Source organism: Simochromis diagramma, unplaced genomic scaffold, assembly GCF_900408965.1.
Source record: "Simochromis diagramma unplaced genomic scaffold, fSimDia1.1 OVJJ01000304.1, whole genome shotgun sequence".
NCBI lineage: Eukaryota > Metazoa > Chordata > Actinopteri > Cichliformes > Cichlidae > Simochromis > Simochromis diagramma.
In genome coordinates, this window is record NW_024387030.1 from 18801647 (window position 1) to 18873735 (window position 72089).

Here is a 72089-nt window from a genome sequence, read left to right on the forward strand (position 1 = left end):
CTATCCAGATGCAAGTACAATACATTGTTGCAATATGACACTGAATAAATGTCCAATTGTAATGTCAGTAACTAATCAGCCTTGAAACTGCATTTTAAATATTTCCTAGGAATTTCCTCATTGCCGCTGATGTTGTAAAGAGATGAACAAAAGACGTCTCTATTTGTGTGCAGGCATATCAATGAGTCACACATGCACAAGTTTGCACAAACGTCGTGCGTGCGTGTGTGCATGTGTGTGTGTGCGTGTGTGTGTGTGCGTGTGTGTGTGTGTGTGTGTGTGTGTGTGTGTGTTTGCACCTGCCTCCCTGGGAGGAAACATCTGCTGCAGAGTGTCAGTGGCCACCTGTTGGACTCTATCCTGCAACTGACTGACCAGCCTTCAGGACTGATTTACTATCTGCATGAGCTCAGTCTGAAGCAGGAAGATCTGTGTGAAGAGAAACAGCCGTCTTATTACACTCTGCCACAGACTTCTGTCTGAGACAATGCAGATTCACACTGTTTGTCCGAATGAAACCCACTGGGTCAATTACGTAAGCAGCAGGAAATCTTCTCGGCATGCTGGAAGTAACAGATTAACAAGGTTTTTGCACATGCCCAAAGACCTGAAGTTGTGAAATGAAGCCTTCCAGACAGGAAATCACCTGACATGCCAAAATTGACCTTATATTTCTCAGAAAAGAACAATTCATGGGGTAAGAAGAAAATCAATAATGAACAATTTCTCTAAACCAATTTAAATAATTACTTAAAAAAAAACAACAACAACAAAAAATCCCCACTTGCCTTAGTTTACAGAAGCAATGGTAATACTGGCCATTCTTTGGATCACTAGGTGCAGATGGAAATATAGCTATATCTAACAAACTGTCAGCAAACAACAAATCCACTAACTTGACAATATCCCCAATGGTTGTTTGGTCCTATTTTCCGAAATGTCCTATAAAACCATTTCTAAAACTACATATATGACGTGCTTTTGCTTAGAATTACTGACAAAAGAAAAAAATCTGCATTTGGAGGCAAGAAGATGGATAGATGTCTGTTGAAGGTTTAGACAGCTGAGAAGCAGCAATAAATATAAGTCTCAGGGACAGATAATGTTTTCCATAAAGATAAACATTTTATTTTTGAAGTCTAAAGGTTTTGAGATAAATTCATAGTAATTACTACTGAAATATTCCTTTATGTTGTTTGGTTGTTGGTACATAATGAGGTAACACTTGTCTTGTTGAACACTGAGGGCTTTACGGGTCCATTCACCACCCTCATCTTTCATCATAATACATTTCATTTCACTTTATGTGTTCTTCTGGTCTGGCAGACAGAAGACATTGTTTGGGACTGTGATATTGTTTGAAAGCATGGAGGTATATTCCCCCATTAGTCCAGGCTATCAAAATAAGTAGATTTAAGAAGAGGCTCCAGGCTCCATTGTACAGAGCACCATTGTGCTGAGAGGCTTGCAGGTGTCTTTTATGGTTTTTCCAAATTTCGAAATTTCCGTCAGTTCCAGAGAAAGTGCCATCATTTTGATTTAGCAACGTGGTACGATTTCCAAATATATTACATCATCAGCAATCCAGTCATGTGTGTATGGCCCCCAGTGATTCTCCACCCTTTCAGGTGTATGAAAGAGCTCAGCCTGATGTGTAAATTCTCAGGCCTGTTGCTGTTGTAGACTGCGGTTACCAGGCATTTACTCCCTTTATATAAACTGGAATCTTTGTGTTTTCTGTTTCTATTTGTGTTTTTAATACATGTCATCTTTTATTGTTTGTGGTTGTTTGTTTGTGTTTTTGTTACAGCAGATGGCCCCGCCCCTCCCTGAGCCTGGATCTGGGAGGTTTCTTCCTGTTAAAAGGGAGTTTTTCCTTCCCACTGTCACCAAGTGCTTGCTCTTAGGAGGTCGTCTGGTGATTGGGGTTTTCTCTGTATTATTGCAGTGTCTTTATCTTACAGTATATAGAGCCTGGAGGCAACTGGTGTTGTGAATTGGTGCTGTATGAATAAAACTGAACTGAAATTGTGATTGAAAAGTTTTCAAGCCATTCTTGCATGGATTCATCTCTAGAACTTTAAGCCATTTAAATAAATATATCTATCCATATCTATCTATATCTATATATCTCTATATGTCTACATATCTATCTATTTATCTATCTATCTATCTATCTATCTATCTATCTATCTATCTATCTATATCTATATATATATAGATATAGATATACACACACAGTGGCAGGTCCAGAAACATAAAAGAAGCCCCAAATGGAACAAAGAAGAAAAGTACCCTAGCAGGTAAACAGTAGGGACCAACGATGTGCAAAAAATTGACGGTTTTAATATTCTCAGCATACAATGTGCACAGATAATGTAGATTTGGAGCACCAAGATAACAATGCAGACATTTCTCTAGAATTAGTTTTTAAAAAAATATGAGATGGGACAGTGTGAAACTGTGGATGCAGAAAATGACACAAACAGTAGGTGGGATCCTCTTTCATCTTACACATTAAACTCTTCATGCTGCTTAAGGAGTTGCTTTAAGCCTGACATGCATTGACTGCATTGGCAGGAGTCATTTAGTGTAGGCACTCATGCAGCACGTCAGAAAACATAAGACAACAAAGGTGTAAATTTACAGTGCATCAGTCTCGGGAGTCAGTAGAGGGCGCTAACAGCCCTGTTTCCTCAGGCTGCAAGTCAGTGAGGAGCAGCTCGTGGCGCAAACAGCATGAACTGCGCTCTGCATGTCCTCACTGATTATTTATGACTATCGTTTACAGTATGTGAATTATAAGAATAAAAGCAAAAGTTTCTCTGTACATTTTTTCTGTCACATTTTTATCGTGACAATTTCATATAGAGAAACATACAGAGAAACTTTTGTTTGAATTTTGTTTGAATTGATTAGATTTTTTGCTAAGAGCCTTAAAAATGCCCAATTCGAGGTAAAGTGTGAGAAAACGTCAATAATAAATCTATCAGCTGTCCTCCCTTTTTCCCGCCCCTCTCTTCATTGGCTCTCTACACCGACGTTCCACGCTAACGGGGCTGCGATTGGTCCGCTGGGCTGGCCGTCAAAGAGAGCTCCGGCTTTGGGCACAGAGACGCACGCTGCTTCTAGTCCCTGCTGCTCAGTGCATCGAGCGGCGGAGGGAATTGGAGTTTGTGCGTCTTGTTGTGAGTCCGTGGACCAAACAGCAGCAGCACCAGTGCGCTTTTCCTCCTCCAGAGCCGCGGGCATCCCGGGGAGGAGCAGCAGCCGTGCATGTATTGGATAGAAGGAGGAAGAGGATTCTGCTTTTTTGCCTCATTCATTATTATTTTTTGACTCATTGAGACATCCATATTTTCGCTTTTCCCTAATGGTAACCAACACCGAGCAGCCGGAGACATGTGGACTAATCTGGGGAAACTGCAGCGCTTCTTCCTCTTAGTGTGTCTTCTCCTGACGCTGCGGGCTGAGGTGAGAACTTTGTCTTTCAGCTCCGAGGCAAATGATGATTTTGTTGCTCTGAAGTTCTGATTATTATTATTATTAATGCTGTTGTTGGGGGTTTGTTGTGTGTGGTTGCTTGTTTTTTTTTTTTGGCGGGGGGGGGGGGGGGGGTTCTTGTGGGGGGCTCGGAATAAATTCCATTCTTAATTGAATTGCCTCCTGAATCACGTGTTCTGGAATTTCGGGAGACAAATTAGATTTGCCAAAATTCTCTGCTGTGTCATAATTGCGCGTGTAACAACAGACATCCGAAAATTTGTTCTCATCCAGGCGCCGAATGACTGCCATCCGCACCGAGTGCGTTAATGCGCGCCCGCTCTTGAAAGTTTGGTTACTCTAAGAAAAGAAAAAAGATCGTTAAGTGTCTTCACATGTTAGCAGTGCACCCTCACCTGCACAGAGAATCCATCTACTGCTGTTATCAGCAGCAAGCGCCTCTAAATCTTTTAATGGTTTGCTTGTCTTTTCACTTTAGGTGATTTTGACTTTTAACTCAGACTGGATGGGTTTTCAAGGTGGATGTGTTTGTAAAGCAGGACTGCAGACTGATCTGCAGAGTGAGCTAAACTGGGAATGCTAGGTCCCGAAGCTGAAACGTGCCAAAAATATACAGTAGCGTCTGTGCAGAGTGGCTGCGCTGCAAACACATGAGCCCAGGTCGTGTTTTCTCCCCACATCCACTTGTTTCCACCTGGAATGTCCGCGTGCAGTTTTGTGGAGAGCTTTCACTGAATCAGTGACATTTCTCGTAAGGGCGGCGATGGTTATTTAACCGAGGGTCATGCAACACTTTGTATACCTGCATGAATCACTGATAGAAACAATAAACTGACTAAATGTAAGGTTTAAATTACTATTATTATTATTTTAATTACCTGTTACAGAGAGATGCTGCTACCATCTTAGGCATTTTTTTCACACTGCCTTGTTCTCCTCAGGTGTCTCGGGCCACCGGTTACTTCGAGCTGCAGTTGATTTCGGTGGAAAACCCCAAAGGTCTGCTAAACAACGGCGATTGTTGCGACGACGAGAAGAGCGCGGCGGAAGGCCACTGCGGCGAGGACGAGTGTGACACCTACTTAAGAGTGTGCTTAAAGGAATACCAAACGGAGGTCACGACTAATGGACCGTGCACCTACGGCACGGAAACTACACAGGTTATCGGTGGGAATACTTTTCAGTTCAAAGGCGGACAGAAAACGGGACAGAACCGGAACAACGATGTCGGGAAGATCAAGATTCCCTTCCAGTTCGCGTGGCCGGTAAGTGGACCTTGTTTGATGGAAATTTGCCACTTTTATGTGATAATTGCGCTTTTTAAATTTTTGTTTTGTTTTTTTTCGCTGTAACATTCCGATTTCTCTTAAAAGAACGCGTAAAACACTATGTTCGTTGAAATGGCCATTTAGGACGCGCAGGTGGACGCAAGTTTACTAATATGTCATTTTATTTGCCAAAAATAAAATATAAATGTAAAATTGGATGTTGTCACGTATTGAGGCTAAACCCTGGCTCACGCAAAGTGCAGCGCGCATCAGTTTGGCACAGTTCTCTGCAACAAGTCGCTCCTTGTCTGAATCTCTGCTTGCCACTCATTCTATCCGAAGTTTTGGCAACTTTTGGACTCTTCACATCATCAGTGATTCAGTCAAGTCACGGGGTAGATCACGCTCTTCTCTGGGAACTTTGCAGGAAATGTCCGCGTGCTTCTGATAAAGCCAAAACCACCTGGTGAGCGCAGGACGCAAGACTTTTACGCATAGTGGTGGAGTGGTGTCCCAGTTCGATGAGATACCAAACAAGCTGCTGTTTGTGTGGCTTGTGTGTTTAAATGAAAGGAGGGGGGGGGGGGGGGGGGGTTATGTAAGGATTTTCAGTGCTGATTAAGAAGTGGCAGGTAACTTATTATCTAATCCAAACAGAATGGAGAGCCAATCAAAACCTGCCCCTGCTCCTTATTTGGAGGCACAGCGTGGGAAAGTGGATCAGAGCTGGCAATCAGAGTTTTGTTAAAAAAAAAACACTGCTGTTACACCCACAGATCTGCATCAGGGAGGTTTACTGTTTGAAATGATGCTTTGGTGGAGTTTACAGGTTTTGTTCCCACAAAACAGCTGAGTGAGCTGTCCAAACAAGAGTCATCAGTCACTGTGAGACAATCTGGAGAAGAGGATCAAGGTTAAAATTGATCATCAGAGCATGAAGGCAGGGATTAATCACACGATATTAAGGGAGGTGATTAGTCCAGTAATCAATTAGCCAAGGAAGGGAAAGTGATAAATCTTTTAATGATTGAGCAAACATTTATTTACATTCCCAATTCCTAACTATTTTATGATTTAGCACAGTTAGAAAAATTAATAAATAAACAGTCAAAACAAATGCACAAAAAACGGTTGACTTCTTAGTGGAAACACTGGTAGATTCCTTTACTCAAAAAAATCACTTTATGACATTTTTTTGCATTTTATTTTGTTAAAAATATCTCAGGTCTAACCAATGAAGTCATGGATAAATGATGATAGAGGGGCGTGATAGGGTGCTGGGATGTCCTGTGGCAGAGGACTTCTCTGCGTTCCCAGGTGTGCATCAGACTTATTCCACTGGGAAATGGGATCTGTAGTCTGTGTTTGATTTGAACTTTCTTTGGTTGTTCTGAGGAGTTTTTGAGGTGTGGCCCGGTGCACTGTTCTACAGGATGGAGCTGCTTTTCGGTGGGTGGCATCCACACGAATTAGCAAGACCCAAGAATTTCCAGCAGAACATTTCATTGTAACAAAACGGTCAGCGGTATCCGTTTCATCTGTCAGCAGATTACTGTTGCAGTTTGTCAGTGTACAACGGTGTACCTAATCTTTTTGATTTTTAAAAGATTTACGTTAATACATAGCTTTGAACTTTTAGGCTCATGTGGTGGGTGTTTGGCAGAAATAATATTTTGCAAGAAAAAATAAAAACATGAAATTACTTTCATGAATGACTGTGGGGGGGGGGGGATGAGTCCCCGTGCATCTGTTCATGTCAAAATGTACATATCGGGTTCTTTGTGTGCTTGGGTTGGCAGCAAGACCTTCCCATTCATCACTCCCCATGGTCAGCTGTCAGCAGAGGGGAAGATGGAAGTAGTAAGTTGGGGCCTTGCAGGCAGATTCGGTTACCACTAAGTTGTGTGTGACACAGGCGGTGGATATCAGTGTCACCTTCTACTCAAACAAGTGAACATCCTCCGGTCAATCGGGGCTGGGGGATGCCTTTACCTCGCCGCCTCTCAGGTTCATGCTCTACCCATTATTGGGTCATTGTTTCACTCGTCATGTGTGGGGTTGCTGTTTTCTGCTATCTGACAGGCAGCAGATAGAGGTGTGTTTGTGTGTGTGTGTGTGAGAGAGAGAGCAGCATAAAGAAGGAGGGTATCAGCATTCAGCAGCTTCTTCTGATGAGGATGTCAAAGTCGCAGCAGTTGAAGGCTTGTAAAACAAATAGTTAGAAATAAATAGCATTTCACATTTTAAAGCAGTGCTCCATAAAGTTAACAGTGTTGAGTGAGCTGGTTTTATATGTACAGCGTCATCATGTTGATTATTTGGGAGTAACTTATTAATCATGTAATGTAAGATAATTGAAAAAAAAAGAAAGAAAAGATGCCTGGAATCAAAAATGATGTCTTTGAGTGTCTTCTTTATACCCGGCAACACTGTAAAATCCACAGACAGACATCATTTAAAATAATAATCAGGAGAGAAAAGCAGCTAAAAAAGAAAAAGAGAGGCCATTGCATGTAACCGTTTGTGATATCACAGATAATACCGACTCTAAGCAACTGTTTCTTTCAGCTTGAAAGTTATAAATATTCAGATTCCTGGTTAAAGACAGTTACAGCACGTGCACCACAACTTCAGTCATCTCATGCCTCCAGATCAGGAACACCTGAATGATTACTGTGTAAACTTTGGCCTTGTTTCCCAAATCTTGTCGGACACTTAGAAGTGATGGAAATGACTCAACCGGTGAGGAGAATAAACTAAATGATTATAGCAAAATGCTATGAATAAAATAGACATGACAGTCAACACAAAAGGGTTCAGACAGTCTTTATAGTGCATGTTTGAGGTTTGGTAACACAATAGTGAACTCAGAGGAGAGAAACAAAGTATTGATCCGATACCAATACCAGGGTTGGTATTGATATTGGTAAACCTTTTTGCAGCATCAATTTCATGGAGCTACTGTCCTACCTTCTTCAGTCAGTTTTTGCAAAGTGATGAAAACTCTATTTCTAAAACATATTAATGTAGTTATGTAGCCTTTTCTCACCTGGGATTAGTTTTATTTTCGAGGAAAACTCTGTTTAAGATCCCAAATATGTGTCGTATGCGTGTAAAATTTGTTGTCAAAAGGATGAACACATGTATGAGGCTGTGGCCTGTAGCCTGTGGTGCTGTTATAGTAGACTCCATTGGCTGACCTCTGTATCTGGGCCACTGGTCCTGACATAAATTAGCTGCAAAAAAGGACATTGTTCTGCCCTCTCTTCCTTTGCCAATCATTTCTCCTTCATTTTAACCCCTCTGGCTTTTGGGGCCTTCAATGACATGTTCTTTCATTAGAGAAGAGAGGGGGGGAGGGATTGGTCGATAGAATGAAGGAAGTAGTGATGATGGGGCAAAGGGAGGTAGAAGGGAAGAATGGGCCCCCTTTCAAAATTCTGAGGTTTTGCCACAAGGGAGGTGTATTTTTAGGATGCGGTCTTTTAAGATGTTGCTTTCTTTTAGTTGTTTTTTTTTTTTATAGTGACTGAAGCAAAAACAAACATTTACTTCTTCTCTTATTCCTTCTCTGCCGCTCCACTCGTACCCAAACCTTCCTCCGGCCCTCCATCTCCTTCTCCCTCTCTCCTTATGGGGGTATTTTTAGAGCTGCTGTCCTTCTCTCACCCCTCTGTGAGTAAATCAGGGATCTAGGGTGAGTACTCCTTCAGTTTCATAGCCCGCTTTTTTTCCCCCCTCCCGCCTGCCCCATCTTTTGCCAGAATACCCCCTCCCCTCCCTCAGCCTGGTGGAGCTAAGGGACAGAGGTGGAACAGCTGTTGTTCAGAGACCTCCTGCTCCCCCTCCTCCTCCTCGGATAAATGTTTTAGCGAATTGCATTAGGAAAGCAGGCTATGATTACAGCACACGGCGTGTAAGATCACGTCTCTCGGAGGAGTATCAGTGAGCAATCACAAAGTGTAATGTTGGATGACAGCGAGTTGCTGCCTTCCTCGGTTGTGTCCTCGATGCTGCCACTGCCAGCGGTAGGCTCGTTTGGCTCATTTGCCGAGTGCGTCCTTGGCGCAGTCTCTGTCTCTTCCATCAGGGAGCTCTTTCCTGTTTGCTGATACTTTTATGGTTGATTAGGTTTGGGTATTGGTTAGGAGGATGTGAAGCCCAAAGGGACAGAGGTGTAGGGTTGGTCTGGTTAGGGAAGCTGAATGAAAAGACACATGATGCAAAAGCACATGAAGCTGACTACCTGGTGTTACAGGTGGGCAGTGTGGTCACATAGCCAGAATTCTGGTGTCAGCTTACTGAAGTATTCTCCTTGCATTTCACGTTAACACAGTTTACAGGAGAGAAGGAATTTAGAAAGCTAGTGTCTGCTTTTTAAATAAAGTTTGATTGTATTTCTGAGTGATCATCATACGTATATACTTTTTAAAGAATATGGGAGGTACATCTATGTTGAATGTAAGGATTATGCAGTTGTTTAGTTTGGCGCAGGCTGACGTAAATGACTGGTTTTTGTTGGCGAGAGTGTTTTGAAACTACACAGGAACTACAAAAAAGATGAAGTATTTAGAGTTACGACTGGTTGCTCATTTCCTGGATTAAAATGCTTTTGAACAACATCCTGCAAAATTAGTTACTTGCATGCAACAGTTTGAACCAGCTTTATTGGCTGTGTCCACCAGAGTGCTAGTAAGCAGTTTTAGAAAACAAGCAAGCTTTTAGTCATGGATGCAGATTTCAGAAAACGCAGCCGCTCACAAAATAGAAATGATAGTCTGCGGTCTCCAGCTTGCTGCTTCCCTTAGTTTGTGTTTAATAAGCCTAAAAGCCTGCAGCGTGATCATGGTGAGGCTCTGTTACGTGATGTTAACTGCACTCACAGTGGATCTGCTCATCTTTCCCACGCTGGTTTGATGTCAGATGACCTGTTTCTGGTCAGAGGCATGGAAATGTGTTGTTAGCTGCTCTGCCTGGTCAGCTGATTGATGCACATGCTGTGGATGGATTTGATTTTATGTGTGACTTGTGTGTCTGCGGGGGCGGATTTGTGTTTCTGCGCTTATTAGGCTGTGGTGATATAAATGGGTTTACATCATTAATTCAAACTTTTTAAAGTAAATACAAATTTTCTTTAGCTTGCTACTTTCTAAAGCAAAACGTGAATAGAATTTAGTCACGATACAACTACACAGAATGCTTTACATGGTTTGTAATTGACATTTCACATCATAAATAACACAGCAGCTTAATACTATTGCATTACAGTGTCGTCTGTCTTTTCTTTCTCCCTTCATCCTTGACCGGTTGCAGCAGATGGCCACTCCCTCTCTTAGCCTGGTTCTGCCAGAGATTTTCTTCCTGTTAAAATGCAGTTTTTCCTTCCCACTGTCACCATGTGCTTGCTCAAAGGGGGTTGTTTGATTGTTGAGGTTTTGTCTGCATTAGTATAGCTTGCATTAGTAAAGCATTAGTAAAGTGCCTTGATGCATTGAGGTGACTGATGTTGTGATTTGGTGCTCGGTCACACGGTCATATAAGTGACTTTCCAGCATTCTAACTGTGTTAAATTCATAACGTGTGTGTTTTGGTGAGGCAGACATGAAGTAGTATATGGATTATGAACACTGAGGTGAGCAGGGGTGATAAAAACAACATGTTAGAGGCATATACACACAGAGCAGCTTAATTTCCCACTCGACTCTCCAGTTTTGCTGACAGGGCTAATAGAGCGTAGTTAGATGTGGGTACAGGGAGAGACATTATGATGGGATGAAGAGGACATAAGGCGGGATGGAAAAGAGAAAGCGATTTTGTGTGATGGCCAAACCTTCCTTTGTTCCACTATTTATTTACCTCCCAAAATCTCCCATCAATCCCATGTTTATTTTATCCATCTCCCTCTTTCTCTCACAGGGTACCTACCAGGAGAACACCCTCCAACTACATATTGTGTTAGTTAAAAGGTTTTTGGCTTTGGTTAGTTTGTTTTGTTTTCAGGGTTCAGCGTTCACCTGAGGTTTGCTTTTTCTTTGTCCAAAAACAGACTGGGAAAAGATCATTGCATTGCATTATTTTATTTTTGTATTTGGCTCATTTAGGTTCACGCTGTGAACCAGCTGATGAACTAAAATGACACGGAGAGAAGTTTTGGAATTCTTTCATGCACAAGGTCAGCAATTCAACAAGCATAATCAAATCTTAATCCTCATCTTATAAGGATTTTTTTTTAGTTGTTTGCAGGATTTTGTAGTTTATACTTACACTAGAGTGACACACTTGTTGGTAGATCTTCTTTTTTAGAGTTTACTCCAGTAAAGAGCACATGAAGTAGGAGTTAGACTTCCTGACACGACTGTCATTCTTTTTGTGGAAAAATGAAGCGAACGAAAGGAATAAACACACTAGAGTTCAAGTAAACCACTGCAAAGATATACAGCATGAACAAACCCTGACCTTACCCTTACTCATCATTCGGCTGAAGTAATAAAACTGGAGAGAAACTCATAGAAATGGGCCTTTACACATCTTACTACAAGTCCCTCTTCGTCCCCTGAAACTTGGATACTGTGCAGCCTGTTGTAACTGGCCTCTCCAGAGGGATTGGGTGAAGGTTCAGCAGGGTTTCTCAACTCATGTGGGACCCAAATCTCTGCCAATAATCTCTATTGCCCAACCTCCCCTTCATGGAGAAACCCGTGAAATACTCTCTGAAGCGCTATAATGCAACTAAACTTAATCTACCTTTCTCCTTTTCCATGTAAAGGATCAAAGTGTAAGGTTGTCATGTCTGATATTAGTCATTTAAAGCTGATCAAACGAAGCAAATGTTATTAACCCGGTATGCTTATAAGATTAACAGACATTTAAATGTGTTGTGTTTAACTTAAAGTCCCAGATCGAATCTACAAAAAGTGCCCGTGATGTCTTTGTCTTACATTGTAAGGCAACTTAAAACTGACGTTGTAAAGAAATGTGACATTTCTACTCCTATTGTACTTTATCAGACGTAGCTGGGCGTTAGAAGGTTACACCAAAGTTTTAGCCAGTTGGCCACATAGTGAAGCACGAGCGAGCATCAGTATGTGAGTGAGAAATGAGAGAAATGATGGATTAAGGGCCCTATTTATTCTACCTTCTTTTCCATCCTTCTTTGACTTTTGAGGTATTTTTTATTTGCTTCTCTTGTTTCTTGTCACTTTTTATTGATAGAGATGAAGCTCCACTCATCCACTTGTCCTGTAGCTTTTAGCAGCTCCACAAGCTTGTCATCATCAGTGTAGTTTGCTTGAGAAATCTTGAAACTATAGATGTCCATTAGAACACTTTAAAACTTCTCTTTGAGAGTTTAGTTCTTTTTAAATGCACTAAAATTAATCCTGTGTTGGCATAAATGTACAACTCTGAACCCAACGTGCTCTCATACCACTCAAAGTTTATCTACCATTGAAGAAGTTCATTTAAAACAGCATTTAGACCTAACATTACCTAACTGCCCCCACCTTGTCCACATGTTAAAAAACATTATTTGTGTTTGCAGCAAAGGGCAGGTGGACCGTTTATTTGTCACATCTGTGCTAAGGTGGGCCACTATTGAAGGACTCGGTCAGGATTTTCCCACGGCGTGAATATCGCTTTCCCAGTGGAGCTGTGGAAATGAGGCCTGCTTTAACCTCTTTGTCACCGCACCTTTCAGCAGGAACAATGACTTTATACCTCAGCTATTGTCCCTGGATATTGAGTTAACAAGACAAGTGGAGGGAAGGCGAAACAGAGATCTAGGAGGACAGCTGTGTTGGGCAAATTGTCAGCAGTGGATCTTAGAGCCTCTGGAAGTGCTGAATATGCTGTTCATAAATATATATTCAGCAAATGTGTCTTTGGACTCTGGGATGAAGTCAGGGTAGCACCTCCATACTGCTCATTATCACTTCTTTCACTTCTAGTCCTCATTATTAATCCTACTGTACGTATCAGAGGTATTACTGTAAGTCTCGGCAATTTCCAACTTTCAGACTGCAGGTGGAGATTAAAGGAAATGAAAAAAGATCAGTGAATTCTTTGTTAAATCAGTTTGTGGTTTAGTATGTAAATGTCAGAACATGAAAAAACGAGTTGCAGGTATTTCCAGTTGTGTGTCTTGTGTAAACAGAAAGGGAATAACTCAGACTTACAAAGCTAGGATTTCTATCATACGTCAGCTTATCTTTAGAGGGCTGATAAAGAAATTAAAAAGAACTGAAAAAATTATTGTTCTTGCCACAGGCTGCTTGATCACAGTTGGTTAAACACCATGCGGATATCAGGTCAGTTGAAATTGGCTGGCTAACTGGCCGGGTCGCAGCCCCAGGTGTGTGTGCCTGTGCTGAGTCGGGAGTTTTCCCCTCATAGCCAAGAGGTTTGCTGTGAGTATGATTTAAGGGGAAATAGTGTATTGTTTATTTGCAGTTTTTACATTAGAATCAGTTCAGTTGTTCTGACATAGTTTTGAGAGATCTTGCAGACAACAAAGTTACGATAATAAACATTGTTCTTGACTGCATCACTGGCTGTTTTTGTGCACACCTGGATTTTTTGGTCTATGTCTTTGGATGACTTTTATGCAGTTCCAGTTCAGTTTCCTGAACAATCTTTGAACATTATATCTTTCGCCAGACTAGCATCATTTAACTGGGTATTAACTGCTGCACATGGCCACTGGACATTGTGAATTATGATTCTGTATGGTGGACGTTTGTGTTGAGATTTCAGATTTGTCACCTAACAACAAGCTGCGAGACCTCATGTTGGAGAAGCTAGAGCATACAAACATTTGGCATCATTAAATGTGATTAATTAAGGAGTCATCATATAATTAACAAATCGTCTGTCCATCAGCAAAGTAAACTCATCTTTCCAGCTTTTCTTCACGCTGTATGGATACACGTGTGCCGTTTCTTTTCTCTCTGTATCTGATATTCCAATATTTGTATAAAATTCAACTTTTCTCAAGCTGTTCTTGTTTGTCTTCGACGTGTTAGCTTAGCTTTCCTCTGAAAATAGCCTGCTGCCACTTACACATCTAGAATTGCACATTACCGAAGGAACCCACCACAGTACCTACACACTTATATTTCGCTTCAGCTCACTTCGGAAATCAGTAGGTTGTCATAAATAAAAAAAGCCACTGTGGACTTTTACGGCCATGGTTGGTCTGAATTTGGCTCTCTCTCTCTGGTCTTTTCCAGCACTTCACTGTGTTTACAAATCAAATCAGTAGCTTCAGCCAAGCATTTGAACTAATCACAGACACACTCCTTACAATAAATCAGTGCAAAGTTTGGAGAATCTGCACAATTGAAATTTCACTCATACTCACTCTACAGACTGCATCCAGACTCGGATGCACAGATACCTATTGTGCTCCTCCAAGATCACAAGTTAAGAGACGAGCGATTGTGCTAGTACTCCGAGATAATGCAGTAAAACATGAGAAAACATCAGAGTCCCCCACTTGTGGTTGTGATACACAGATGTACATGCACAGTGGCTGAGTAAGTGCAGCCAGCGGCAGCTTCTGACGGTTTGATGAGGTGGTAATAAAAACTCAGATTTTTATCTCTGTACATGCTCTGACTTTCAGCGTTCAGTGGAAATTTGGAGAAGCATCGTATAACCTTACTGTAGAGGTATGATTAGAGAAAGTCACATTTCTTTCTTAGTTATATCACTTAGGACTAACTAATGGATTTAAGGTGGTATTTTCTCCCTCAGACATACGTGCTATTGATTCAGTATGAAAGGCAAATTCACAGAATTCCTCTCTGTTGCCGGAGGAGGCGGCGTGACCTGGAGCGACAGAAATAGCTTTTCACGCGTTTGGTGTGGGAAAAGTGAATTGGGTCATTTCACCATTCTGCAGCTCCAGTATAAAGACCTGATTAGATTAGCTTTGATTAGATTTGCTGTCTGAACGAGGCCTCCTCGGGGAGGGTTGGCACATTGAGGCCTCCTTAGAGAGAAGAGGTGGTAGTGGGTGGAGGGGTGCTGGGCTCGTTCTGTTAATAACGTGCTAAATTAACCATCCGAGCCCCTCTCTGCCGGGAGCAACATGTTTTATTCATGTCAATAGACTAACAGGTGTGACGTGACAGGTGTTGCTGCTGCTTTTATTTTTTTTCTTCTTCCTCAGATCACAACTCTGGAAAAGTTGTTAATTGGGTCTCTGGATTTTTTTTTACTCCTTTTGCCGTGAACAATTCCTGGCTGTTGTGAGTTTCAGTTCAAAGAACATTCCTCGTCATTATGCTCCACCTGTGACTGTGGAAGTTTTTCAAAAATTGTTGTTGCACATCTTTTATGCAACATCCTTGTGGTATTATTTTTACATTACTGCACTCTGCTTTTAATTTATTTGACTGTTCACACATGGAGGCTTTTGACATTTGTTTTTAGCTCCTGAGTTCTTCTGGAGGGTTTGTGCTGTGATATTCTTTCTTCTTTCTTTCTTTCTTTTTCTAATCCTTTATAAGGATTTCCAAAATTAAAGTGGAAGTAAATTAAATGATTGTTAGAGGTGCCCACTGGAGCCAAAATGGTCGTTAGTTGTAATTGTTAGTTTCAGCTGTTCGGTTTGCTGCCTCCAAATGAATCCCCTGAGGTATTACTGAATAAGAATGCATCCTTCAGTTCAGTTGTTCTATTATATTTTATTTATTTAGTGCCAAATTGCTACAACAGTCACCTCATGGGACTTTACAGGTAATAATACAGAGAAACCCCATCAATCAGGTGGCTCCCTTTGAGCGAGCACTTGGTGACTGTGGGAAGGAAAAACTCCCTTTTAACAGGAAGAGACCTCTGGACGAACAAGGCTCAGGGAGGGGCATGAGGCGAGGGAGACAAGACAAGGTGGTAACATACATTTTTAATTATGCTGCATTTATGTAAGCTCAAATATACTCTATATACTCTAACTATATGAAGTTACACTCAGAACCTGACATAAAGCACAGAAACCAATACAGCAAACGAACCAATTTGTGCACATGTATACGTTTTATGGATTTACCTCACCTTGCAGGTTTCATCCTGCCCCAAATGTTCTGTTTTGGATAGTTTTTTCTCCTCCCGGCTCTTTATGATGTCAGTGAGAGGGGAACGCCCTATTATGGTGATCAGAGATTTTGTTGACACACCCACCTTTTGCAGTATTTTGTTTTCAAGTAGCTGCCAATCAGAAAAAGTTGGCTTAAAAAGAGGAGAAGGAAGCTAAAACATCTTGTTTCAGATATACGCAGTGAGAAAAATACAGCTTATTTGATTATTGCTGTGAATAATGCAAACCTACTCTAGTAGTATTAGGAGTTCTTAACAGTGAGTGATCTTCTGGCCTTAGTTTTATAGTACTGGCACCACTTCATCTGCACAATAGCTTCTCTTATGGCTTGTAGTGCAGTTTAATTTGTTCCAAGAATATTACACACACTGCTGAGTGCGTTCAGAGGGTTCTCCAAAAGACTCAGATTGAGACTGCGCTGTTGTAGACTGCATATTTTTTTCAGTTTACTCCCTGAATCAGTTTTATAAAAAGTTGGAATTCCCTTCTGGGAATGGAAAAGTAAAATCAGGGTGACTTCGATTATCCAAGCGAGAACTCCAAGTTTTCTAGTGGCTGCAGTTCAATGAAAGAAAGCTTGTTAGTGCGTATGATACACATAATTTGCAGCGTGTCGAGCAGCTCCAGACTGTACAGTTTATTCTCAGCAGAGTTGTGTGTCGCTGGCGGCTGTTCCTGCCGTGGTGAGGCAGTAATTTATTCATTGAACAGGTGAAGGCGGTGAGGAGTGGGCTGGTTTCTCCTCGCCTAATGAAAACTCAAATCCCTCTGACTCCTGTAAATTGGTTAGGAGGTGTCAAGTGTCTCCCAACGCACCCTTACACTCCCTTCCTCCCCTCCCAAGCCTCATGTCTCTCTCTCTCACACACACACGCACAGACACAAACACACACAGATAAGGTTGTCTCGCTGCAGACTGCAGGGACGTGACACTTTGATCTTCAAGCTCCTGGCCTTCGGTGACACACATAGCCTCCTGCTTTAGTCTATGACAGACACTCTTATACAGAAACACACATGCACTCATGTCAAGGTGCTCTGAGGTTCGGAGAAAACCCCATCTGTCTGGAAGTCAGTGGCTGTGACATTTAAAATTGATTACAAGGGGAAAATTGATTATGATAATGTCCACTTGTGTTCACTCAGAGTAGAATTGTGGCTTCTCACGCGCTCGTAAATCACTACTGTGTCATCTAAAGAACCGAAGAAGAAGAAGCTGGTATGATCTGGACACTTTGTGCTCAGATTGTCCTCAGAATGATGCCATAGTTTGGGGATTATTAGTACTGGAACAACTCTGAGCAATTATAAGATTATGTGCTAGCAAACACTTCAGCATTGAAAAACCAATGGCTGAATATCTTTTCTCAACATTTAATCTTGTTAAAATAAATTGTAAAAATAAATTTGCGCTGGTGTTGAAGACTTTACCTCTTTTACAATCCTTCTTGTTTTTTAATATTTGAGCCCAGAGAGGCGATGGTTACGTATAGACTCTATACAACATGTCTCATTCATCCATTCACACTGTGACTGCTTATATTACTGCTGCAGTCTTTATCTCGCAGGGTAGAATAGCTCATCCTCTTCCAAACGATTGTAGTAATAGCTGCATTGCAAAATAAAAGTTGGGAAAACTGTAGCGGCTTTCTGTCCCTTGTGGTGATGCTGTAACACATGCCTACACTCACAGAGGGAGTGTAAAGAGCCTGTAAGAAAATGCTCCTGTGAATGCCTCTGGCTCTCTCTGGAAGTTCTGTGACATTACGTAGACACCTTGCGGCTACGAAACCTCTTTGTTTAATGTCATTTCCACTTTCCCACATTTGATTGCGTTGCTAATTTGGCAGGCATGCCTGAGATCGCTCCAACTTTCAGATTTAGGATTGGTAAAGTAGGCGCATTCATTGAATTAAGATGAGAGGTAAAGTGATGGGAGGTAAAGACAGGAGCTTTACCTTTCATATACCCAGGATTTTAACATCAGATACAGCAGTTTTTACGTTAATCAGTTCGTGATGTGTAGAGTAAAAAGATAAAAATGTCTACCTGGTGCTGGGGTGATTACTTCAAAAATGTAATGGGTGAAGAAAAAAGGGGGAAAAAAGCGTAATTTGAAAAAAAAAAAATATAGTCACATTTCATTTCTAGAATAATCAAAAAAATCAGTTCTCCTTATATAATGCCAATTCACTGCAATTATTTTGTTTCTTCCCTTTAATTAGTCGACAGACTTTACTTGAATAGAGCTCCATGAGACTAAAGAAACAGTGACACTCGTTTAGTGTACTAGTTGAGCATAAAACAACTTATCCACAAAACTGAACATGAATTTTTGATTCGTTTTCAAGTACGTCATTAATCATTTAGTCACACTCTATTTGCCACGAAGCATTCGATTCTGGACTTGTTTTCGACGTGGCGCCAACCTGCATGTTATGAACACACCCTAAAATAAAAACAAATTTAAAAAACACGTGCTAACAAGCGCTAAGAGCAATATCTGACTTGTATTTTTGTCTCACCCACGACTTTTCTCAGCTACCCACCCAAAGAGCTTCACACCACGCAATTACGTTTAAAGCACCACCGAGCACCTGAGCGCTCTACCTCACCCCATGTCTTTTGCGCTTCGTCTTTAATCTCTCCTAGCGCCACTTTGTAACCTCCCTTGTAATCTTCCCTGCAGCCTTCAGTCACTCTGAGTCAGACTTGGGTCATGGGAACTCACAGCTGCTTGCTTGGCCCCATGCAGATGACAGACAGCGAGCTCCATCTCGGTTTGTTTGCTGATGCACGTGAAAAAAAAGGGAGAGGGGGGAAAAATAGCCCTGCACCTGAAACAATCCACAGTTTGAGTTTGTTGCTGTGGGACAGTGGAGTCCATCTCTTCAGGAAAGTAGGGCATAGTGTGCAGGCATGCTGGGCTTTCACACGCATTATACACATAAACCTGCAGTTTAGCACTCAGCAGATTGTGACATTTACTGTATCTGGTATTATTTAACACAGAAATCCAAATTTAATCCTCATTTCTGTGGATGACAGACAATCCAAAGAAAGGCATAGTAACCATCCTGAACATGCAAACCCAAACAACAGATGGAGTAATAGAGTAGTATGCATCCATCAGGCATAACATTATGACCGCCTGCCTAATACTGTGTTGGTCCCCCTTTTGCTGCCAAAACACCCGTGACCCATTGGACATGGACTCCACTAGACTTCTTAAGGTGTGCTGTGGTATCTGGCAGCAAGATGTTACCAACAGATCCTTTAAGTCCTCTAAGTTGTGAGGTGGGGCCTCCACGGATTGGACCTGTTTGTTCAGCACATCCCACAGATGCTCAATTTGACTGAGATCTGGGAAACTTGGAGGCCAAGTCAGCACCTCAAACTCATTGTTGTGCCCCTCAAACCATTCCTGAACCATCTTTGCTTTGGACGCATTATCCTGCTGAAAGAGACCACAGCCATCAGGGAATACAGTTCCCATTAAAGGATGTACATGGTCTGCACCAGTGCTTAGGGAGGTTGTATGTGTCAAAGTAACCAGGCCACCTTCTTCCATTGCTCTGTGGTCTAGATGGTGGACAAGGGTCAGCGTGGGCATCCTGACTGGTCTGCAGCTTTGCAGCCCCATGTACAACAAGCTGTGTATTCTGACACCTTTCTATCAGAACCAGTATTAACTGCTACAGCAGCTCATCTGTTACAACAACAACAACAAACTTTATTTATATAGCACATTTAAAAACCAGTGGTGTACCAAAGTGCTTAACATACAAGAGAGTAAGATGAGGTAACAGGGAGGATAAAGGCTATGGTGAAGTACCAACATGGTAGCATGTTAAATGGCATTAAAAACACAAAAGTAAAGGAAATGCATATAAAAGCATAAAAGAATAATATATGTAAAGGATAAAGCAGTCAGGAATTTTAAATATGATTAAAAGTAGTTCAGAATAGACCGAAGATAGAAATAAGCATTAAACTAACTAAGAAACAATCATTAACTGGTAGAAAAGGCGAGGCTAAATAAGCGCAATTTGAAGGATTGAATGGAATCAGACTCGCGCATAGTGATGGGGAGGTTATTCCATAGATCCGAGGCAAACGCTCGGTCACCTCTAGTCTTCAGCTGGGATCTCGGCTTTACCAAAAGTGACTGGGAAGATGATCTTAGTACTCTAGCGGGGGTGTATAATCTAAGTAGCTCAATACTACTATTATACTTAGACCACATGCATCAAAGACTCTTGGTCACCACTGTTCCTTCTTTGGACCACTTGTGATAAATACTAACCACTGCGGACCAGGAACACACCACAAGAGCTACAGTTTTGGAACAATCATCTAGCATTTGGAATTTGGCCCTCGTCAGACTGAAATCTCTAGGCTTGCCCGTTTTTCCCACTTCTAACACATGATGATAAGTGTTATTCACTTCACCTGTCAGTACTCATAATGTTATGCCTGATCGGTTTATGCATTCCTAGACATTTAAAACAAGTTGGGACACAGTTGGGATTTCAGTGGAGAAGGCAAGAAAATTATATTTCCCCATTGGAGATCAATATAGTCCATTTAACTGCCTTTTGGCAAGTCATCAAAAACCTGCCAGCTCTGGGGGTGCTGACCTTCCAGAGAATCCGGAAAAAAGAGAGAAAAAATATAAAGAATGTAATTAGGAGAATGTCTATCTGACTGAACTTGAAAGGATCATATGGAAACTGTGTTGCTACTTTCCAGGTGAATGCTTTCTTTTTTGAATGATCAGGTTGCTGCCCTTTTTAACTAGCCCTGGTTACACGGAAGGTAATCAGTGACAGCAGTGTGGGAACAAAACAAATTTTCCCACCGCTTCTCACCTTCTGTGCCAAATATGTGTGTGTGCCAGTTTCTGAAAGCAGTCTTCCGTGTCTGTTCGTATCTGGGTTTCTGTGTAAACTCACTGTCGTGTGCCATGTCTACATCATGAACTGGGCACGAGTCTGAGCAGAAAAGTTGATTGTGATGTTTCCGTATTAGTGCACCCCGTGATGACCTCTGTCTCTCCTCCTCTCTGTGTTTCAGCGAGCGTTCACTGTGATAGTGGAGGCGTGGGACAGGGACAACGGCACACACAGCAATGGTAAGGTCCACCTTTCAGTGTTCTTTCCATCGTTTCCATCTATCTCAATGATGAGAGAGTGACATTTAGGCTTTTTTAAATCTTTAAATAATCAAGAAAATAAATTATTATCAGCTGACTTCTTTTTGTTTGGATGGTTCAAGGGGCATAAATGCATAAATGCACAGTTCATTTATGATAAACTCACTGAACATTGTCAAGACATCAGCACAGACAGTGTGAACTGGAAAGATCAAATCTACTTCTGAAGCTTCTAACCGACCTGCCTGCCAGCACCAGATTTCTTTAGTACACAGCTGTATCCTGTTTACACACTTCTGGTCTCAGTTCTGTTTGGCTTTGTTTTCCAGCACCATAGTGAGGAAGGTTAATTGAAGGATGCAATCTACGTTAGGAGGCAACGCTTCGTTAGCGTTGTTGGCTTTATTTTCCCGGAGTTGATTCAGGACCCGGTTCATTTAGCGCCAGGGTTCTCAAGGTGTGTCATGTGGGCCGATGACGGCTCTGGGGAGCTGCTGTACATTTCATCCATCCACAAGGGAGCTTTTCTTCTCATTTTTCAGCTTCTTGTTCTAGCTATAAAAATCTTCTTAATATTCACAGCTGGTGTCAAGGAATAAAGAAAAAATGCAATAAAATGCTTATAAACCTTACAAAAAATGGCTGTTCCTAACATAAACCACCGTCACACAAACAGATGCATTAGAACAATTAAAGATGATGTGTCACTCTAAATTTGAAGTTCATTATTAAATCTTGAGAACCCTTGATTCAGTGGCTTTAGCTTCATTTTTGTTGCACGCGTGCAGGAACAGACGCGGTGAGGAGAAAACTCCTTGAGTGAACCATTCAGCTGAAATTCAGTCCAATTTTATTTATATGAGATCAGGAGTGTAGCTGAAGGGAGGCCTGAGTAGCACCACTCCTTTCCCTATTTTCTGGGTGTTGTCAGCCCGTATCCAGACTGTATTTTGTTAGCTACATACGTGATGTTTTTATGCCACAGGAACAGCTCCTTACTCAATACATTAACTTTGTGTTAACTCATGATGGAAGCATTTATAGGTTTTCCCATAGTTAAGCCAAGATTTTACAGTGTTAACCAAACAAACAAACACTTAGTGATAGTGGGGAGGAAAAAAAGCTGAAGACGAATCAGGTCACACAGCCATCAGATGAGACATGAATAGCCGTGCAGACAGTAATGACAGTAAACACTTAGCAGGTCGGTGAGCCAGTAAGTGCAGATCAGACATAAACGCAGAAAAGGAAGAAAGTGAGCAAACCTCGGGCCAGAGAAGATGTAAACTTAATGGGATGCAATACTAGCATATGGATATGGATGCATAGCTTTAAAAGAGAGGAGGTGCTCGTCCATAATGTGAGGATTCCCAAACAGCTTTGGCTTTGTTTGCATCTAATTTTGAAGGTAAAATGACCTTTTCACATTAATGTAAATGAAGATGACTGCTATGATCAACCACACACGTACACACAAACTGTGTTACTCTACCCTTCCCGGGGTCACCCAGGCTGTTTATGCCTCTCCTCTATATTAAGTCTGTGAGAGCATTGCCTCGTTAAGCCATTAATTGCAGACCCCCACCCCCACTTTTCACTACCTCCTAATTAGCATCCTGGCAGCTGTCTGGCTACCACACGCCACTTTGTTATCACTGTGACAGGCTGCTATGGCTCAGCGTGGACGGTGATTCGAGTACTTTTTAGCTTGCTAGATGTGATGGTGCAGCGGCAGGAGGGGGGTGCTTTACTTATCCCGGGAAGGGAGGCGTGTATTCTAAGGTAGTGACAGGCAGTCAGGCATGCAGGAGGTGCTGATGTGTCGACCGCCGTGTCTTGTCTTGCAGAGTTGGTCTGAGTCTCATTGCATGATCACAGGTTTCAGTCCTGAATCTGTCAGTTAGTCTGTCAGCAGTCGAGGGTCCTGTCAAGAGAGAAAGCTTACAGTTTGGGCTTAATTATAGGTCAAACTGGACAAACTAAAAATAGATATTTAATGATATAATGAGAAGTCACCACAAGTGTCTTTCCAAAGCTGTTTGGGGATTAAGTGTTGACTTCTCGGTGTATCTGCCTACTTTCGCTTGTCTTTTCTGCCTCCGTTTTGGGATTTCCTACATTTTCGCGACGCACGTCAGAGAGCAGGCCCAAACCTGCAGCATCCTGCTGTGTGTGTGTGTGAGAGTGGAGCAGGTGGAGGTGGAGCAAACATTAGTGATAGTGTAGCATAATTATAGAGAAGGAGAAAGTTCTCATGTGCCCAGGCGTGCACAAGAATAGGAATCTACGTAGGGATGTCCCAATCAAGTTGAGCTTTGCCCAGGAGCCCAGAAATGAATGCTTTGAATATCTTCCAACCCAAACCCTGTTTACTCTGTACTGTATGTTTTTTTTTCATGTTTAAAGCAGTTGCATCGTCCTTGGAGTCTGGTTAGGGATCTGCTGGGGTGGTGAAATCTGAGCATGATTTAGGCTGTCCCTCTTCATTTCCAGCCTCAACAAACTGCTAAGTTTAAGTACAGGGACTGAGGTCGCCCTTCCAATGAGTGGACAACCTCCTGAGCCACAGCCAGCCCTAGTCATGCGGGTTGGCCAGAGAGGTGGCCAGACTTCAGTCTGTAGTGGCCATTGTGTAATAAACAGTGGTTTGATTAATTAATCTACTGGTTCTTTTTCAGATTTGGTCTGTGGAATTTTTGTAAATGGTCTAAAATTTTATAAAAGCTTTTATTATTATACATTTTTATTACTTTTATTTTACAGTTCATTAAACAGCAAGCATAGTCAATTACTTTATTATTTTCTGCTATTTATATCATTATGAATTGATTATTTTTAGACTGATGATCAGAAAAAAATCCAAATTCAAACCACAAACTCTGGTTGCTTTCGTACAGAGTCTTCGATGGTAAGTCCACTGTCATGACTCACTGTCATGGGATAATTAACATGGCTTACTTTTGTTTAATTCAGAGTAATTAGAGAAGTATTGCTCTTTTCCCAAAATATCTAACACTTTATCAGCAGCTCAGCACTTAAACAACAACATTAAAGTGTGACGTGTCTCAATGTGTCGATTTTTCCTCTCAACTTCTGGTAAATATTCTGAGAGCATACGAGGGGAGTTTCCTCGCCTGCGTTTCAGTGTATGCATGAACAGGCCTGGGCTACAGGTTGCAGAGGCCTCAGGAAAAAGAAGGCCTCGCAAAGGTTGTTTATGTTTCAGGAAGCCCCCCCCCGCCTGTTTCAGAGCAAAACAGAAAAGCCTTGGGAAAAGAGGGCTGAGATGTTATTGAGCATCAGAGCTGGTGCATTGTTGGTGTATTGGGGAAGAATTATGAATTATGCATGTCAGACTGATTGGATGGTAGTATGAATGATGCTAAAACACTGGTAGCATTCTGTAGAGATAAGCTCAGCTTTGGTCCTAAAAGTATTAAAAATACATCAGCCAGCTGCACGTCTGGAATGGAGATGACGGTGGTTTTTTGATGTTCCCCTTTAAATCTTGAATGTAATGGAAACCTGCAGAGGTCTCTGCACGTATAGTGATGATTTCAACTTTCAAAAATGGATGATTTGCTTCTTCACTGATGGGAAATATCAGTGAGTCTTTTGCTAAGTTGTGCCAAACTATTAACTGTCATCGAATAATTTATGATAAAGTTTTGGCAATCAAAGAAAGGAGTTGATTTAGTGCATTTTTTGCCCTTTAATTTGCCATTTAACTCAGATCTGTCTGTAGTGCCAAGCAGGTCACAACAAATCCTCAGATGAGAGGACTGCTCCATTAATATTTATGGGAAAAAAACAGGTTTATTACAGTTGCCTTAAGAAGGTAGGGAGATGACAAATGGCTGTAAATGTTAGGTGGTACACCTGGAGGAAGATGGTTCACAAAGGAAAGTAACTCCTTGCCAACCAGTTAGCTCATGGTTTCACTGGAGAATGTAAGAGTCACGTCACTCTGCTGGCATTCATTCTCGGTGTTCTGTTTGTTGGTGTCTTTAAGCAAGAAAGAAAAGTTGGGACAGACGTTGCAGAACTTTTCTGATTCTGATTTTTGTTATCAGCTCAGCTGTAGTCACAACCCCGTGTCTTATTCAGACAATTGGTTTGGAGAAATTGTGAGGAAACAGGTGTAGATTTTGCAGACTCAAACAAAAAACAGTAACAACAACTTCTGCAAAATGCTAGATGTCAGGTAGAGAAAGATGTCAAAGTTCAAAGACCCCCAGCCCCTCTTAAAGCTCTCCTGTCCCATGAACTGTGTCGCACATTGCCTGACAACTGAAACTGTTGGGCAAAGCCATCACTCTACATTTTTAAAATTAATTCCTCTCTTTGAAAGCAAAGACAATCGTGCTGCTCTTGACATGATCAGCTGCTCGGATCTGAAGCCCCTCGTTGTTTATATAAGCTGGTTTTTAAATGGCCGTCCCTCGCCTGCTCTCCCTAGTAACAACGGCCCCTCTTAGTGTGTCTCCTCCACTACAGAGGGAGCTCATGATTGGTCTATATTTTTATATCTAATTGCTGGAGATGAACAGCAGTGAGTGAGTGCCTGGGTGTTTCAGGTGGTGGGTGTGGGACTGAAATCTGTGGCAGTGTGTTAACTCAGAGTGAGCCTCAGTAAATCAGGACAGTGTGAAAATGGATTCTAGGTCTTTTAGCTTTTCAGTCATTTTTCTACACTGTCTAACTTAGGAAGTTGAGCTATTGTAGGGTAAATGTTGTTCACAAATATATTTAAGGTATTATATTACCATAACTATTGATCATAAATATTTTTTAAAAAGTTATTTTATAAACACAACTTCACAGTCTTATTCTTCTGCCATGACTAAAGGTGTGTGAAAAGTGGCTAAATCCAGTAATGTAAAGGTGGACATGCCTTCCTGCTGTAATCTAAAGTCAGTATGGGAATGCTTTAAATGTGCATTACTTTTAAAGGCCAGCAGGGGGTGTCACCTTTGCTGCCTCTGATTGTAAGTTAAAACTATGAGAAAATTACCCCACTGCTCACTCGATGTGTGACCTGAGTAAACACTCCCCTGATGAGTTTATGGTCTCAGTCTTTAGTCTCGGAGCTTATTTATTGCAACACAATGTTCCTTTTTGTAAATAATGTCACATATAGGCTAAAATAGACAGGGTGGGACTAACCCTGCGACTGACATTTCATGTGACTATGGCCAGTCCACAGGGTTTCTAAGCTCAGATCTACCCATGACTCATCACAACTTAAAAAAAAAAATACATTGCATTCTAAGCTAGTTTAAAGAGTGTCTGACACTTGAGCTGAGACAGCTTAGATGACTATATAGATCTCGAAACGTGTATAAAAAAAGCCAACCACATCCCTATTCCAAAAAGGAAAACTCAATGCCTACTTACTGAATGAAAATCTGAATCAAACGTTAAGGTGTAGTCCTGTCTCTGGGGCTTTTTGTTTTTTGCATAGATAATTTGCATTTTGGAAGGAAAAGTTTTGCTAAACTAAAGGCAACCCAAGTTATAATGGAAACATATCATTAATAGCATTGTCAGCATTTAGCTTATGAGCCAGGAGAGAAAAACGAGTCTTTCAGTCCATCTCCACCTTGTCACTCTCTAAAAACAAGAGAATGCAGAGAAGCCTGCTGGGTCGTGGTGCTTCTGTTCCTTGAGAACGAGCTAAAGGGCCTTTCCTATGTCGCCCTTCCTTGCCTGTTCCCCGTCTCTTATTATTTCCGGCCTGGCTCCGATGAAGTCGAGCTGGATATCCTGAAAGTGGGTGGCAGGAGAGGAGGGGGCCTGAAAAGCATTTCACCAAGCAGGAAAACTGAAAAAGCATTTCGGTTATCAAGCCCTCGCAGACCTCGCTTGTGCTTGCTTAATTTTCCGATTCTTTCACTCTTTTTCCTCAACTTTTATTTTTTCTTTTACCACATTCTTGATAGAACAGAGTGAAGCTTGACCAGAGGTTACACCTCAAAACATCAGATCTTTTGAGCATTTCTGTGTTTTTTGTTCTTTTTCTGTATACGTGAAAATGAATCACTACTTCAACTTTTCCTAGACTGCGAAAGGAAGTCTGTCCACGTATACCATGTGAGGCAAAATTTGAACTGCATCACCAGTTGACAGGCTTTGGATTTTTTCACAGTACAAGATGTGACTGTAGCAAAGATAATCTGTCAGGAATTAGTGCACATTATAAACAGCACTAATGACGCCACTTGATTTTAGTCAGTTTAGCGACAGGAAAGTTAGTCACGGAGTACCACAGGGCTCTGCACTGGGGCCTCAAGAATTCATCATTCAGTATTGTGAACCTTCCATTGCTATGCAGTTGGCAACCAGCTATATTGACCTAAAAAGCTGGGAGAGATAACCCTGTGAAAACCGACTGACGTTGTTTCCATGAGCTGCAGGTTTCTTTTAGTTAAAAGGAAAAATTGTCCACTGAGTAAATAACAAGCATAATTTGTCATAGCATTTTTTTAACATCTGTTTCTGTATCATCTGTTTTTGCTTTGTCCAGATGATGAGCTACTGATAGTGCGCAGCATCCACAGAGGAATGATTAACCCTGGAGAGGAGAAAAAAGTGGTGGAATATAAAACTTTGATTGCTAGTATTGGCTACACCATCCGTGTGCGCTGTGATGAAAACTACTATGGCACCAAATGCAATAAAGTATGCCGTCCACGCAATGACTACTTCGGCCATTATGTGTGCGACCAAACTGGAAACCAAGAATGTATGGAGGGCTGGACAGGGCCTGACTGCAACAAAGGTAGGAAAAATATATCAGTCAAAGTGCAAACAGCAACACAATCTACCATGTAATAATGTTAATAAGAAAATAAAAATAATTAATCCTTAACTAATAATTAACTAAATAATGCAATCTAAACCTTAAATCTTCAGTGTCATAACCAGTTAATAATGTATCTATTTCTCACTATTTCATAGTGAAATCGCAGCACTTTTTATGGGGGAGTACTGGTATATGTGCAATGAATCAAAATGAATCAAAACTGTCTTTCAGAAGCTCTCATTGGCATCATTTTCCACTTTTCTTGTTGGTTATTTTGTTTTTTTGTTTTTAAATGTTTTTTTTGATTACTTACCACTTTTGGAAAGCCAAAAGCAGCCAGGTTCAAATAAACACTCCTCATCCAAGCTTACTGTGATCACGTGGATCCTCAGTTTTTCCTTCCTTATTGCCCTTTTTGGATGAAATTCAGAAGTTCACGGAAATTCGTGTCAAATGTCACTTTGCAAGAATGTGAAGAATGTCTGGAAATTCCTGCCATTGCTGAAGGCACCTTCAGCTGTCTTGACAGTTCATCCATCTATTGTCACAACAGCAAAGTTTCTCTGCATTTTCACGAGCAAGGAGGGCTAAGGAAGGACATTTTAATGACTGAAAGCTCAAAAGAATTCAAATGCTTTATGTTAGCTTTATTATGCTTTTAAATACAAGAGTTTTTCACAATTTTTGGACAAATCCATACATGTCGTTTTCTCTTTTCCTTCTCAAAAGCCATCTGCAAACAAGGCTGCAGCCCCATCCACGGGATTTGTAATGTGCCAGGAGAATGCAAGTAAGTCACCTCTAGTTTTTTTTTATGCACCTCTTTGTTTCTCTTACAGCATTGTTGTCAAGTGATGGAAAATATGTTCTTGTTTGGATGGAAACCCCATCACCACCACCTCCACCTCCAACACATAGGGAGTTAATGAGAATAACAGTCCTGACACAACAGAGTGGTGAGTGGGTGAGGGGGTTGTTAATAACATACCAAGCAGCCTAACCCCGCATCACTCTTAACTCCCCCATCCCAGTCTGATGCATTGCCCCCCGTTCCTCCACCTCCATCCCTCAGCTCCACTCTGATCCAGAAGCTATTGTTCTGCTTCCTGTTCTAAAGCTGGCCTGCTCTTGCCCGCACACAGAAAGAGAGAAAGCAGCCTGGGTTTTTTTTGTTTTTTCTTCCATGTTTCCTTCCTCATCCTTCTCCAGCAACAGAGAGGCACCGTACCTCCCCGCAGTCCCTTCCCTCCACCACCCTCTTCCAGTGTCTGGAGCCCACATCACCTCTTCCTATCCTGGATCTTGTTATGGCTGGCACTCTTATGTTAGGAAGTGTGGATTCCGCGCACAAAGCTACAGACAGCAAGCGGGGATAAAGACAGGGGGCATTGAGGGCAGTGTCACTGGTTGCTAATGGTAACTCAAATTATAGGTCAATACATAGTCTGTCAGTACCTCGAATATAAATATATAATAAGGTAATGAAGTCCATTTACACAAACAACACAAAGTACATGAAATAAGAAATACCAATTACTTAAATGACATTTTACGTGTCAAAACCAAGAGAACTTACCTCACTACAGATAACCTTCATTATGCTTTGGTTGACACAGGCTAAGGGACATGTCATCGACCCCCTGACAATCTTGAGTCACTAGGAGAAAAAAAATGTATTTTTCCTGAGTGGTTCTTGTGGGCAGATTGCTGGTCACTAACAGACGCAGTCACACGTCAGTTTCTTGAAAGATGTCGATTTGTCTGCATACCTCAATCTCATAAAAAAAGGAAGTGAACAATGATCATCTTCAAAGTAAAAGATTTGGCTGACCACAAGTTAAAAAAGTTGCTCATGTTCTCCAACTACCAACAACTCTCAGAAAACATTTTTAAACCAGTTGGAGAACACACACTGTTGTCTAGCGATTGGCAGCTAGCGATTGGCTGTACTTTACCTGAGTAATTTAGCCTTGATAATTCATTGGATGAACGTTCTATGAGATACCAAATACAACAAATCAGAGATGCTACTGCTCCAAAAAAATTGTATTTCATGGCTCCCGTGTGTTCATGAAAAGTATTAGACCAGTACTTCTACACTAGCTACAGTGTTGTTGTTTAAAGCAACAAGCATTTAAAAATGGCTGATGAAGCGTTTACAGTTATGTGAACAGCAGAGAGATATTTAGATTTGATTACATTTGGAACTGAACTGTACATTTAGACAGAGTGGAACACAAGCTTTAAAAAGCCAAACTACACACACACACACACAAACACACACACACATAGTGCCAAGTATTTGGAAACATCAGAAGAGCAGCGTTGACAGAAGGGAGGGAGGGAGGTTAGGGTTTTACACTGTGGCAGGTTTGATTAGGTTTGATGAGGCTGACATTTCTCATTGAAAATGGCCAGAGGATTGCAAGAGAAAGCAACACCCTGGAATGTGCCTCAACATGTGATTTGGAGCTTCGTCGCCGTCAGGTGCGCACATACGCGCAGCGCTGAGAAAGAGAAGAAGCAAAAGAGAAAGAGAGAGTCGGGAGATAGTTCACATTTATACGAACACATAACAAAACTGTAAGCCTAACTGTGTGAGAATAAAACTAAAACAGACACACCTGACAATAAACGTAACACTCTTGAGCACAGAAAAACTGATATGAAATGAATTATGAAATGAATTGCATTAGAAGGATTTATTTGTATTATATATCAATGTTAAGGTTGAAATGCTGATCTATGTCACAATTTATTCGGAAGAAAAACAAACAGTCTCTTGTCTATCACACCAACTTTGTACTTTAGCCTTAATCGATCTTTAATTTAAGTTAATCCACCTTCTAAAACAAGGTATTTTAGCTAACTATGCCTTCTCTTTAAGCCAACTTTCTTACTGGATAATAGCAGGTGAGTGGGGCTCCTGTGAGACTAACCTACTAAGGGTATCCCCTGTCTTTGACATCATACAGTTCCAAGAGAAAAAAAACTGTATAAAACTTCACGTTTAGAGCAGTCTGAAGTCTTCTCATGACCTTTTGGTTCATGGGGATCACTTGCGTATACACTGCCTTCATTACTTGAGGTAAAACATAATTAGCCCCCTTTCAATGGAGTCAGTGGAAAAGTCTTAAATGGATCCAGCCACTTCCACTTTATTTTGATGCAATGAAAATTGTGGATGATACAGGCCCTTTAATTAAAAATCCAATTTCACCGTTTACAAAACACGTAAATCTAATAACGTACACGGAGGATCCGTTTACTCAGAAGACAGCCACCTAAGCCGCAAATATGTGCCTGTCAAACGTTACAGTGTGGCTCAGCCTGTGGTGTCAGGTGCAAATTGATTGAAAGCTCCATAAAAATCACACGTAATGCGATCTCGCAAAACAAACGGGCTTGTATTAATATGATTCAAATAGAAAACCGTGTCAGGGCGAACGCATACCGAACAAGTTAGAGCGAATGTGATGTCAGAAGAAGTATTAAACCCCGATTCTTTTGTCCCCATGATAGAACAGAGAAAACCCGACTCATAGTGGTCAAAACATTTTATATTTCAGAGAGGAGGAAAAAAACAGAAGAAGAAGAAGTAGTTGCTGGGTTAATGTCTGGGAAATTTTGAGGGAAGAGAAAGAAACAGGGGGAAAAAAAGCATCTCAGCCTGGCAGAAGGAAACTAAAAATGTGTGTTTGGTATCTTGTTTCTTACACACAGCGCATTCACAACCTACGCTCCCTCATGTGACACTACTAAACATGTAGCTAGGCAACAGCAGGCTAAGTCCGTCTGCTGGATTTGGGCGCGAGACTTGCCTGTAAATAATTCAGCGGTCCCACACACGGACACTCACACACACACAGCCCCCTCTACCTCGGCCCACCGTCCCGTCTTCAGGGTGTGGTTTGTCTGAGGGGCAGCGGCGGGGCGTGGGGTTTTGTGGTAAAGGAGGGATATTTTAGGCCCTGGCTTGGCCCCCACGGCCCCCTCCATTGATGGGACAGCAGCAGCCCAGTGACGGTGCTTGTGGGTAATGCCACCCTTGGCCTGTGGCTGCCCGAAACCATTTCCCTGCTCTCCCACACTGCAGCCAGACAGGCTGTCCGCTCTGCCACCGCTGACAGTGTGCAGGGCACTACTGCCAACCGCAGAGCCGGACAACACTGCATACAGTAGTAAACAATACATAGCACTGTCTCCCAGACACACAAACACACACATATGCATAAGTGAATTGCAAATACAGAGCGAGATCAGATGAAAATTGCAGGCATGCATACAGTTAAAAACATTTCAACTTGCAAGTTGTGCATGAGACCAAACCGTCTGTGCATGTTTTGATGTAATCAGAACTTGGTCACTGCTCCATTTCTTTCTTTGTTTTAAGTGTGACTCTGTTTGCCTGATACCACACACAGGAATTCCAAGCTCATTTAATAGGAAAGGTCACCAGCTACAGAAAATATGTTGTTAGCATTTTGCATGAATTGAGTTTAAAGACCGTTAGAGCAAAATTTGAAATTAGCTACCATAATAAATGTGATCCTGGGTCAAATAGGCTTTATTCTTTTGGTTTCTGATAGTTTTCCTGGACGCCAGGGCCCAGTCACATTTTTTTTTGAGTGCTGTCCCATCTGTCATTGTCCCAAAGTACTACAGCACATCACAGCAGGCTACAGAGACCCATTTCGCTGCCTTTTGGTCTTTTGGTCGGCTTCCATTTTGAAGTGTTCGTGAGAGTCAAAGGAGAGGAGGGCTGGTTGGGTGGGGAGGTGGGTTTTGCGGGCCCCAAAATAGCCCCAACGGAGAAATGACAGGACAGGTGGGGCAAGGTTACCGCTGGCCTTGGAATAACAGAGCGCTGCCATATACCAACAGATTAGCTAACTCTGTGCCGGCCTCTGCTTCGAGACGACTAAGCCTTGTTCCACAAAAAAACACCCGTTCCAAGTTTGCCCTCAAGCCACGCTCACGGCACAGGAAGAGGGCAGAGAGCAGACATGGCGTGCATGACGTCTGTGTGAAGAAATGCACAAAACAAACAAAATGGGCGGGCTCTTAGAAGGTCACTTTTCTCTTTTATCGACAGTATTTTGTAGATTACAGTATTGCCTCTGATGATATAAGTCGTATTATACACCAAGGAAGGCTTTAACTCTAATAAAAGGGCAGGTTTTTTTTGCTAATACTTAATACTTGGGAGTTTTGGACAAATATGTTGGCAAAATGAACAATTTGAAGACTTCTGATGAGACATTATATGTCACTTGTTTCGCGTGACTTTTGGACTTTTATATTAGCAGTGAAGTCACATTTCATATATAAGTGCTACAGCAGTAAGACATAAGCTAGTTTTGAATAATTGACCTGAAACTTTGTAGGAAATGTGAATGAATGTGCACATGAAAGTAAGCATGACGAGATATTTGCAGACCCACACACACAACACACTCAGGAATGTCCCCTGGCCCTGCATGTTCTAAGATTAGGAGTGGCAGCAAACATGTCACTCACCTCGATGAAGATGCTTTGTCCTGCTGTGGCGTTCAGCTGCAGTCTCACAGTGGTAATGTGTGGCTGAGTCAAGTACAGTGATGTTTGTACTTGCTGACCCTTCATGTATGCAGAATTCTTCCCTCTCTGAACTCCATAAATTGCCCTTTTTTTGGCACCCGGCAGCATCCCTCGTGTTCACCAGCCATGTCCCACTGGCACGATGGCATGACATCAAGTGCTCCTCTCTGTTTCCTGACATCGTAGAAGTATTAAATGACTTTATTGTTATCAATACGTAACTATCACTCTTTCTCAAGGCTAAATCCTCCCACCCCCCCCACCCTTTCCCCTCACATTTTTAAGCGTGTCTGTGTGCCTGATGCTCCCTCGAGCTGGTTGTGCTATTAAGAACACATTCTTATTGTGCGTGTGAAATAAGGGGCACTTATTTTGCTAATAAATACACTCACCCACAGTTCTCCCTCTTCTATGTGTGCTTTTTATTTATTAGTAATGGCACAAGTATTTCAGTCCTCAGGAGCTTAACTGTCTGTACCCAGTTTTCGGGTTTATATTGCTCCTGATTGAGGAAAAGAAAGAAGCGAGGAGGCAAAAACAGCCGCCCAGGTGTGCTGTCTGTATCAACAGCAAAAGTATTTGGTAATAAAAATAAGGACATTTCTTTTCTCTGTGTTGCAGGTGTAACTACGGCTGGCAGGGTCCGTTGTGTGAGGAGTGCTTGCCATACCCAGGCTGTGTTCATGGTACCTGCAAGCAGCCCTGGCAGTGCAACTGTGAGAAGAACTGGGGAGGCCTGCTATGTGATAAAGGTCAGAAGTTAAATATGTTTTCTAAGATCTAAGATATCCATCTTTAACATAGCCAGAATTTCCAAAACAAACAATCCTTACGGTTATTTATTACAGACGCTAGCTCTGACGGGACCATGTTAGTCAACACAGGATTCTTATTCTGTGTGCACTAATTGACATGTGGCAGTATACCTCCGTTTTGTGGGGAGGGCGGCAGCATATAACCTGAATGGAATTAATTAAGTCAGAAACAACATGAATAGCGTGAAATAAGGAGCTGGGTTGGAGGTGGGTTGACAAGTGGCTTGCAGAGGGAGCGACTGCTTAAATAGATGCTCGAGGCTTAATTAAGCTGTGATCTTAAAATTAGTCAGTAAATAAAAAATGTCTTTGGGTTGTAGTGATCAAAGAAAATATAACTGTGACAACAATGTGAGCAGACATAATAGGTACCATTTCAGTTGTCCAACATCTTGGAAATAAAGAAAACCTGTTGCTCCTGTAGGACTGTGATCCTTTGTTGTTGGATTCATCTTGGCCTCATGGTGAGACTGGTCAGGATGCAGGGTAGTGAGATAGAAATGGAATAAATTCATCATTTTGTAGGAAAAAAGTGATGGTGGCTGATGTGTTTTGGAAGTTAAAGAGCACAGAGATGCAGAATAATGACACCTCAAAGTATTTAATTATTATTTTTTGGTCAGGGAGGCTTTCGTACGTAACAATTTTGCTGCTAGTTATCTATCAGATAGCTTCTCCCAGAAATATCACTTCACACACACAATTTACTGTTCGGTCTCTGTGCAGATCTGAACTACTGTGGGACCAACCGGCCCTGTAAGAATGGAGGAACGTGTATGAACACGGAACCAGACGAATACCACTGCGCCTGTCCGGATGGCTACTCTGGCAAGAACTGCGAAATCGGTCAGTGTCTAAATACAACGCACCAAACATTTAGGTTCAAAGACCTTTGCTTTGGGCCACAGTACATTTGGGACAAAGCTCCAAAGAAACATAAAAATCTAATTAGACATTTGACTTTCTTTTTAGCGGAGCATGCCTGTGTGTCTAACCCTTGTGCCAACGGAGGGACGTGCCACGAAGTCCCTACGGGGTTTGAGTGTCACTGTCCTGCTGGCTGGACTGGGCCAACCTGTGCTAAAGGTGAGAGGTGCTAAACTGTCTAGGTATTTCCCAGGTATGGCAAATATTACTTAGATGGATGCATATAACTATAGTTTTCTGTACCACACTAAGTACTGTGGCTGTGATAGTAGCTTTAACATACGTCTTATATTTCAGACACTGATGAATGTGCCTCCAGCCCCTGTGCTCAGGGCGGGACATGCATCGACATGGAGAACGGCTTCGAATGCCTCTGTCTTCCACAGTGGACAGGCAAGACCTGCCAGATAGGTATGTCTGTCTGTCTCCATCTAATGAATGATGTATTCTAAAGAAAGAGAATCATACACTCATTTGAGCAGCTCTTTTTTTTTTTTTTTTTGACTGCTCAACATCATAAATTGATGTGTTTTTCAAATTAAATTAGGTGTCCTTCAGGTAGAAGCTTCATAATATTATATAATTTTAATTTTAAAATCCTAATTTGAAAAACCACTGCATGCTAGATGATATGTGGTGAAGCCAGTGTGTGTGGCACCTATGGTGAATTCCATGCATCCACACTTGCGCGCAGAGTTACAGCATATCTAGTTGTTTGTTTATCCTGCCACATCGTTTAACCAGCAGTATAACTGCAAGAGGCCCACTAATTTCATGTGTGTGTCTGTCTGTCCATGCGCATGCCCAGCGGAGACGCTCTCCGAGCATCGTCTGCAATTTGAGCCAGGTGACTTGAGTAAAGCTAAAAATAACCCCCCGCCTGGCAACTGCTAGCGTTGGGACCAAATCTACTCCACTGGGGGGTTATCTTTGGCTCCAGACTGGCCGTAACAGTGGAGTATATGTGCTACGGTGAGGCAACGCCCCAGCATAGCGGAGCCCTCACACCCTCCGGCTTCAGCCAGGAAACACTTTATAACCTGTAAACATACACAGGGAGCAACTGAAATGCAGCGGCTTGTGTTACGAGTCCTGTTATTCTCAGAGTGCTTCCCCTTTCAGGGAGCAGGGTGGTACCTGTGGGAGAGGGAGATGAAGTGAACGGGTGCTTTAGATCGGGAGGAGGCTCGGGTTTTGGGAAGGGGTTTGGGGTGTTTAGTTTCAGCAGGCTAACAGGTGCTGCTTACCTCCTGGGAGTAGTATTAATGCACTGTGTGTTGGTTTATAGTGGGCAAGGCGGCACGGTGGGAGCGGCGAGCGCTGCCTCTGAAACTGACCACTTGGAATGCCGCAGGTTGGCCCTCAGGGAATGCAAAAGAGAGACATTAACCCCTAGGGGTGGGGATGAGGACAAAATGGCAGGAGTAGGGGGAGGCAATGGAAACCAGTGGAAAAGTAAACACCCATCCAGACATGAACTTTACTTTATTACCTAGTACACATTACATTTATTTCAGTGTTCATTTATTTAAATTAATCAAGTGGCTTTATTGTGATTCCAACCATGTGCGGTGGTACAGTTCACAGTGAAACGAGACAACGTTCCTCCAAGACCATAGTGCTACATATGACATATAACAGACAATCAACACAGGACTCCATAAAGTGCAAGTGTGCAAAAATGGCAAAAACACAAAACAAAGACAGAACAGAACGATACAGACACAAGACAACAGATGACAACAATGACAGTGGGTTGTGCAAATGACTGCACACTGTGCAAAAAGTAACTTGATGTGTCATATATATATAATAAGTGCAGAAAGCTGTGAGCAATACAGGAATTAAATTAAACTTGTGCTGTGGTAGGGCGCTACTGAAGTGTTTCCAATAACCATCAAAGCACCAAAATTGGTTTTGGAGACAGCTCCAAACAGGTCTACAAACAGCGTATGCCCAGTGCGGATGACAACCATAAATCAAGGTGTTGGAAAGAGTTACCATGAGTGAAATATTGCAGGATAATTCGCAGCACTTTGAGTTACCATGGAGCATTTTTTGTTCCTGTAGTCTGCTTTTAAAGCCCGTAAATGAAATGAAAAAAGAAAAAAAAAAACAATTCACATAAGTTGTTGCTAAAAGGGAAGTTTGGGAAAGACCTTCGATCTTTGGCCTTCATTTCAGTGGGCTGTGTGACAGGAGGCTGTGCTTGGTGACGGGCTTTCTGAGCAGGTTCTTGGCTTTAATTCATTTTCTCTGTGTCTCTCATCTCCATTTTTCAGATGTAAATGAGTGCGCGGGGAAGCCGTGCCTCAATGCTTACGCTTGCAAAAACTTGATTGGTGGATATCACTGTGCCTGCTTTCATGGATGGGTGGGCCAGAACTGTGACATCAGTTAGTATCAGTCCAGCAGATCATTAGTCTTTAGCCTCTTTCCAGCTACCTGTAGAAAACGGAGGTGAAACAGGGGCCTCTGTCCAGCCAGCTTCTTTTCCACTGTAGCAGTAAATCAGTGTTTGTTCTGATAGATGGTTTCTCATGAAAATCTACATCATGTAATTCCTATTTCAAAAATAATAACCAATTTTTCAGGAAAAATGGTCTTTCTAGATGCTTACTACAAGCACTGACAGCATAGCAATAATGCTATTAATATCTATCGATATCAAAATTGCTAGCAAAATTCTAGTAAATTCCAATATAATAGGTAACATCTTTTAATATCTGAACATAGTATTTACTGCAGTTATTTCTTTTCCCGAAATAAAGTTAAAAATATCTGCACAAAACAGTCACACGGGGCCTTAAAAGCATGTGAGTTTTAACCTGTTTTTGCATATTTTCAGCAAAAAAAAATGCCACCAAATTTTTTTCTTTGGCAAATAGATTTAATTAATCACGTTTATTAAAGATATATTAAAGAATAAATTTATCTTTGACCTTTAATTTTGGAAACAGTCCAATCTCTAAGCTCAGTGGTAAATTTAAAAAATATTGGCAAAACAATCAAAACTTCACCTTAAAATATTACTTCTTCCAACAGTAGAAAGTACATGTTCATATTATGTGACCAAAACATTTTGACTAGAATTTCCTTATGCTTTGGTGACACAGGTGTGCTAGCAACAAAATGAGCTGCTGTCCAGTATAGTCCTTAATAATTCATATGTATATAGCATATTTTACATTGTACACATAAAAGTCAAGAAGAGTTTATCTTCTTAGAAAGCACAAAAAGAAAAACATCTACTGAGAAATCCAGAGATTTGCAGATAGCGGTGGAAGAGAAGCTTGTCGGCCAAGGAAGCTGGGCTTTAGCTGTATTCTGTCTCTTATAAACTTCCCTTATGGCTGTGTACCTGCTACACACTGGCTCACTCTTCTAAAACTACAATATTTTCCCAAACTATCAAACTTTTTTCTTAAATTGCTTAAACTCTTTAGGGTTAGCTTTTTTCCCTCTGCAAGTTAAATTCCGTTGCACATTCTCACAGCTCATCTGCACCTCTGAATCTGCAATTCTTCCAGGCATGGAAAACTTTGCTTTGGTTTCATCGACCACTTTCCTGTAGCAGCTGCACGTTACAACATTGTTCTGCCCATTTTGTCAAAGTCGGTTTCAGATCTGACATTTTTCTTGTGATTGATTATTCAACAGACGTGAACAGCTGTCACGGACAGTGTCAGAACGGAGGGACCTGCAAGGTGAGACTTTTTAGTTCAAACATAATGAGGTCTTTATTGATTTTATTTTTGATGTGATGACAGCAACGGAGAAGTAACATGCTTCTTGTCAGTCATCCAAGTACCTGTCAAAACATAAAAGAATAAGCTATTATGACTTTGAAAGGTTATCAACATTCAATGACTGAATGAGTTTTTGTGTTTTGTTAAACAAATAAAAAACAAAACTTCAAATATGGACTTGGGTTTGGATTAGAAGCCTACGGAGCCCCCCAGGGGACATGGGAGAAAAAAAAATTACGGAGGAAAAAAAAAAAATTGGGGAGGAAAAAAAAAAAATTAGGGAGGAAAAAAAAAATTAAGACGGACTTTTGCGAGATCTCGCAAAGTATTGCTCGCAAAGTATTGCGAGATCTCGCAATAAGTATTGCGAGCGCTTGCAAAAGTATTGCGAGATCTCGCAAAAGTTTTAGCCGCATTCTTCGGAGGCCGCCAGCTCGAAGCCGACCGGGAGGTCGAGGCACGATGTGCCGGGAAAGCGGTGTTCCTCCCGGCTGTAGTAGGTCTCGACCGCCCGTTAGCTTCGAGCTAGTGGCCGCCAGCTCGAAGCCGACCGGGAGGTCGAGGCACGATGTGCCGGGAAAGCGGTGTTCCTCCCGGCTGTAGTAGGTCTCGACCTCCTGTTAGCTTCGAGCTAGTGGGTGTCAGATCTCCAAAACCGTCGGAGCTCTTTTGCAAATATGTGATGTCTTGTAAACCGAGCAGGTATCTGACGTTTACACAACTACATTCACGCCTCAAAATATCTTAAAAGTGTATTTTGTGACCCAGAAGAGTAATATTACAACTAAGTAGCTGCCGCCATTGTTGGAGTTTTGCGAGATCTCGAGCGAGATCTCGCAAAAGTCCGTCTTAATTTTTTTTTTTCTCCCTAATTTTTTTTTTTTCTCCCTAATTTTTTTTTTTTTCCTCCCTAATTTTTTTTCTCCCATGTCCCCTGGGGGGCTCCGTAGTTGAGCTGTTTCTTAATGAAAAACAGTTTTTTCCTTATAACCTGAAATCAGTCACTATTTGTGATGTGCAACTTACCCTTTCCAAATGTCACAGCAGTTGTCATGGTGAAAGCTTGAACATATCTGGACAAAAGTGACAGTTTAATTATCCTCTATAAATAAAATGTGTCAGCAGACACTTTGATGACTTCTTATCTTTATACCAGGAGTTGGCCAGAGGCTACCAGTGTGTCTGCCAGCCAGGTTTTGGGGGTCGGCACTGCGAGGTTCCGAGGAACTGGTGCAGTAGCAGTCCATGTAAGAACGGCGGGCGCTGCCACACCCTGCTGCACGGCTTCATGTGTGAATGCCCACAGGGCTTCACTGGAACAACGTGTGAGGTAAGGACTAAATCCAACTTATATAATATGCAGAAGACAGTTTGATGTTTTTGCTGTAGTTTCGTTTCACAAATGCATTTTCTGTTTTTCTTCCTGAAGTTGCAGAACAACCCCTGTAGCCCAAACCCGTGTCAGAACAAGGCTCAGTGCCACAGCCTGACCGGTGATTTCTACTGCAGCTGTCCGGATGATTATGAGGGCAAAACCTGTTCAGAGCTCAAGGACCACTGCAAGACCAACCAATGTGAAGGTAACCCAGCATCTTCACATTTTTAAAAAATGTACTCGTCAGAAAATTGTGACAAATAATTCCAAGGTGCTCCCCTTGCTGATCATCTCTTTTTCATTTCGTTACCCCAAGTGATTGATAGTTGCACTGTTGCCGTCACAACTAACGACACTAAAAAGAGGGTGTGGAACATCTCATCCAATGTGTGTGGACCGCGTGGCCGCTGCATCAGCCTGCCGGCTGGGAACTTCAGCTGCTCCTGTGATCCGGGATTCACTGGCACCTACTGCCATGAGAGTGAGTCATTATTAGCTGACCCACCCACACACACACTGACTATATTTATCATCAGTTACCATCACTGGGAACCACATAATTCTTACGGTAATTCAAACTCTCACTTCAGCAATCATGTCTGTCTTAGTTTGGTCTACTTAGTTTGGTCTACAGCAGAAGGAAGAAAGAATCTCAATAAACAAAATGTAAAAGACAAAAATCAACAGTTTTGATCTTTTCTTGAAAATTAACGGGGTATTAAAAGAACTCTTCTCTCTTTGCCTGCAGACATTAATGACTGTGCATCATCTCCGTGCAAGAACGGAGGCACTTGCATCGATGAGATCAACTCCTTTAAGTGTTTCTGCCCAGACGGCTGGGAGGGCAGCCTCTGTGATGTTGGTGAGTGTGTGTAGGTGTGTGGCAGAGGAGTGGATTTTTCTCAGTGTTGGTGTAGCTCAACAGTACAAGCTGTAAAGGAGAGCCTGGCTGAGTCATGCAGATTATGAGTCACAGCCATGGGAGACACAAGAGGAATGATGAGCAGTTTGAGGATCTCGCAGAGGACTAGAAGATTTGAGATAAATACAGGTGTAAAATGTAACAATCAAGCCAGCTGACAGACTCAAAATCTATTTTGTGGCTATGTGCTTACAGACAGTGCACACATTTGCAGATGACAGTCTATATTATATTTGAAAGGAAAAGGGTTAGGTTTAGACAGAAGTAATTTATTGGTGAAATAAACATTGACAGTTTTGAGTGCAAAATACTATAATCTCTGCCAAGACTATGCCTGGGGCTAGAGAAGCTTGAGTTTTTGCTGAAGAGTTGAACCAAACTATTATCACATGTTATCTGATTACGTTAGGACGGTAATCAGTAGCTAAAACGAGTGCACTGAGTTGCTGTCTGACTCTTTTCCAGACGTAAACGAGTGCAGCAGGAACCCCTGTCAGAATGGAGGCCAATGTGTCGATCTGCTTAATGACTTCTACTGCAACTGTGTAGACAACTGGAAAGGAAAGACCTGCCACTCACGTAAGTTCAACATGCGAGCCAACTCATTAAATAGACACTTTGCATTGCGTCAAAAGCTTAAAATCTTTTCCCACGCCATCTCGGTGTAGGCGAGAGCCAGTGCGACTCCACTACCTGCAGTAACGGGGGAACATGTTATGACCATGGAGACTCCTTCCTGTGCAGCTGTCACTCAGGCTGGGGTGGCAGCACCTGCAACACGGGTGAGACACCAGCATCACTTTTGTTTCACTGCAAAAACACAAAGTTACATTAATGATTTATAAAAAAAATTTTTTACTGTGTTTTATTTGTTTTTTTTAGCCAAGAACAGCACCTGTGATTCAGGTCCTTGCGAAAATGGAGGGACATGTGTTGGAGGGGGAGACGCCTACACTTGTATATGCAAAGACGGCTGGGAAGGACCCACATGTTCACAGAGTATGCAAAGTTTTGGGTATTTCTTACATTCTCTTACTAACCAGGATACATGCAGATACTGTGTGTTTAAAAAAAACGTATATCTATATACTGTTATAGCATCAGGATAAAATCAGTTACATATGCTTTTTATACATTTATACAACTCACTCATTCTCACCTATGGATTATGACAGGTTTCAAGTTTTAAAGTTAATTATGTCTTTCCTCTTGCAGATGTTGATGACTGCAATCCTCATCCCTGGTAAGATATGGAAATATAGTTGTTGGTTGGTTGGCTACACAAAACAACACATTTTATAATTTTTTTGTTTTTTGCAATTTATTGAAAAAATGAGGAGTACACAAACTGTTGAGATCTTGGGATTCTCTACATCAGAGAGGCTACCCTGGACAAAAGCCTTCCCTCCCCCTTGCCCTCCCCTTCAATGACTGACAGGTGGATTAGTGGTGGTTTTGGTTTTTTGGAGAAGGCGGTGGATGAGGAGGGGGAGAAGTGCAGGAGAGTGTGAAGTGTCACCCCTCTGACCATTCACCGACCTCGACCTGGGAAACATTGTAAGGAGTGAAGGTGTTGAGGGGTGTTTGGGGGGGCTCGGTATGTGGCCTGGGCAGATTTACATATGAAGCCTGGACATTGATCTGGGATCAGCTTCATCCTGCTGCGCCTCAGAGGCTCTGCAGACCCACAGAGCAGAGCGTGGGATAAATCAGGACTACTAAGCTACACATATCTACCCGTTCACCCATTTTCCACCTATGCGTACATTTTCTTATCTCTTTTGTGTGTGTGGGCGGGGTTATATGGGTCAAATTAGAATATTTACTTACCAAGTACAAAAAAAATTCAGAGAGCTTTTGTTAACATCAAAAACTGAATATTTGTTTCTAGGTTAAATCCACTTTTGATTGACTTGTTTGGATCTGTCTCCTGTCTCCTTTGTAGCTACAACGGCGGCATCTGCGTGGATGGTGTGAACTGGTTTCGCTGCGAGTGCGCTCCAGGATTCGCTGGACCGGACTGCCGCATCAGTGAGTCCCTGGGAACTGGAAGGGGGCATGAGGCTGGGGTCAGATGGGCGGGGGTTCAGGGGTGAAAGGCCGCAGCGAGGGAGCGTGAGCCGATTGTTTCAGGGCGACAGATTAGGAAGCCTTTCAGGAAGACCGTCTTAACCTCTCCCCTCTGCACCGAGCGAGGTCAGAGCTGAAGTTTGTCAGACAGGTCTGTGCGCTCTCCCGTGGCCCTTCTGGGAGAGAGCTCTTCAGAAAAAGCCCCCGCTGAACCAAAGCGTTATTCTTTTAAGGAGTTTAAAACCGGTACATCGGTCATTGAGACGTTTTTTTTTTTTTTTTTAAAGAAGAGAAACACTCAAAAGAGAAATGCAACACTGAAAGAAATCTCTGTACTTAAAAATATTTTTTAGTTCTTAATGTTTTTAGGTTGTAGTTTTCAACTTTCTGTGCGCTATAATCTGAAAAGTTTTTTCTAACAATGCCTACAATGCTTGCTTTTTAAATAAAGCACTCACAGTTGTTACAGTGAGTCACCGGGACTTGTCTAGACTGGTCTATGGTGGGCATTAGAAGTTTAATAATTCTCTGCACGCTGCCTGCGGTTTTCTCTTTCAGACATCGATGAGTGTCAGTCGTCTCCTTGTGCTGAAGGTTCGACCTGCATGGACGAGATCAATGGCTACCGCTGTCTCTGTCCTCCAGGACATGCTGGACCTCGCTGCCAAGACTGTAAGTGCAATAAATAGCTGTTTATAGAGGTTCATAAGATGATGGTTTAGACGTAAACCATATTTGAATCATTTTATTAAAGAAGACCTATTATGCTCGTTTCCAATATTTCTTTGCTTGGACCTTTTATCAGAGTAGCTGTTTGTTCATTTTTCACAAACGTTTGTCTTTATTTAGCACCCTTTGTGTGCCCTTTGGGTCTGAAGCCTATACGTAGATCCCTTGGCCCTCTATTTAAGCTCCCTTTCTTCTGATTGGCTGTCCCCAGTAAACACAAGGTCTTAAAAGCAGGAGGGGCTAAGACGACCATATTTGCAATATCCTCTGTCTATGACATCAAGCAGAGCTAAAAATAGAAAAAGTATCTGAAATGGAGTGAGCTTTTGGCTTGCAGGACTACGTCGGCATACACGGACATCATTATTTTGAACTTCCACCATTTTTAATGTAAGCATTCACTACTCTGATAGTAGGTGCTGTATATGACACAAGAAAAGGAGAGAGAATAATATGTCTACCTAGGGCAGCTCTATGGCTTTCATGTGACTACAGTGAACTCCAGCAGTTTTATAGGATCATAACTTACATTTAAGATTACATTTGACAACTTCAATTGTTGCTTTAATTCTTTCTTCTTTCCAGTCATCGGACTTGGGAAGCCATGCCGTCACACTGACCTACAGTTTCCTCACGGCAGCCGCTGGGAGGAGGAATGTAACACATGCCAGTGTGTCAACGGGAATGTTCATTGTTCCAAGGTTAGGAATACGAGAATGAATCGTAATTGCTAAAGCTAAGCTAGCTCGGTATTAGCTAACTGAGCGTTTGGTGTGGACCCTCTCTCTGAACGCTGAATTCCTCTAGGTGAGATGTGGCCGTAAGCTCTGCATCCTCCCGAAGGCTCTTCCGCCTCCCGAAGCAAACCTTCCGTCCTGCCCCGGAGGTCACGAGTGTGTGGAGCACCAGTTCCTCACCTGCTTCTCGCCACCCTGTCATCAGTGGGGGGTGTGCTCAACGCCAGACCCCCCCACACCTCTGCACACCCAGTGCGAACCTAACAGTGGCTATCTGGATAACAACTGTGCTCACATCACACTCATCTTTAAAAAGGACAAAGTGCCACAGGTGAGTAAATCATACAGAAGCAGGAACTTGAATCGTTGTCTTCTGAATTTTTTTAAGCTTGGTCTGTGGGTCCAGCTACAAAAGCCTTTTATGTCTTATGCTTTAGTGGCACTGAACAAAAATCTGTGGTTTTACATTGCAGGCACAGTTCACATAAACGTGATTCTTAATGTATTCTCCATACATTTCAAGACTTTATTAATATTAACACATGGCTTTTAATATAGAGGACACTTTTACAAAGGGACAGGTGCTGGATCAGCTCTGTACTGACCAAAAAACTTTGAGTCTTAGCAGGGGGAGGGGAAAAGTTTGTCTGGCTGTCTGGGTCATGCCTGTCGGGCATGTCTGAATGGGAACAAATCTGCTCCTCTGACAAAGTGCTGATGAGGCAAGGTTTTCCCCCTGCTGGGGGATGCTTTCGGATTGAATCCATGTAAGAAAGACTTAAAAGGAATGAGAGGAATTTGTTCACCCGTGTTGTCCGTGTGCCGCAGGGAACCACAGTGGAGAACATCTGCTCGGAGCTGAGGTATCTCCCCGTGACTCGGACGCTTGCTGAAGAGCGGGCATTGCTCATCCTCTGTGACCAGTCCTACTCCACCAGTGACGCTGTGGAGGTCGCTTTGGTAATTATTACACACACACATGCACTTGTGTGCACTTGTCCCACAATGTAAGACTGACTTGTGCCTTTATATTTGAAAAAGCAAAGAGCATTGGTGAGAAGTTTTAGGATGATCCCAAGACAGGAAAAGGAAGAAAGAAACGTTTAGAAAGTCTGTGAAGGTTCTCAGTCATACAGGTCATCATAGTCTAAGGAGCTTGGAAAGAAAAGCGACTTCTTTAAGTTGCTTGAAGATGTTTCACCGCTCATCCGAGAAGCTTCTTCAATTTGAAATATGTATCTTTATGCAAATAATTCATCCCCCATTATGGCTACTGCATCCACCCACTACCATGATTCTGTGGAGATGCCTCTCTGATCTTTGATCCTGCTTACATGAACTCCCAGTCTCTCCTCCTCACTTGTCCCTTTTTTTCTTCTTCCACTTTATTGAATCGCACATAATCCCCCACTGCAAATTGTTTCCAGTAGAGGACAATAAAATCAGATCTTTTTTCTATTTTTGGTTTATTTCGTCCTTGTTTTAGAAAACAGAGAGAGGAAAGAAAGAAGTATTTGATGCTTTTAACAACATCTGGTTAAAATTTAGATTTACTTTTGGGAACTTGCCGATCTTGCTCTCCTTCTGCGTATTTCTTCTTCTTCCTCTGCATCTTTTCCTTCCCCGTCTTCTTTATCTTCTCCTTTAATATCTGCACAATCTGTCTGATCCCATCTGTCTCCCTTGCTTGCTTTTATTTGCCCTCCTTTATAATTTCCCCCCTCTTTGTTTTAGTTTCTGTATTTCTCACTCTCGGCCACCCAGACTTGAGGGAATCAGTCACATCTAAGCTCTTAATGGAGGGGATTAGTTTTTGTTCCTCTGATGTTTGCAGGCCTGTTTTGAGCGACAGATACAGGAAAAGGAGTGGTGAGCCTGACATCCACCCAAACTCCTCAACAAGGCTTTCATAAAAAGAAGGAGGAAAAAAAATAAAAAGCTCCACTCCCACTTGTTGCGGACTTGTGCTGCAGTGATATGTCACCGCTCAGTTTCACGTGCGAGTGAAATCTTTATAATCTGAGCGCAGGCTTTAACCTGAGCGGAGAAAGAAGTGCGATGCCTGTGTTTCAGAATGCATGTGGGGACGAGTGAGGCAGGCTTGGTTTGCCTTGGTTTGTGTCCCCTCGAACATGTTGTGGCCTCTTCAAATGTTTTTAAGGAAAACTGAGGGATGTTCAAGAAGTTGTGGCCAAATATTTGAAAGTGTTTACTTCGATTTGTTTCATCGGGCATGCTCATCACAGAGTTGTCCATGGGTGCTGCACAGAACTTTGCAGACTGATGTCCGCTTGTTGTAGGTGTGGCAGTGTTGAATTTATATACAGATATGGAAAAACTAGTAAGGTGGGAAACACTTGTTTATGTTCATGCTGTGTTGGTCCTTTGCTTTAGCGCTTGGCATGGAAAAAACAGTCATCATACGTAAGAAATTTTTTGTAGTGGAGTGTCGGAAACTGTTTTTAATTTTAACGATTTTTTGTGCTTCTTTCTCTTCATGGGGAACTCCACTGTTGTTCCCATTACTGTCCAAGCCAACGTTTCTACCAGTCAGCGTTCTGTCTGCTGATAACATCGCGAACGTTTGGCTCGACGCTGTTGGCTTTTTGGAGGCGCTGGTGGAATTTCCTCTGTCTTTGTAGCCATGCATTTGATTTAGTTGAGTTTTATTTATATAGCATATATGTATATATATATATATATATATATATATATATATATATATATATGTGGTATACATATATTTATATAACAACAAGGCACTTTGTATTGTAAGGTAAAGACCCTAAATAACCCCAGAGAAAACTGCAACAATCAAACAACCCCCTTTGAGCAAGCACTTGGTGACAGTAGGAAGGAAAAACTCCCTTTTAACAGGAAGAAACCTTTAGCAGAACCGGACTCCAGAGGGGGCAGCCGTCTGTCGTGACCAGCTGGGGTTGGACAAACACAAACCAACACTAATGAACTAAACACTAAATGTGTTTTCATCCGCTGCTCAAGATAGTCCCAAATAATTGCAAAAAAAATTAATTATTTCCTCTTGTTTGAGCTTTTTTTTGCTGAGGATTACCTTTCCCGCTAGGTAGAAATAGTGTAAGAGGATGTGGACTGATTCTTCTTACAGCTCTTGGAGGGAGCCCTGTCTACATGCCCAAAATTACAACTAAGTTCTTAGAACTCCAGCGTTGGGATGTTTTAGCTCCTGCTTCAGGATAGCCGCTTTCTGGCACAAGAGGAACTTAAACACTAGAACAGTGATTGTTCTAGAATTGAGCACATGTTGCTGTCAAGTGTGTTAGATACATTTACTCTCAAAACTGGAACAAAATATGGTAAAAAAAAAAATAAATAAATAAATCCTTCAATAGTATCTGGGTGTTATTAAGCAGACTCGGACCTCCACACACAGTAAACAATATATAGAGAAAATGATCAACTCCAAAAGATCTCCTTGCAGTCTACAGCATGCACGTTGTGCACTGAGCTCAGTATCTCTGCAATGTGATCTGTCAGTCAGTCTGGAAGTTGGGTGTGTGAATGAGCTGCTGATTTCCTCAGGAGAAGAAAAAAGGAGTGTTTGTCCCCAGGCGAGCAGGGAGCACAGCTGGCCTCTTTTCTATTGTTTGTCCTAATTGAACTACACAGCACACAGCTAATCCCCCAACAACAGCCCTGCATCCCCAACTCCACCTCTCTGTTCTCACCATCAGCACCTTATTAGGCAATTAACTCCACCCTCAGCGGGGGGGTGGGTTCACAGCCTGCCAGATGTTGGGAGGAGAATCTCTTTTATTCTGACGGATGAATGTGTTTTTTCTTCTTCTTCTTTTTTGTCTTCTTACATGGCCTCGAGCGAGACTTTGACCATTTGGCGAATGGGACTTCTTTTCTTTCTCCGCTGCACTGAGGGAATCTGTGTTTTGCAATTTTTTTTCCTTTTACCTACAAATCAGCTTTTCTTTACATCGCTGAAAAGCTCTATTCAAAGAGCACTGAAAGGTTTGAGGGAGTATTTGTGTCCCCTGTAATGAAAAGCAACTGTCAGATGTTTAAGATGTGCATTACATATTTTAGTGTGTGCAGGGATCATGATTTGATTGGAGCTCTCTCTGTTATTCTTGTCACGATGGTTCTGGTTTTGCTTATCTTCTGGGTTTGGTTTGTGAGAATCAGACTTTCTGGCAGTAGAAAACTAAACGTGACACGATGAACCTTTCAGAAGAGGCACAGAAATGATGTGATTTTGACCAAAAATGAATGCAATGAGATGTTCTCATGTAATCCAGGATTATACAAAAGCAAGTGTCTTCCAGGACCATAATTGAATGAAACCATTAATTCCTGCAATCAGCTATGAAAACACTAAACTTTCTCTGAGCTATACCCACCACATATTCAAATCTAAACGGCGAAACAAGTTATTTTGAATTAAAAAGAGAAATAAATCTTATGGTTCCTGTTCTTCCTCTTTGTAGTCTTTTGAGCAGGATGGAGGATCGAAAGACGGCGACTGTGGACAGATCCAGAAGGTGGCCAGCGCTATCACCAGTGCGCTGTCCAAACGCCAGAACAGCACCATCATTCTGGCAGTGGTTGAGGTCAAAGTGAAGGTGGTGGTGGAGTGCCCTACTGTTGGTGAGTTACACATCGGTTCCTCTGTGAGAATTAGTCTACCGTATTTTTGTCATATTTGCTACAGCCAGCATTTTTGTTCAATTTATCACTTAAAATTGTGTTGCACAATCAACTGATCTGCAAGAAAAAACTGAAGCGGTTCCAAATTTAGTCAAATTTAGTTATTATATTCTGTACAAAACAATAGGTACATGCTTTTTTCTTAATTTTGTCGATGGTATGATATATCTTTGTAACATCTTTAAATGCAATGATCTCCTAATATCCCATTAAACATTCCTCTTCAGGTTACCTGGTCCCAGTTTTGTGTGTGGTCTTCAGCGTTCTCTGGATCTTCTGCATCGTTGTTTGCGTTTGGTGGACCCGCAAGAGGAAGAAAGAGCGCGAGAGAGCGGCCCGATCTGAGGAAACAACAGTCAACAACCAGCTGGAGCCGCTGCGAAGCAACGCTCTCAAGGATAACCGCGACAAAGACGTTCAGTACGAATGCAAGAAACTGATGGGCCCCTCTGACAGGACGTGCGATGGGGCCGAGGGTGAGGAGGACGGGGAGCACGAGGGGGATCAGGCGGAAGACGAGGAAAGGGCGTTGGGCATGGGAGACAAGTGTCCGCCTCAGAAGTGCACCATAACACAGGACAGGGGAATGATGGGTAAGGGAGGGATGATTTGTACAACGCGCAGCGGTCCGCTGAAGGTGCCGCACCGGACAGCGTACAGCCCCAAAGACAACCGGTGTAAAAACCTGAATGCCGCCAAACTCAGCGAGGACATTAAAGATCACTACGTGTGAACCCCACACAGGAAGAGGAGGGACCGTCTGAGTAAAAGGAAGAAACTGCGATGTCTTCAATGTCACTGACTTTTCAACTCTTAAAAGCACCAAAAGTGAAGATTACAGATGCTTTAATTTTATATTTTTTATTTGCCTCGCCTTATTTAAATTCTTCTTCTGCAGCACAGATGTTACTATAAAAAAAAAAAAAAAAAGAGGCATGAAAATTAAACATCACGGCTTCGGGATTTCTGGATTGTTACACTGTTGAAATCAAGAATTTTCTTTTCACATTTCTAGATTTTCTGTTTACACACATTTCTTTCTATTTTTTTTTTTTTTTGCTTCACTAGAAAAAAACTAACGCTCATGTTTGTTTCTTTGAAACTTTGGAGATTTAACTGAACGTCATTGGCTGGCAGCTGTTAACGCCGTTTCTACTGCGTGGCGTGGTGCATTTGTTTCCTGTCTGCCTTAGCCCGCACCTGTGGGCCTTTTCTACACTGTCTTCAAATCATGTGTTTTTATTTAAAGAAAAAAAAATACTAAAAACAAGTTTTATATATATATTTAAGTTCTTTGAAAGTTGGCACAAAGTAACCACTGTATAATGCCTGGCATGATTTTTTTTCTTTGTTTGTTTACAGTCATAAACATCTTAAAGGTTTATATATCATTTGAAAATAATTGGCACTACTTCCTGCAAGTCTGCATGATTATTTTTCAGCATATTGCTTTAGTAGAAAAGTGCCTTCAGCTCCTATTTTTACTTCTTTCCTTCCTCTTGTAGACTGTACGCAGATTTTAAATACACAAAAAGGGAAAGAAGTCCTAACAACAACTCGATCGCAGTAAATGCTGTTTTCTTCTTTGCATTGTACATATGTAAATATAAAAAATGGCTGTGTATATTTGAGTTTAATAACTTAAGTGATGCTTTGTATCATAGTTATTCTAAAAAATAAGATTGTTTTGTGGTTGTTTCTTTCTTTCTTTTTTTAATTATGTCATTCCGTTTATCAGTGTCTGTTGACACTACGACAGGTTTTAGACAGATTTGTCAGTGCCCGTGGTCCCACTGAGTCATGAAAACTTGTTTAAAGAGAAATTAAGTGTTGATTGTTTGTCTTTATGTTTAGAATTATTTGTTAGAGAGCTGATCCCAGACCTGCCAGTCATTGGAACAGGCTGTGAGGATCAGCTGGGTCATCAGTGCTACAGCTACAGGAACTCCATCATTAACAGTCATTTTCATCTCACTGGAGACCTCCAGAGTGAAATTTTATGAGCATTTGCAATAGTCACCTTTTATTATTTTTGATATTTTTAATTCTACAAATTCAATTCTTAGTGTATTTTCTTTTTTGGGGGGGGGTTGTCCATTTGATCTTTTTAAACTTCGGTCCCTGAATTTCATTATCACAGTGTTCGGGGCTAAGTATAAAGCCAGTCCTCCAAAAGATATATTAATATGACTGATGTTATTTTGATTTTATGCCATTTTGTATCCAGATAGGTTCTAATTTATGTATTTGCTCAGTTTTCTGTTGGATTTTTGCTAAATTATGTATTTTCTTTCATTTTCTCCACATTGGACTTGCTGTAACACACCATTGTCATTTATCATTTAATGACTCACTCATAACTGCTGATCTCTACCTTCTAATCCACATTGTTCTTTTACATTTGAAGCAATCCGAGTAGATCCAGATCTAGGTTTCTTTGTTCAGGTTTTCCTCAGTATCATCACTCAAAATGAGTAAAGCTGTTCCCGAAAGCACTTCTTAATTCATTAATGTCATACTCCCTACAGAAATGCATGTACTGACATTTGACAATCATCATTTTGGCATCACAGCAGGCAAGCAAATTGAAGAATTTTGATATTTGTCTTGTCAAAAGCAAAGGCGAAGCGCTGTATGCTATAAATGATGTGTTTCTGTTCATGTCTGGCAGAATGGAAATATAATTTCAAGTTAAGAACGTTTTTGACTGACGGTTCTGAGGTGCTCTGCCACATGCTGCTTACGAGATTATTGGACACCAAATGGCAAAAAGGAAAACTTTGGTGAATCTTTAATCAGCACTGATGCATCTGATTTCTATTTTCAGTATGTAGAGGACGCAGGGTCCAAACAACTTAAAAGCCCCGCTGCCAGTCTCACTTGAGCCTCTTAGTATGTGAGTTACAAATTTATAGTTCTACAGTCTGCTGACAGCAGAGATGCTGCACAGAGCAGCATGGTGTTAGCTTCAAACAACTCCACGGTAATCATCCACCCAGGGGAAGTGCTGTTTAGCAAGACACTGAAACCTCATCACAGACAGTGTGTTGTGTGAATGGGAACCTGCTCGCAATAGATGTGTCTGTATCCTAATGTACCGCCTCTCCCTGTGTGTATCTACTCTGGTCTAATGAAGGGAACAAGTTGTATTACTGTTGATGTTGTTTGACTGTTGTGGATGTTGTCCAGTCTGTTTCTGCACTAAGAACACACAGGAAGAGAAATGTTTAGTGTTACCTCCACAGCAGTTGCAGGAGGGGGTTGGGGGTCAGTTATCGTCACTGTTTGCAGATGAATATGATGATTTTTTTTTTTCAATATTTTTTGTTAATGCAGATGCATTCATAGAAAACCCAAATAATTTTTCTCTCAGTAAATTTTTACTTTCTGTTAGCCCCACACGGAGGGCTGAATGTGCAGAACATTGTAATTATTTTGTACAATATTTGGTAAAAGTCTTGGTTTGTTAGTGGAATTTTTTTTGTTTGTTCTTAGAACAATACTATTATTTATTAAAGTATTTTATACCAAAGTCTGTTTTGTGTTGTCATTTGTTAAAAAGCTGTCATTGGCTACTGCAAATGCCCTTATAACTGGACCTTTCACTAAGGTACTCTTGAAGCTTTCATTCACCTTCCATTCTGTAACTTGTTCATTCTAGACATTCGAATTCATCCTAAAGTTGTAAAGTGTTTCTATGTATTCATTGTAAAATTCCAAGTTCCATTCAGTTCAAATCAGCACTTTGAAAGGGAACATTTTTTGTATTCTAGAATTTTACTTCCTACTTAAAAACTCCAACCTCAATTCTCGAGCGTCACTTTCCAGTAAAGTTATATTCATTCAATTTTAAATCCCACACAATTACTTTTTATAACCTTTTTTCCAAATTAGAACTTCTACATTTTTTTATTTTAGAATGTCACTTTCCATTCTAGAACTTCTTTCCCTCCTTGACTCAAATTGTCACTGGAACTTCAATTTTCATTCAGCAATTGTGTTTTACAGTTTGCAGTTTTTTATTTGCAGACCTAAATTTAAACCTACCGCATGTTTTTGGTGCTAACCTAGTTTTCACTAGTTTTGAGAAAAGGCGCTGTAATCAAGGAGTGTCAAGCTGACACTTCCTTCCTTTTCAAACTAAAAGTCTGTCCACTTTAGGTCACACAGAACTGCTGTATTGGGTCAATATTAGCTTTGCAAAATGTTTACAGGGAGTGTGGTTAAACTCTCCCAAATGAAGTTTGTTCCATAAACTGAATTTTTGCTTATGTTTCATTTGTAAAGGGTTACAAAATAGGTTTAAATTCCAGGAGTTCACAATATGAGTTGTTTTACCTTTTTTACTTTCTACATTTCTAAAAAAAGAAGAAGAAAAAAGTACACATTTTTTCTGCAATATTTTCTATCCTATCTTATTTTTGTATGTAGCTTGACACCCAAAACATTTCTTTAGCCATGGAGACAATTGCCCAGCATCCCGCTCCCACTTCATTTAACGCCAAGCCAATAAGAGAAGTCCTTTGCATGACTACATCTGCCCCTTTAATGACATGGTGGGAAATGATTAACAGTAGCCCGCTCTGCATGAAAGCCTTCCAGCAGCTGTGTTGGATATCCTTAATGTTTGGTGGGACGTTATGTGCTATGCTGTGTTCATTAACCCATCAGTTGTTTTGGGAAGAATGGGAAATGTGTCTGGAATCCTGGATGGCATAGCTTTCAGGTCACATGCACGTTCAGTGCACATTTGCTGACCTGCTTGGAGTGGAGCACAATGGGAGGATGAAAAATAACGGCACAGTACAAACAGCAGGAACAGGCGATAGCATTAGCAACTGGTGTCGTCCCACAATGTAGCATGTAAACAGAATTAAACTGCTCGTATCAGAGCTGAATATCACAGTGAGAGCCCAGCTGCATGAGAATAGAGATGATTGGTATAATTATTGAACCATTTTGTGGGGCGACCGTGGCTCATGAGTTGGGAGTTCGCCTTGTAATCAGAAGGTTGCCGGTTCGAGCCCCGGGCCGGACAGTCTCCGTCGTTGTGTCCTTGACACTTCACCTACCGCCTACTGGTGTTGGCCAGAAGGGCCTATGGCGCGACCCTCTGTCAGTCTGCCCCAGGGCAACTGTGGCTACAACTGTAGCTTGCCTCCACCAGTGTGTGAATGTGTGTGTGTGTGTGTGTGTGTGTGTGTGTGTGTGTGTGTGTGTGTGTGTGTGTGTGTGTGTGTGTGTGTGTGTGTGTGTGAAGGGGTGGATGACTGGGTGTGTAAAGCGCTTTGGGGTCCCTAGGCGGGACTAGTAAAAGCGCTATAAAAATACAGGCCATTTACAGGAGCTGCCAGTAAAATCGCATAATCCTCAGACAAACTTGACCTAAGATTTACCTAAGAGGCCTGTTAAAATCACATTGTCCATGTTGGGAATCAGTAATTTAATGGCATCAGCAAATTCCATCTGGTGATAAAGTCCAAGGCTTGGGAAGCCACGCGGAGCATTTGTAACTCCAGCCCATCTAGAAAGTCAGAGCAATAAAGCTTAAGAACTCACTTTATAACAGCAATGTCCTTCTTAATGAACAATATCAACACCTTCCACAATGGATTCCTCATGGATCTCAAATGATCTCAGAAAAGATACAAGTGGAAGTGCCTTATGTCCCTCCAGGGGTGAAAAGAGCAAAATAACTGTCTACAAGGAAGTCAAGAACATCTACTTGTGATGTGTTTTGTTTTTAGCTCAGCTTTTTAAGCACATATGGAGGCAAAAAGTTAAGAGGGAAAACATGAACAGCTCCAAATATGTCGTCTAAGGAGCTCGGAAAGAAAAGCGTCTGGACTTCTTTAAGTTGTTTTCACCTCTCATCCGAGAAGCTTCTTCAGTTCTAGGGTCAAACGGTGGAGAGTCCCAGATTTAAGCCCTATGAGAGGGTCCCCCCAAAAGGGACAATGGACCCCCTAATGATCCTCTACCTAATCACACAAGCCAAGGTGTGAAAACGGGTGTAGGTCAGCCAAGGTTTCGGGTGAGCTCATTGTGAAACCTGGCCCCTCCCTATCATGAGATTTCCTGAGGTCAGATGGCCCAGGATGTGAGTGGGCATTAAGGCGTCTGGGAAGGGATCTCAGAACTGGATTATAGATGGCAGACAGTTGGTGTCGTAAGCCACCGCCTCTGTTCAAAGATGGTCGCTCACAGTGGGCATAGATTCAATTCAATTCAATTCAATTCAGTTCAATTCAATTCAATTCAATTTTATTTATATAGCACCAAATCACAACAAAAGTCAGCTCAAGGCGCTTTATATTGTACAGTAGATACAGAGAAAAGCCTAACAATCATATGACCCCCTATGAGCAAGCACTTTGGCGACAGTGGGAAGGAAAAACTCCCTTTTAACAGGAAGAAACCTCCAGCAGAACCAGGCTCAGGGAGGGGCGGCCATCTGCTGCGACCGGTTGGGGTGGGAGAAATAGATGGCCTCTTTCACTCCTCTTTCAAACCATCTGTCTTCTCTGTCCAAAATGTGAACATTGGCATCCTCAAAGGAGTGACCTTTGTCCTTTAGATGCAGATGAACCGCTGAGTCTTGTCCTGCCGAGGTGGCTCTTCTATGTTGTGCCATGCATTTATGAAGTGGTCTCTCCAATGTAGAGGTCTGAGCATTCCTCGCTACACTGTACAGCATTCCAAATATGTCAAAATCCACAAGCTTCCTTTTGTGCAATAACACATTTTACAATAAGACAAAGCCCAACAGGCAGGCAGACATTTAGGTATTAAGAAAATCAAAGATCCAAAGTTGCTTTCCATCAGTTTTTGACAAAATAAAAAAGAAATTATATTGTTTTAGTCAAAATAATAATTTTGTTTAAGGGAAACACAAATTGCTTACATACAATCCAAGACTGGGTACAGTAGGCTTGACAGTCTATTTAGTAAGTTTAAAAAATATGAAATTTTCCAACACATTGAACAATAGAAGCATGTCTCATATATAGAGTACTGTTTAGAAATGTGTACCTACATACAAAGTGCAAGTAAACATAATTAACCTCCTTTTCCATTCTTTTTAACATTATAACATGGCTATTTAAGTTGTTGCTACCAGGATGGCTAACTAACCAACTCTTCCAAGTTGGTCCCTGTCATGCTTGAAGAACTCTAACTGATGGGAGATGTGTCGTGGATTCACGGACCATTTGATGCTTGTCATCTTGGATAATTTAAACTACCAACTCAAAATCGTTTCTATGGTGATAACATCAAGACGTTGCTTTGTGCTTAACTGAAAATTTATCATCCTCTGTACCTAGAAGGATGACTCAATGTGGCAGATAAGCGGCTGAAAAGAATGATGCGCGCAATGTGTAATGATTGATAAACTGTGTTGCAGGTCGGCCAGTTGGTTTCTTGGATGCTGTTAAGGGTGCATGGATGCGTAGTTTGACAGTTTGAAGCGGTTCAAAAAGTCTGGTCAGTCTGGATGCTGCACACAAATCAAAAGAAATGTTATTATTTACTTTCACTTTCTGCAATATTAGCTTGATGATTATGCTTTTTTTCTAGTCTTTTTTTCCTTCAGTTTAGAAAAAACGGATGTTTGAGTCATCTGAGGCTTTTTCTAGTAAATCAACTTGCATCCATTGTTCACCTTTTATATACGCCTGTGACTGCCTCAGTTTTTCAGGAAGACTTACCTGGCATCATTGTGATATCAGAAATAAGTGAAAGTGTCAGAAGTCAAATAATTCCAAATAGTTCCAAGCAAAGAAAGTTTTTATCAACATCAAACATTTAATATTATAGACTGTAACTTCTGAGCTGTCCTTACCTTTGAAAATGCTGCAATTTTTTTATCCATCCCTGGTAAATACAACAACCGTACAATTGCTAGTAGACGCATTATGTAGAAATAGTTTGTGTGTTTGGTGATATTTGGTGCACAGCATTCATAGACATCATTCTGTCTATGAATGCTCTTCTTCAGCAGCTAGTTAGATTTCCATCTTCACCATAAATACATCACATATCATCACTAGCTAGGATGTAGCAAATGAAAAATGAACCCACTCAACAGTAATATGCATTAACCTGCTTGTCAGATCTAATTACTCATTAACTCAGGGTGCAGGAACACTCTTCCAGCCTTCTTTAACCACAGGGTAAACTGTGGTGATAAACAGATGGTCATAAATATTGGTCATGCCTTTATGATCACATGGTCTACAGCAATGCTCAGGTAGGTGGTCTTGTGTTTAAATGACGCTCAGTTGGTACTAAGATGCCCAAAAATCTATTCTTAACTTACACGAGTGACACCCAGTGTGGTCTTCTGCTGCTGTCGCTTATCTGCCTTAAGGTTTGACTTATTGCACGTTCAGAGATGCTCTTCTGTACATCTTAGTCAGCTCAAAGCAGTCTTCCTATTCTCCTCTCACCTGTAGCATCAACAAAACATTTGGTCACCATAAATTTCTCAGATACTCAGACTAGCTCGTCTGGCACCAACAAAGCCACTTAAATCACTTTAATTGCCCATTCTGATGCCCTGTTTACATGTGAAAACACAATGAGTTGCTGCCATCTGATTGGCTGATTAGGTATTTAAGTTGACGAGCAGTTGAACTGGAATACCTAACAAAGTGATCGAGTGTGTAAGAGAAACATAACAGTACCAAAGATATTTTCAAATCGGTTGCATTTTAAACAAATACAACAGATGAAAGGTTGAAACTGAATAACTGGATCTGACTCCATAAAAAACAGTGTTAGTTTTTTTTTTTTTCATGTTGTTATGTACTTTAAGTACAATAAATTATTTGTGAAATATTACATTCTACTTTTATTTACATTCCACACAGGAAAAAAAACTTGTGCCCAAAACACTGATTTTAAATAATTTGATTAGATGTAAAATTTCCATGCCATTTTGTGACATACGTACAATGTAAAACATAAAATTGATTGACATCTGGTCAAATAACATTTACTTAATTACTTGCATACATTCATTTTATACCAAGCACATTATCTTCACAATTTTTGATATTTCAGTTCAACTCAAAATTACTGCCTTACCTTTATTGAAGGTCAAAAATATTTTTAGAAAGCTTATTTTATGCACTGATGTTTTACTTAAAGAAAAAAAGTATTGGTAGTATAACACACACTGATCTAATATAACAAAAGAAAGAAGAACATTTTAAGTTTTCTTTGGTGGCAGTGCCAAAATGTGTCAGTATAACTAACATCCCAGCTATAACTCCATAACTTGTTTTTTTTAAAGCCTATGGAGATGATTGTTACTGATATTTCACTAAAAAGCTACAAGTGTGTACGGCAGAGTGACTCTCCAACGGGTAACCGGGCAGTGTCTACTTCGTCAGGGTTTCACAGTAAAATCCGAGCTATTCCCTGACCTGCTGGTCTGGCGCCGCTTAGCTTTTAAACACAATGACCCAGATATAATGAAGCTGAGAGGCTCAGTGACTTTTCCCGGCCTCCTCCTGCTTCCCACACAAACTGAAACCTCTCTCTGCACACACCTGTTTCTGCCTGACCACCAGCAGCGAGCTTTCACGCACTCTCACACCCAAGCACTGACAAATAACTGCCACAATCTCTATTCCTGGACCAGGTCCCAGCAAGCGCTGGTATCCAATTTATGTCTGAAAGCTGCTTAGAACGCATTGCCCGATAATAAACAACAACAACAGCTGGAGGTGTTACAGTGTGTTCTCTTTTCAAAAAGTGTTTAGTTTTGGTTTGAGGATTTTTTTCAAGTGAATTAGCCCAGGTTTCTATCCCCATACCATGATTATGCGGAATTGTTGCTTCAGACAGAATTTATGTTGTTGAATTTTTAAAGGATTAACATTTTTTAAAAGAATTAAAATCTTTTGTAGCATTGAACTAGTGGAATGATACGCCCGCATAAAAACAAACTGCTTTCAACAGCCTCACCTAAATTACTTCATTGTAATGTAATGTCTTATCTCTTTGATCCAAATGTTTTCAGCAAGGTTTCTGAACCTGAACCAAGGGTACAGAGTTTCATTTCACCAACATGTCGACATTGTTTTGGTCTTTTCTCAGTTTAAATTGAAGCCTATTATGTAATCCTATTGCCATGCATTTTTCAGAACTACTTACCAAAGCCTAATTTTGAATTCAACCTCAATTGATTTGAGCCCTCAGTCCTTATTTTATTGCCTTGCATGGTTTACAGGTATTATAAAACCAAACTTGGATACTGCTGTAGCTTGTCCAGTCACTAAATATTAGTCTAGATTACAAATGATTAAAATTAGTCACTCAAATTGCTTTGAGCACTTCATTTATTGCCCTTTACATCTTCAGGATTTGTTCCACTATGTTTACGTCTAAAGTCTTTAAGCTTCTTTTTCAGTACTTCCTCTCTTGCTTCTTTGTGTAATCACAGAATAAGGCTGTAGCCGGGCTTGGTCAGTTAAATTGAATTCTTACACATCAAACTAAGTCTGAAGCAGACTGAGGCTCAGGGTTTAAAGGGTTTGACAGTTCATTACATAGATGTAAGAGGAGCGTGGAAACGGGTAAGGAGACAGAAGCAAGAAGTCTTCAGGATCAGACTGATCCTGAAGACAGCAGGATTCCTCGTCGTTGCTGGCCACACCTTGGCCTCACTGTTGGCGGTAAGCCCTCTGACTCCTCCCAGGGTTAGGGCCGAATCCACATGTTCAAACGGAGATGAAAGGCCCCCAGTAGGAAGGTTTGCCGGTGCCAATACCAACTGCCTGCCAAGTAAGCCCTGCTTAACATGCGCTTCCAGATGTTCCTGACGCTGATTATTCTGCTCTTTGGCTCTCCCTGGAGTCAAGGAGGGAGCCTCCGCTTGACCCCTTCACATCAAAGTGTGGAGGAGGACTCAAAACAATGAGCACTTCCAGAGAAGAGCGAAGGTCTTATGTGTGTGTTTATGTGAGTGTAAGTGTGTGCAGAGTGAGGAATCAATGATTTATGAGGGTAAGAAGTGGGTTGGGCCTCTCATCTGAATAGTTGACATTAATGCCTATGTCCTGTGGGTATGAATCCGGAGAGCAGAGAACTGACTGACTATGAGCTCACACTCGCATACTTTTGCTCATAATTCGATCCACACTGTACTCTACATACAGTATTGTGCTTCACAGTAAGAAGTACTTACATCCTTGAATGGGAGCTGTAATACTACCAGAGATGAGAAGTAATATAGTACAAGAATTTTCAAGCATCTGCACTTTACTGGAGAATGTTTCTGCTAACTTTTTACTTTCACTTACTTTTATCAAGGGTTAAAATGAGTCAGAATGATCCAAACAGCGCGTTTGGTGCAGACCTCCATAAGTTGTGGTCCCAGTATTTCAGCACCTAGCTAGCACTCCAGATTTTGAGTGAGCATAAAGGGAGTATATTGTGAAATGTCCTGCAAACCAAACAAAGGATATTCAAAGGTTGTGTTGGACTGGTGCACAGCAGCTGTGGTGTTCATGGTCAACGTTGGGTTACATGAAGAGCAGCAGAGATTGATTGTCAGTGTAGATGACAGCTTGTTAAACATGTGCTTGAATCTTCACGTCACAATTCAATTGTGTAAATCCACAAAAAGAAGTAAACTTCAGAGGAGCAGCAGCACTGATATGTACACAAAGAAAATCTACAGGAGCTTGTTTTTCCCCAGACTGAGCCACTATAACTGACCATATGTTTGAACCTGTTGAACGCCACTTTAATATCTTATTGCACGCGTTCTTTCTATTTAGGTGTGGAGCCAATTTAAAAAGATAATATTTGCATTCCCATGTACTGTATTATTATATGTATTATTTTATAATTATATTAATATATCAAAAGGATCAGTTAGCTTTGCATATAAAATAGCAGGTATAAATGTCAATTTTCCTTTTTTCCTTTTACTTCAGTAAACAAACTGAATAAGTACTGGAGTGTTTGGATTAACAAACTCTACATAAGTAACAAATATACCACTACCACCTCTGCATAAACCAACTTTAATATGATTAAAGATGTCATGAAGAAATGTACCTTTACATTTCGCTGTATTGTGTGACATTTGCTTTTTATGTCTTTTTGTTTTGCTTGTTAGTGTGTATTTCAGCCCTGAAGTTTTATTTTATTTATTATTATTTATTATTTATTATTTATTTACAATTATTTTATTGTAGAGATTTTTATGTACCTTTATAATTTAATTTTAATTGAAAAGTGCCAAATTTCAACACTCCACTCTTTCAAAAATGTTCACAGTGTGAAAGTAAAATGATGCATACTATAGTTTCCTCAATCATACTACAGTTATTGTACAAGAAAGGGAGTAAAGGTGGAACTTTTATCCAGGCAATGACTCAAAAAATAAGAAACTAAAATTTAAAGATCACGTTTTATTTGTAAAGTTCTCTGTCCACAGTTTTGCAGGAAAAAAGTGCAACAGTAAAAGAAAATAAATGGATTTAAAAATCACAAAGTCACAGCAAGTCACATTTTTATGTTACAGAAGCATTCTGTACTTTCTTATTTTGAAATATCCACCATTCATCCATTCCGTCCGTGGTGAGAGGTAGGATACACCCTGGGAGTCTAGGCAAAAATACGGCAAAAATTGAGTTTATATGGGAGCTTAACAACCTTGAAAGCAAACACTTTACTGACCACCTTTAGTCTTCATCACAGACTGATCTCTCTTCGGCAGCTTTCTTGTAATTTCTTTAGACAGACTACAGGAGTCTTGCTTTGTGAAGTACATTCTGTAGGTTTTCTTTGGATGTTGGCTGCCTTTTGTTCCATTCTCTGTCAAGATGATCCCACACTGCTTCAGTAATGTTGAGGTCTGAACTCCTCGACACCACTGGCTGAACTGCAGCTCCAAGCTCAGCTCCGTCCAACTGTGTTTTATAGACTGATGTAGACACTCGCTGACCTCTCCAACTAAAAGAAACACTGAAATTTGAATTAATCCACTAACTGCTAGTGACAAAGTGCATAAAAATACAATTTCAAATGAACTCTTTTCTTAGTTGTGTTTTATGTATAAACACAACACTGGTTGTTATGTGCCTTTTGATATCTGAATGAGTCATAGGTTAGTGTTAAGTAGCTTAACAAAAAAACAAACAAAAAACATTCGTCTGAAAATGGGTCAGGTATAAGGACCGGGCTAAAAATGAGTGAAAAGCACCAGAAGAAGAAGAAAGTCTGGCTCTTGTGTGGAGTTGCAGAGCATGGTTCAAACCAAGAACCTTCCTGTTGTGAGGCAACAGTGCTTTCCACTCGTTATTGAACTTCTTTAAATGCTTTGCTATAAGGCAGCACAGATAAGACATCCTTATGTGCCACAGATGACATCATGACTGCTTCTGAGCTTGTATGTTAATAGGCTGCACTTTAAAAAGAAACAATAACTCACATGCACATAACGAGTATATTGAAATATGTTTCGCTGTCATATATTTGAAAATTCAAGTGTAGCAAATGCACATGCACATTGGTGAAAACAGGTGTAATTTGGCTTAAAATAAAATAGAAGTAAATTAGTTGAGGCAGTTTGATGCAAAATGAGAAGGCTCTTAATTCATCTGAAAAGTAGCAGGAGCTCAAACACTGGCAAAAATGGATCTACACTTTTTTTTTAACCACATAGCTTTTTGTCTGACTGCATTGATAAATGTTTCTTACAGGAAACATTTGTAAATTAATTTCTTTTTATCAACACATTAAATCAGTAGGCTCAAAACATTTGTGTAAGTACGCAGTTCAGGAAAACTAATAAATTAGGTATTCAGTCAAAGCGGCGGAGTCATTTCATCGCCTTTTGAAATCTGAAGAGTCTGAAGCGGCACGCCTGGCTTACATGAACACCACCCAAGGCTACACATTTCATAGACAAGCCTCAACTCAGAAAGGAACGCCGTAACTCCCAATATCATCCACCTATTCATCCTAACAAATGAACTGGATCTGTTTCATGTTAGAATTGCAGTGCTCACACATAAAGAAAGCTGAGGAGTCTCCTTCACAGGAAGGGAAAAGTGGATCTTATTGTGTTGCTGTAAAACACATTATCTTTATGCTTACATAGATGTGCGTGCCGCAAAGTATAAAGTGTACAAAGTAGATCGCATGGGTCGGTGATTTTTATAAAGCAACAAAAAAGTGCCTCAAGGTGAAAGCAAAAGTTCAACTATGGTTGACAACCATAAAGCATACCGTGCGGTTTCATGCATGTACAGACACCAACATAAAGCATGCCATTAGAATACATGAATAAGATAACCTTTATTGGACCTATAGAAGTGAAGGAAATGCAACAATGACGTTTCTCACGTATACAACATCGTATAGGAACACAGTTTTCTGCTTTCCATGTTTTTCTGAGCATGTGTTATGTGCATGTGGTCCTGTACACACCTACTGCAGGTAGAACTAACTAGAAGTATCCTAATGACACATTTAAAGCTTTACATGTGTCATTAGGATCAATATTGATGTCAAGTTTGAAGAAAGGTCATGACTGAAAAAAACATTCAAGCTCTGTTAAAACCTACAAGCAAGTCAGTGTTACACCAATGCCAAAGGTCATGATCTAAAGCCAACATTTGCTTTTTGTTCAGAAAGATATTATCAGTGCTTTGAGCATCAGCATCATGCAATGTATCGGTCAAACTCGGCTAATTCACTGTCTGACATACTGCAAAGTAACACAAGCAAACATTGATATTGCGGATGTTTTATTTGCTTTCTCCTAAATATCAAAAAATTGCATTTTGGGTATCATATATTTCAAATTCAAATTCAAATTTTATTTGTCACGTACACAGTCATACACAGTACGATATGCAGTGAAATGCTTGGACAACTGCTCGTGACCTAAAGAAAACAAAAAAGGAAAAGGCTATGAATAAGATAGGAAATAAACATGAAAAATTAAAAAGGGTAAATTTTACTAGGAAGGAATAAAATATAAATTAAGGTTAAAAAGGAAATAACTGTACAACACAAATTAGAATGAAGGGTAAATTTAACTGAGAAAGAATAAGATAAAAATATAAATTAAAGTTGAAAATAAAATAACTGTACAACAAAATACACAATACACAATATAGAACTATATAAGAATGTATGAAGAAATATAAATAAATATATACACAATAACAGCAGCTGTACAAATATTACTGGAAATGAAAAATATAGTGTCCAGTGTTGTGCAATCCACATTATGTCTTCTGCAGTGCAAATATGCTTACAGTGATTTAAGTGATGAAGTGATAACAATGTCCAGAATGTCCAGTGTGTGTGTAAGAACTATATGTGTGGGTCAGTACTGTGTGGTGGTGTGATTGAGAGACCGTATCGCCTGCGGGAAGAAGCTCCTCCTCAGTCTCTCTGTGTTGGTCTTCAGGGAGCGGAATCGCTTTCCTGACCTCAACAGAGAGAACAGTCCGTTGTTGGGATGGCTGAGGTCCTTCACGATCTTCCTGGCCTTGGTCCAGCACCGCCTGCTGTAGATTGAGTGCAGGTCAGGGAGCTCGGAGCGGATGGTGCGCTCAGCTGATCGCACAACCCTCTGTAGAGCTCGTCTGTCCTGCATGGTGCTGTTTCCGAACCAGGTTAAGATGTTTCCCGCCAGGATGCTCTCTATGGTGCACGAGTAAAAGTTCCTGAGCACCTTGGAGGGCAGATGGAAGTCTCTCAAGCGTCTGAGGTGGTAGAGACGCTGACGGGCCTTTTTCACCACGGTGTTGATGTGACAGGACCATGACAGGTCCTGCGTGATGTGAACTCCGAGGTATTTGAAGCTGTCCACTCTCTCCACTGGGCACTCGTTGATGACAGGGGTCTGGTAGTTCCTCTCCTGCTTAGTGCTGAAGTCCACTATCAACTCCTTTGTCTTACTGACGTTTAGAAGGAGGTTGTTCCTCTGGCACCAGTTCTCCAGATTCCTAATCTCCTTCAGGTAGGCCATCTCGTTGTTATCAGAGATCAGGCCCACCACGACGGTGTCGTCAGCAAACTTGATGATGGTGGTGGAGCTGGTAGTGGCCACACAGTCATATGTGTACAAAGAGTACAGCAGGGGGCTCAGAACACACCCCTGGGGGGCTCCAGTGCTGAGAGTGGTGGAGGCTGAGACATGTCCACCCATCCTTACTGCCTGTGGTCTGCCAGTTAGGAAGTTGGAGATCCACTGACACATAGATGAGCTGAGTCCCAGATGCTCCAGCTTGGTGGTGAGTGTGGAGGGAATTATGGTATTAAATGCAGAGCTGTAGTCTATGAAGAGCATTTTAACATAATTCCCCCTTCTAGTGTCCAAGTGAGTGAGTGATGTGTGGAGGAGATGAGAGATGGTTTGAAGTGTTGTATTTGTATGTATTTGAGATGTATTTGAAGTGTTTTTGGTGTAAACCATCGATATATAATGTATCTACAATGGTCTGAGAACTTTATAGTCTCAGAGAGGCATACATGTATAAAATATACAACATATGTATGTAATAGTTTGCTAAAAAATTATGGTACAGGAAGTTTGTATAAATAAATAAATAATAAATAGTCAATGCTGCATTATGTCTGAGTATATCCTATACACATTTCTGAAGTTGGGACACGGAAAAAAACAAATACAATAAATTAAAAATAAAATAAAATACAACAAAACAGAACACAATCTCCTAAAGACATGTGTTATTCCCAATAGAATATAGAAAAAAAATACAAAATCTTGAAACTGAGAAACTGTACCATTTCTAGAAAAATGTTAGATTATTTTCAAGTTAATGGCAGCAATATCTGGGACAAGACCATGTTCACTACTGTGTGGCATCTGATCTTCTTTTAACAATAGTCCATGTCAAGACAAAAAATGGACAGCATTCCCTGTGGGAAGTGGTCTCCTCACTTCCCACATGGAATGCTGTCCATTTGTTTCTGCGTGGAGCTAATCAGCAGTCTTTGGGTTTTTTCTTTTTCTTTCAATGTTTAGAAGAGTCTGGGTGCTGATCCACCCTACCTGCATACGAGATCCTTCAGCAAATCATTTTATTGTAATATGAATATGAATAATATGAAATTTAGCATTGTCTCGCTGAAATATGCATTTAAAATATACCTTTGAGCATTGATGGTGCCTTTCCTAATGTTCAGGCTGACAATTTCATAGTCCATGGAGACAGCCGTCTACTTATTTTTGCAGATGAATCCAGAATTTTACACTTGGATTCGCTTTTGGATCACAGAAGAGTTTTCTACTTTACCTCAGTCCATCTTAAATAAGCTTTGGTCCAGGGAGGATGGTGGTATTTCTGGATCATCATGTTCACATATGGCTATTTCTATGGATGACAAAGTCTTATGTGTGGACGGCAGACTGTGTTCATGGGCAATGATTTCTGAGCCCCAGTTTTCTGCAGATTTCCAGAATATCTTGATAATATTATGTACTGTAGATGATAAAATATATAGTTTTACTTTGATGGACATTATTCTGAAATTGTTACACAGTGTTTCCATCTCCATTCCATCTTTACATCTGAGAAACTCTGCCTCCCTAAGATGCTCTTTTTCTACCCAATCATGGTACTAATCTGTTGCCAGTTAGTTGTAAAATCTTCCCTCCATCTGTTTCATTTTAATATTACTTAGTTTTCCAGCTTTTTGCAGCCCCCTACCTTTTTCTTGAGATGTGTTACTGCTATCAAGTTCAAAAGGAGGTAATTTTTTTTTTAATGGTACATTTATTCAGTTCAAATATAACATGTTTTCTATGTCATATAGTGAATAAAATATTGTTTTACTAGGTTTGCAAATGAAATGAAACAGTAGTTTCATTTCAAATTTGATTACAGATTACAGTAGTTTTTTTGGGTTTTATATGCAATAGCATTTTTCTACATACAGGATTTGGAAGCTGACTGGTGTAGAAACCTGACTTTGTGACCTTTCAGCACCCTTTCTTTAGGCCTTTACGGCTCTGTAACAAACACACCCCCAGAAAAACACAAAGTGACATGACACAGGGTGAGGCGGACCTTACGTCATGGCATTTGCACGCTGTGAGGTCGAGCCCCGGGGCAGTTGGGTTGAGACAGCGTGATGGTCGGATCACTGTGTCATCAGTTGGCCGGAGGTGCAACAAAAAGGCTTAATGCATGATTAAGTCCCGAATCAACTCTCATTATGAGTGAGCACATCAACTGTGAGTGCAGTGTGGTTCCCTTTCAGAAAACTGAACCCTGTATCAAAATCTGCCCTAACAGCTCCCCTCTGAACTCATGCTGAGGCTCATAGACTTTCTGCAGCTTTAGACTCTTTCTGCATCTTTGACTTTGTCATCACTAGCTAGAGTCTGTCATCTGATACTCTATTTAAGGCTATAGCACGCAATCTTTTGACATGAGTTGGCACAAATTTGTTGTGTTGCTTTTACGTTCTTCCTCCTGTGGGGAAATTACAGTTGAACTGTCAAACACATTTAGCTTAAGGACCTAGGTCTCAAAGTCCTTCACAAGCACTGTGCATATCTGGTAACCTGGGTCATGTTTGCCTTTTTCAGAGGTGGCAAAAGTATACATAACGTAACTGTAGAGGTACAGATACTTGTGTTAATAAATACTCCAGTAAAAGTTGCAGTGCTGTGTCAACATCTTTACTTAAGTAAAAGTGAAAAAAATAAGACAACGACCCTACAATAATGCAAAGAGAGAAAACCCCAACAATCATATGACCCAAAGTGCTTTGGTGACAGCGGGAAGGAAAAACCTCTTTTTAACAGGAAGAAAACTCCAGCAGGAAGGGGCGGGGCCATCTGCCTCAACTGGTTGGGAGTAAGAGGAGGGAAACAGTAGTACTGTAGCAGTACCTACTACTACAATATCCTACTTTGATATCTTACTATCTACTACAAGTAAGCCACCTGTCAGAGAGCATAGTGCTCTACTGGGGTAATATGGTACTACAAGGTCTGTAGGACCAGAGATCCGATTACTTTTTTCAAGTAACGAGTAAAGTAAGGGATTACTATTGCAAAAAAGTAATTAGATTACTGTTACTTTCCCATAAGCACGCTGCGTTACTACGTTACTACGTTACTACGTTACTAAACCGTGATTTTGTTTGTGACAGTGTCTCATGACAATGACGTATGAGCGCGCGACGCCCGTGGCAACAACAGAGGCGTGCAGATCAACAATGGATAATATGGAGTGTGGGAGAACAGTACGACCGTGCAGCGTTTAAAGCGTGGAAGTACTGACATTATTTTGAGTTTGATTTCGCAGAAAGTGACAAAAACCTCCACCGGCCCCACTCCTGCTAAACAGGTGAAAATAGATTTAAGAGCAACAGGCCTTAGTGCTGCCGAGTCTTTGATTTTGTTTATTTTTTACTGTGTTTTACTTGCATCTATTTAAAAGAGTGAGTGTAAACACAAAAAAATATTTTATTTTATGTGCTATAATACGCAAAGAAATGGGTTTAAATGTTAAACAACTTTCTTCAAGTCAAAGACTGTTGCATATAATTTAATTTTTGCTTGATGCAATGTGCATAAAGTTAAAAGATTAAAACTAATAAAACAAGTTTTAAAAATAGACTTTTTTATTTTATTAAATGTTATATGATGGATTATGCATAAAAAATGAAATTGAGCTAAAAGGTCTAGTGCTTTATTACGTATTCAGCTTGTGTATCATGTTTTTAGTAATAAGGTAAATAATTACTTTTAACCCTTGGAGGGTCCTTAAAAAGACATCCACCTTTATGCCTAAGGACAATAAATGTCCTTAAGACCCTCCAGGGGTTAAAATTATGTAATCAGTAAGTAATGGGATTACTTTCTTGGAGAGGTAATCAGTAATTAGTAACTAATTACTATTTTCAAGTAGGTTGATCAACACTGTTTAGGACTTCACAGTACTGCTCTGCTGTAAAGCTAACCACTGCACAACCGTGCTGCTCTTGCTTGTATATTTCCACATACATATTAATTTGATTAGGGATGAACGCAAAGACCAGGAATAAAATTGGTTTATAAAATAATAAAAATCGAGCTTTTTCCATCAACATACAACATTGAGAATACACTGAATATGACTTTGTTTAAGATGAGAGTAAGTGCCTTGTAATGGATGTAAACAGAATATTTGGAATATTCTGAGATGACAAAATCCCAAAGTGGGAACGTCCATCTCAGAAAACCCAGCTAACCTAGCTAACCTGAAGAAGGTAAGAGAGCACACCCTGCAGCAAAAGAAGCTAAACTATGGAAAGGCAAAGGAAAACATGAAGGCAGTGTTTCCGTTGGTTACCTGATAATTCACAGGCGCAAAGGGGGAGGAGGAATTGTAGTTCAATATGTTTATTGAGAGTGGGATGTGCACTGTTTCAGTCAGCTGCGCTCAAGATGTTTAGCGTTCCACTTGAACCAAAATAAAAAACATGTGGATCTGCTTGGTATTAAAGGGGCTAAGATGTATATGGAAAAGTAGAAACTAAAAAAAAAACCACTCGTGAAAGAGGACTGGAACAGATGCCTGGATCAAAACAGAATTAAAAGCATTTTTTATGGGTCTGTCAGCCTGTTTTTATAACTATTTTTTGCTGCTCATTAATTAATTAATTAATTTATTAATAACATCCTGTTTTCTCTTTTTGCTTTCTATGAACCTGAGCTACCAGAAGATAATTAGAAAAATGTGGTGTAGTCTGCTCTCAACAATCCAGGTCACACTAAAGGATGCCATGAAGCATCAAATTTCTGATCCATTCATGACTAAAGCAGAGGAGCTGGTACACAAATGATCAAAAGATGTGGTAAAGCTCTGAACCCAGCATGTTGCACGTGCTGGAACAGCACTTTTAATTTGCTGAGACGACTGCTGACACTGGACTAAAACAGCTAGTGAGCCAGACATGAACGCATGTCTCACAAGTGATTGGACCAAGCTGGAGCACCTTATCAAGCTGTTTGAGCCCTTTCCCATTCACATAGTGCGTTTTAGAGTGACAACCAGCCGCTCTTACAGGAAGCAATACCTGGGTTCAGCTGTGAGACACACCTGCTGACTAGTCTTTGTTTTTTCTTAGTTCTGTCCCTATGCTGTCGTACAAATTGACAGATTTCAGGCCTTCTGTTGTTGCTGAGCTGGCCAGTGCATTCATTCTTTTTAATGTAATGTAATTTAATGTAACTGTTTATTAATTTAGCTATTCCTGCATCTCTGTGCCTTTTATATATTTTATTATTATGACACTTCAGCCTATTTTGTTTCCAGTAATTATTGATCAACATGTTGTTGTAATCCTCGTGGATTTCACTGCATGATGTATTTTGTGAGTTTCACTTTAGGGAGACACTCTCTGGGAGTCTTTAAAACCTTTATAGTCTTTGATGCATTGCAACAACTGTTATTATGGCACAGCACTGCTAGAGGGGTGTTTTTCCACCATTATGGTAGTAGGGGAGACCGCTCTCGTAGCCATAACAGACGAGCATGCTGCTTTCTTCTCACCTCTTCATCAGAAAGGCCTTAACTTTGTAACAGGCTGGCACAGGCATCTACCTGACCCCAGGACATGTATGGCTTGTATGGTCTTGTTATTGTTAATGCCCCCAAAAAGGCCAAGTGTTCTACCTATGTGACTAGCCTCCAAGTTGTCTGGTTGACTTCCACACTCCCCCGCTGGACCTGCTAGCCACTCCTCCCTCGCCAAACAGCTGGTACAGCACCTTTATCTTTTCATCTTATCCTCTATTAAAATTCTTTCTTGTTCTCTGACATGCATCACATCTAAACATCCCTAACATGAAATGCCTCACTCATTATCTCTTACCGCATTTTGCTGTTTTGGCACATTTAAGAACAGATTTTCTATGATGTGTCAATCACTTTCACTTTAAGCTCTTACCTTACCATACTCAAACTTTTATTAGATTTGTGCAAAATGATACCTCTGTAACATTAAACCCTTCAAATTCTTGTTAGTGCCCATCCTCAGTGATGGAAAGGATCGGATTGGACGATTTGTCTTTGCCTTCAGCTCCATGGGCACATTACTCTTTCCTTTCTACACTACCTGTCTGTCAACGCTACAGCAGATGCTAGTTGTGGCGTTGACTGGTGGAATAACAAACTATCTCTCTCGCACTCTTTCTCTTTCCCTTCTTTTAGCTGAAGCTAATCATTAGAAAGCCCCGGGATTTTGACTTTGCATCTTATGTCAAACGTGTTACGATCTGCCTTTTCATGGTGCAGAGAAAGATGGTTCGCTAGAGAGACAACGGACCTTTAGCTACTGCCAGATGAATAATTTAGCTGAAAAACATATATGTAACTGTTTCTGTTTTTTCAATGCGCACATGTTTCCATGGACAGATTAATTGTGGGGTTATTGGCAAGTTTTATAATCTTTGGCTTGATGAAGTCTTTTGAAAACTCTGGGTTGAGTTTCAAAGATTTATGGGTGTGAGTTCAAAGGTTTATGCTTTTTGCGTAATTTACCAGAGACAGATAGATTGCAGGGCACCCAGCAGGGGAACTCCTGGTCTCAACTTAGAGTGTAGAACATGGCACTGGACTTTTTCCAGCTTTTATTTCTTCATCCATGTGTATTA

General features: G+C 41.0%; 1 protein-coding gene and 1 long non-coding RNA gene across 3 annotated transcripts; both read left to right on the forward strand.

The window, feature by feature from the left end:
- The first annotated feature begins 3123 nt into the window (after positions 1-3123).
- LOC120739780 (protein jagged-2-like) lies at positions 3124-52964 on the forward strand. Of its 2 annotated transcripts, XM_040041668.1 has the most exons (26): positions 3124-3474; positions 4446-4769; positions 20947-21004; positions 27552-27806; positions 28560-28620; positions 34032-34162; positions 34952-35071; positions 35198-35311; positions 35450-35563; positions 37435-37548; positions 38813-38859; positions 40058-40231; positions 40331-40481; positions 40593-40757; positions 41025-41138; positions 41664-41777; positions 41867-41980; positions 42081-42197; positions 42414-42441; positions 43144-43229; positions 43827-43940; positions 44583-44698; positions 44805-45065; positions 45563-45694; positions 49213-49372; positions 49660-52964. In XM_040041668.1, the coding sequence occupies exons 1-26, from the start codon at positions 3403-3405 to the stop codon at positions 50163-50165; spliced, it is 3762 nt and encodes a 1253-aa protein (XP_039897602.1). In that variant the 5' UTR covers positions 3124-3402; the 3' UTR covers positions 50166-52964. The 2 variants fall into 2 exon arrangements, with proteins under 2 accessions (XP_039897602.1, XP_039897603.1); XM_040041669.1 differs by lacking the exon at positions 37435-37548.
- LOC120739783 lies at positions 21011-27230 on the forward strand. Its single transcript, XR_005697280.1, has 2 exons — positions 21011-22767; positions 22837-27230. It is a non-coding gene; the product is annotated as an uncharacterized LOC120739783 (long non-coding RNA).
- Positions 52965-72089: the final 19125 nt, after the last annotated feature.

Bases quoted from the DNA above. Each gene is read 5' to 3' on its own strand.
- LOC120739780 (XM_040041668.1), top strand. From the start codon at position 3,403: ATGTGGACTAATCTGGGGAAACTGCAGCGCTTCTTCCTCTTAGTGTGT. The intron at 3,475-4,445 runs GTGAGAACTTTG...TGTTCTCCTCAG, and splicing joins TCCTGACGCTGCGGGCTGAG to GTGTCTCGGGCCACCGGTTA. The intron at 4,770-20,946 runs GTAAGTGGACCT...TCTGTGTTTCAG, and splicing joins CCTTCCAGTTCGCGTGGCCG to CGAGCGTTCACTGTGATAGT.